At 42.1% G+C, this 72089-nt stretch overlaps 2 protein-coding genes across 8 annotated transcripts; one reads left to right on the top strand and one right to left on the bottom strand.

Annotated features, from left to right (window-relative positions):
* Positions 1-29289: 29289 nt before the first annotated feature.
* LOC146657079 (uncharacterized) lies at positions 29290-33399 on the top strand. 7 transcript variants are annotated; one of them, XM_085424900.1, is made up of 15 exons: positions 29290-29417; positions 29660-29723; positions 29931-30156; positions 30269-30344; positions 30467-30747; positions 30827-30865; positions 30972-31045; positions 31149-31226; positions 31495-31700; positions 31782-31881; positions 31979-32141; positions 32244-32350; positions 32447-32591; positions 32729-32855; positions 33005-33357. In XM_085424900.1, exons 2-15 carry the CDS (start codon positions 29716-29718, stop codon positions 33340-33342), a joined length of 1968 nt encoding a protein of 655 aa, XP_085281026.1. In that variant the 5' UTR covers positions 29290-29417; positions 29660-29715; the 3' UTR covers positions 33343-33357. The 7 variants fall into 7 exon arrangements, with proteins under 7 accessions (XP_085281026.1, XP_085281023.1, XP_085281021.1 ...); XM_085424897.1 differs by having other exon boundaries at positions 29293-29417; positions 29584-29723; positions 32474-32591; positions 33005-33399; XM_085424895.1 differs by having other exon boundaries at positions 29293-29417; positions 29584-29723; positions 33005-33386.
* Positions 33400-33417: 18 nt separating this feature from the next.
* LOC146657080 (uncharacterized) lies at positions 33418-36361 on the bottom strand. The gene is made up of 6 exons (XM_085424903.1): positions 35691-36361; positions 35155-35200; positions 34706-34797; positions 34506-34616; positions 34115-34388; positions 33418-33792 (listed from the first exon to the last, which is right to left on the bottom strand). Exons 1-6 carry the CDS (start codon positions 36347-36349, stop codon positions 33586-33588), a joined length of 1389 nt encoding a protein of 462 aa, XP_085281029.1. The 5' UTR covers positions 36350-36361; the 3' UTR covers positions 33418-33585.
* Between the last annotated feature and the right edge of the window lie 35728 nt (positions 36362-72089).

The following is a 72089-nucleotide window of genomic DNA, read 5'->3' on the forward strand; positions in this document are numbered from 1 at the left end:
ATGAAGGAGCAAACAATGAACATGACAAAATGTGAAATTCCCCAAGCCTCTCTCAAGGTCTCATTTCCCTGGCAGCTGCCGGGGAGCAGGAAAGATAGATCCTCTATCAACAGCCTTTGGGAGGAGGGCTGCACATTTTTTTCCCCAGGCAATTTATCTACATTCAGTCAGCTTAAGTTGCAAAGAAGCTTAATCCCTCTAGAATGTATCTAAGAGAAAAAAATTATAAATAAGTAAATGCTCTGACTGTGAAGTCAATTTAATCTCATGGATTGAGCTCATTAAAAGCAACCTGCAGTGAATTATGCCCAGAATGAATTACCCCAACCCTTCATTGTGAAGAGAGCTGCTATGTGCAGGTCACCTGTCATGCAGACATATTCACGTGCTCAATCACAGCAGCAATGATCCCTGTACCTGCTACAGTTGAGTCACAGGAAAGTAATCTCCAATTCTAATAATGCCCAGATTTGAGTATCCTCGCAAATGGTGAATAGACCTCAATCATCTTACAAATTGCCACACTTAGGGTTATAAATTTAAGAACATAATTTTTCATGGAAAGACTGATGGACTTCATTTCACATGCTGCTCTTACACTGCAGAGTTTGGAGCAGGTGTGCAAGTGTTTCTCAGTATGCCTAGTATGTTACTGTACAGTACACGCAACAAATAATGATCAAGCTGGGATATAAAGATATCCTGCTCTGTTTAAAACAATATCGCTTCTGTTTCCTCAAAGCTGTGGCAATACTTCGTAGAGACAACCTGTCAAACAATATTCTTCTGGTGAAAGTATTTGGTGCAGCCACAACCTTGTTTTTCCAAAAACAATATCTTTCCAAAGGCTATGACTTTGAAACTTATTAGAATTTTTATAAACTCCATTTTTCATTTATATACTGCATTTCCATGTATCATGTCCTGTTTAAATGAACTGCTGCACCTGGTTCCCGTTTAACTAGAAAAATCTAACGGTTTGATTTAACAACAATCCAAACAAGATTTATCAAACATAAATGAATGTAAATAAAACAATTATGAGCAGCTACTGTTTGTACTTTCATTTATACAAGTTTGGTATGGTTCAATAAAAAGGTATAAAATGTTATATGTCTAAAAATGTTGGTGATATTTATAGAATGGAAGAAAACAGAATATCTTTTGAAAGAACTAAAATGTTTTTAAAACAATCCATGTCACTTGCTCAAAGTTGCCTCTTTGTTATGTGGACATGACATTTAGCTTCTAGTCCTATAATTTAGCATATATGATGTATTTTGTGACTTTTGTTTGTTGCTGTATTTGAAATCCTAAAATGTGAAAATTAGAGATGAAACAAAATATAAAACTTTTCTAAGTTCAGATATTGATGATAGACAGCAAGTAGCTTTTTACCTGGTTCACGTTCAACATTAACTGATTTGCCCTGCAGTAGTAAGCAAGCAAGTATGAGTGGATGGATATCAGCGGAATATCTGAAGCTGCAACAGCTTTAAGAATAAAAGTGAAAAGTATACACAAAGCCTACGACTGACTGTCCTGTTTGGAGTGTTGGGGAGTAACGGAATACATGTGCTGGCGTTATGTATTTAAAATACAAAATATGAGTAACTGTATTATGTTACAGTTACCGTTTAAAAATGTGGTATTCCGAAAACAGTTACTTTGTGGAAATAAAGGGATTTTCCTGTTTCATATGTTAGGCTGTCCCCTCTCTATGTTTAGTAATTCCACGCCAGTGGAAACCCAAACAAAACACGCATTAAGAGGCTCTAATGCCCGTGTCTCAATCTCGCGGCTCATGTCACCTCTACTTGCAGCTCGTATAATGACATGAAGAAAAAAAATGTTAAATTCTTGTTCAAACAAATTATTTAATATGAAGGCAATAGGCAGAGTGTTATAGGTATAGCCCTAAAGAATGAAGCCTCATGGGCAGTATAGCGTAGTTGTAAGTAAGCTGTTAAGACTTGACTGTACACAACTGTACTTTCAGCGCCTCTCTCTGTCTCTCACTAGCAAAGTTGATCCAGACAACAAAGTAAAGCTAGTTTTTGGTTACGAGCCCGACACAGAACCCGACATATTAGCCAGAGGTCCATTTACTACGGTTCGGAGTCGTGGACCTGTTTTATATATGCGCGGAATAGTTTTCTATACGAAAGCGCTGCAAAAAGTGTAGCCTTACCTAATGTCCACCCTACTGTTACTCATTTTTATTAAGATTTAAAAATCTAGTTGGTATTGGTATGACGAGTAGCCTTCAATAATAATAATAAATCACACAGAAATAGTACATTCATGTGGTTTTAAAAAGCATGATAATATATTAAGTAATCCAAAGTATTCAGTATACGTTACTCTCATTGAGTAACATAACGGAATACGTGACAAAATACATTTTGAAGCATGTTTTCTGTAATCTGTAGTGGAATACATTTTAAAAGTAACCTTCCCAACACTGCCTGTTTGTAGCAACAGTCATTTCTCCTGTTTTACAGGTCTGTCCTCTATCAGTCACTGCAATTGGGCCTGTACGCTAATGTTAGTTTTTATGAATCACAACTATTTGACCAACATTTTGTAACACAATAACTGCAGGTAATCTGGTAAAGTTTTTGGTCAACTAGTTTTTTCAAGCAATAAAACATTAACAAACTGGAATTTCAGCACCACCTTCATGTTTTTAAAGTTGCCACTTGACATATACTGTAGCCATCACTTTCACAAGCAAATTTGGCCATTGCGTATCCACCTACTGCTAGGGCATTCAGTCACGCTGTCCCACAAGCTCCAACGGCAAACAGATGTTGGCTGTCTAAAGAAATTGTCACCAAGTGCAAGATATACAGTTCCCAAGTATGCACGCATACTTCCAACACTTAAAGGAAATACTGTCAACTGTCTGACAACTAGTGATGTGCGGATCGATCCGGAAATATCGATTCCTCCGATACCAATCATTTATGTTCTAGAATCGATTCTCACATTAAAATATCGATATTTTAGTAATTTAGGGTAAATTTATAGTTTATCATTAACAGGAACACAGTGGAAAGAAACTATATCATTCGGATTGTCTACATTCAAAGGAACTACTTCCTCTTCCGCCTTTCATAGTTGTGTGCGAAATACGGCTGTATAAATGTCTCACAGTCGCTGGCGTGCGCACTCACATATTTTACCTCCACAAACAGCTGAGACATGGTTTGCGATACATGTGGCAAAAAAGTGAGGTGTTGTGGCCATACTTGCCAACCTGTTGGGGTGGGGGGGAGTGATAAATAAATTTTACAGTGTTTATTTATCGGATAAAATACGTTAAATGTCACCATTATTATTGGCCGGCCCGGAAACAGCGGGGGTGTCCAAATTCAGAGGCTGCTTCCACCTGAGGACTTCGTGGTCTAAAGAAAGACGGGTATACGTCACGAGCTCCCTCGGTGGAGTGAAACTCTGCCGTCTGCTCCTTGCTATCTAAAATATAACCGGGCGCTGACGTAAACTCTCGACCGTCTCACACTTCTGTTTAATCAGTTTTCTGTTTGACGTTTATTCAGCTGTGTGAAAACCCAGAGGAACCCACCCGATGGATTAATAAAGTTAAATTTAATTTAATCTAATCTAATAACTTTAATCTCAGCCAAACCGATTTACTCACGAATAAATAAAACACTGAAAAAGCCAAACAATAACATTTTTAAGTTATCAAAGTGACTTATATATCATGTTTAACCCGAGTAGCGAAAGACCGCGGGGGTTTGAAAACGATGTGTCGGGTTGGCTCAGATATTTGAAGTTTACACGGCTACATTATCACCTGAAAATATGTTAAAAGTTTTTTTGCGACCCAGAAAGAGAAATAAGAGTAATATTAAAACTAAGTATCTGCCGCCATTGTTAGAGACTGGAATTGGCTGGGCTGCGCTATGAATTCTGCGATATGGTTTTTCAATTTTGTTGTCCAGGTGGAAAATCGGGAGAATGGTGGCTCCGGGAGATTTTCGGGAGGGGCACTGAAATTTGGGATTCTCCCGGAAAAATCGGGAGGGTTGGCATGTATGGTTGTGGCAACATCACTAACCTTGTCAAACACCTCAGAGTAAATCATATCACAGAATATGATGAGCGTATGTTGAGGCAAACTGAAGAGGAGGACAGGGACAGGTGCTGCTAGGGCGAGACAGACGTCTCTCACGGAGTCCTTTAGTGCTGCAGGCAGGCAAGGTGTTCAAATAGCGCACAACTTCAGTTTTTTTATTTCTACTGAACTCTGCATTATTAACACTAGGAAGGCCCAGGCTTCTACCTTTCTACCTTTAAAACCCGCCACCAGCCAAATGGCTGGTAGGCTTTTAGCTAAGCTTTAGCTTCAGGCAAGTGGAAGCTAAATTGGCTAGTCATTCATATGTAAATTGGGTTGTTACCTGGGAATTCTGGAGGGAGGGGAGTGGGGGTGTGTGGATGAGGGGGTGGGGGAGCTGCTAAAAGCGGTGAGCTTCCTTTTGTTTCATCTTGATGCATTCTCAATCATCCAGGGAAACAAATCTCCAAAAGTCACCAACTTGGAGTGTTTCAGTTTGCCATCTTAGGGAGAAATCAACACACATGGGTGTATGTCCTTTGTTGCTGAGATTTATTGATAAAAACAGTACAAAAAATCAACCATTTGTACACATTTTTACAAATAATTATAAAAAGTGAGTGAGTACATTTCAACATTTTCAGCAATCACTCACAATCCTGGCACTGCCATGGTATCTGTAGTCTGCATTTACCTTGGCTTGGCTTCCTGATCAATTGTCCACTACCAAAAGGAAGCCAAGCCCTGTGATCACACCTTGTTTTGTTGTAAAGGGTGGCAGGGCTTGGCTTCCTTTTGGTAGTGGAGCATTGATCAGTCGTCCATTGTGGCATCAATGTGATCACACCTTGTTTTGTTGTAAAGGGTGGCAGGGCTTGGCTTCCTTTTGGTAGTGGAGCATTGATCAGTCGTCCATTGTGGCATCAATGTGATCACACCTTGTTTTGTTGTAAAGGGTGGCAGGGCTTGGCTTCCTTTTGGTAGTGGAGCATTGATCAGTCGTCCATTGTGGCATCAATGTGATCACACCTTGTTTTGTTGTAAAGGGTGGCAGGGCTTGGCTTCCTTTTGGTAGTGGAGCATTGATCAGTCGTCCATTGTGGCATCAATGTGATCACACCTTGTTTTGTTGTAAAGGGTGGCAGGGCTTGGCTTCCTTTTGGTAGTGGAGCATTGATCAGTCGTCCATTGTGGCATCAATGTGATCACACCTTGTTTTGTTGTAAAGGGTGGCAGGGCTTGGCTTCCTTTTGGTAGTGGAGCATTGATCAGTCGTCCATTGTGGCATCAATGTGATCACACCTTGTTTTGTTGTAAAGGGTGGCAGGGCTTGGCTTCCTTTTGGTAGTGGAGCATTGATCAGTCGTCCATTGTGGCATCAATGTGATCACACCTTGTTTTGTTGTAAAGGGTGGCAGGGCTTGGCTTCCTTTTGGTAGTGGACAATTGATCAGGAAGCCAAGCCAAGGTAAATGCAGACTACAGATACCATGGCAGTGCCAGGATTGTGAGTGATTGCTGAAAATGTTGAAATGTACTCACTCACTTTTTATAATTATTTGTAAAAATGTGTACAAATGGTTGATTTTTTGTACTTTTTTTATCAATAAATCTCAGCAACCAAGGACATACACCCATGTGTGTTGATTTCTCCCTAAGATGGCAAACTGAAACACTCCAAGTTGGTGACTTTTGGAGATTTGTTTCCCTGGATGATTGAGAATGCATCAAGATGAAACAAAAGGAAGCTCACCGCTTTTAGCAGCTCCCCCACCCCCTCATCCACACACCCCCACTCCCCTCCCTCCAGAATTCCCAGGTAACAACCCAATTTACATATGAATGACTAGCCAATTTAGCTTCCACTTGCCTGAAGCTAAAGCTTAGCTAAAAGCCTACCAGCCATTTGGCTGCTCTCCGGGTTTTAAAGGTAGAAAAGCCAAATGGCTGGGCTCTGGGCCTTCCTAGTGTTAAGTGATAAGAACAAGAAATCTGATGTCCTGTAATCATTATGACGCTATAATTTGAGATACAATAAATAAAATAAGTTTTTGTATCTGTATCGGATCAGTATCGTCGATACCACCCTGAATATTACTTGGTATTGGATTGGAAAGGAAATCAGTGGTATCACACATCACTACTGACAACTCAAGAAAGCTCGTCGGGTAATCCCTTCCCATGTCTCAATCTTGGCTGGGCCTTATCTGAAATTTTGACTTGGCTACTGTCACAGGATCTGCTATGCCTCTCTTTTACCTCATTTTCAGTGATTTAGGATTCCACTGAAAACCTGTCTAAAAGTCTAATATAGTCAAATGCTAATGCAGATGTCAGGCACTTACAGTTTTGGACATAATGCTATTAATATTACATGACACCAAACATTTTTTTTTAAATGGACGTGTAAAATGGACGTAAAATTAGGTGGTACTGGCAAATGTATTTGCTTGCTAGTTGTAGTGGTTTCACTCCCAGACCGCTCCTTGAACCTTTCTCACCTTTATAATGTATACTTTAAAAATGTAATTGTTTATAAAAAGTATAAAAGGCAAGGTAGACACATTTTGTGTATTTAAGAACCACAGTTTATTTCATCTTTGTTTGTTTGACATTACCCAGCTCTGTGATTAAAAAACCAATGAATGTAAAACTAACTTAAACTGGGTTAAATGATAGTTTAGCTAAAACTAAATACTTTTGTCTATGTTAAATGGCTTTACGGTATAATGCATTTAATTTATCTGAATGATTAACGAAATGTTCTTTATTTTTTGTGTTTAACCCTTAAGGACCCACAGTGACACTGGTGTCACCGCCCCTTTACACTTAGAGAAAAACTATTTATAATGGTTTAACTTTGACTTTTAACTAATAAAGTCCCTAAGTGACATCTACTGCACAAACTAGTTCAGTCATGTGACAAGTGAGGCACTCTGGGTGTTCAAGACACCATTTTCAAAGTCTTGGTCCACCTGGTTAGCTAATGAGACCACTATGCTAATTTTAAAAACTTTCTTTTCTTTTTGCAAAGGTAAGCTTTTACTCATTCAGCAATTCTAAACTATAGATAAGATGTCATAGGTCATTTGTAACCTAGTTTGGTAATATTTCTGAAACAATTTGATCTAGAATCAGTTTGTTAAATATCGCTGTGACAAATATGTCACATCGGGCATTAAACTCCAAATTTTCTTAAAAAAAATGTTGTGACATATTTGTCACAAAAAGACAAAAACTGATCATTTGCTTAGTCAGTTTAGCTCATTCAGTTAAATGTATTCTTTGTTGTTAATTCTCAGTCATATTTAACTAAATTCAAGCATAACTAATTTATTAAATTACCTAAATTTGTGATGGAACTTTACTTTAGCTTTTTTTTTTTTGTCATTTTCACTCTTTGGTAGAATGGATAAAAAGAAAAAAATATAGTGTTCAAGATGCGCTAGAGTTTATCACTGCAGAGGAGAGTGAGTATGAGGGATGTGAAAGATTCTGGAGACCCTAATTACATCCCCCACAAAGATGTGGAGAGTGATGAATCAAGTGAATCCAGTGATTCAGACAGTTGTGATTCAAGTGATTTAGAGACAGAGCCACAGCCATATGGACACTGGGCAGCCCAAGGCAGCTATCAAAGGACAAAAATTCTCCTGGAGAAAGAAAACGTTCGAAACCTCTGAGACCACATTCAAGGGACCCTGTGCCAAACCTCCAGATGAGATCCACACTCCACTGGAGTACTTCAAAAACTTCATCACAGATGATATGCTGCTGTTGTTAATGGAACAAACAAATTTATACAGTGTACAAAAATCCAACCACCTGAGAAATGTAAATACCACTGTTAAAGAACTAGAAATACTCATTGGTCTCTATCTGAGGATGGGTCTATGCCAAATGCCTGGAAATCGAGCATACTGGGAAAATGACACCAGGTGTCCTATGGTAGCAGATAACATGTCCCGCAACCGATTTCAAACCCTGTTGGGATCTCTACATTTCACTGACAATACAGATTTATTACACAGAGATGCAGAAGACAAGTGCTGGAAGATCTGTCCATGGCTTGAAATGTTTCGCAAACAATGCCTGGATATCGTCCCAGAGGAGTACAACTCTGTTGATGAGCAAATGGTACCCTTCAAGGGGACACACAGCCCAAGAAGGCAGTATGTGAAGGGAAAGCCCCACCCCTGGGGATTGAAAATCTGGGCCCAGTGCTCATCCTCTGGTATGCTCCATGATTTTGTTGTTTATCAAGGTGGTACTGGGAAGAAGACTTTACTTGGGATTGGAGGAGATGTTGTGGTGAAGTTGTGTGAAACTCTGCCAGCTGAGCAAAACTACAAAGATTTGCTGATAACTTCTTCTCCTCAGCCCCACTTGTGCTCACACTTCTTCAGCGACAGATCTGCTTTGTAGGAACACTTCGTGGAAATCGCTTAGCAGGTTGTCAGCTTGAAGATGAAAAAAAGTCTTGCCCAGAGAGGCAGAGGATCTGTTGATGCCAGGGTGACTAAGGAGGAGAGCATGGTTATTGTGAAGTGGTATGACAACAAATCTGTTACCCTCATCTCATCCTATTGTGCAACTGAGCCTCAAGATACAGTCCGTCGCTGGAGCAAATCGGGCAAGGCATTTGTTGAGGTCAAAAGGCCACACATTGTGAAGGAGTACAACACATTCATGGGGGGTATTGACCTGCTTGACGCCTGCATTGCAAGGTACAAGTACCACATGAAGTCACGGAGGTGGTATCTCTACCTGTTCTGGCAAACCACCATGCTCGGTGTTGTCAACGCATGGTTGATTTACCGTCGTGACTGCAAGCTACTTGGTGTCCAAAAGCCACTGAAAGAAAGAAGCTTCCAGGCAGAAGTTGCCACAAGCCTGATCCTTTGGAAATCACACAGGGGGCGCCCATCACAGAACAGAATTCTGTTTTTAAAAGCAAGAAAGTGTTTACAGAATTACTTTCTAAATATGGAACAAATGTACCTTGTATGCCCAATGTGACGCATATGTGACATTTCAGATCTGGGGCAGTGGGTGGAGCTATTACAAAAAAAACTTCAGAAATGTGTTATATATGATTCATTTGATATAACTTACAACCCCCGTAATTTTCATGAAAGTAGAAATAGGTCTGGGTTCTTAAGGTTTTTCACCTACCTATCTAGCAAAACGGCTATCTAACTAGCTAACTACCTGATTGACTGAATGAACTTGAAACTGGTCAAAATAAATTGAGTGAAATTCAAAGTCTGGTTTTTTTCAAGTGTGGGCACCTCACAGACAGAGAACACTTGACACAGACCAGGATGGGACTGCCTGGCAAACAAGCAAGGCACTGCCAGGCTTGTATGGTGATCATTTGTAAGCATCAAATGCAGAAAACTTGATCTGCGAATAACCAGACTGTTGTGTTTACATACACTGCTAAGATGGTGAAGGGTTGCTTACAAGGGGGACTGAATATGAACATATACTCAGTTACCAGTAGGGGGCTCTGTGACTAAGGATGATGGAAGGAGAGAAGAAGTGAAGTGTATGGTGAGATGTAAAATGGCGAACTACTGCTGAATATATACGTTCCATTACAAACCAAGCCGTCTCCGTTCTTCTGTCGAAACACCACAAATTGGCGACGAGGATGAGTGCATCAGTTCCGAGTCCACCATCTTTTCTTCCACATGTGGGTGAGCCGCCGATTCCATTTACTACATGGCGGAAAATATTCGACAATTACATGCTAGTAATCAATGCCACGGGAGACGCATGGCCGGATGCTAGGAAACGCGCTGTTTTGCTACACTGCTTGGGCCCGGAGGGACAGCGGTTATTCTACACGTTACCGGAGCAAGGTGATACATATGCTGACGCCATGAGCACACTGGAGAAGCACTTTGTGCCGAAAGTGAATGTCGTGGCGTGCCGTCATACATTCAGACAGCGTATGCAACGAGCGGATGAGACTGTTTCTCAGTATGTGGTGGCTCTGAGAGCATTAGCTTCATCTTGTAACTTTGGACAAATGGAAAGTGAAATGATAAGAGATCAGTTGATCTCCAATGCTCATCTCAGCGCTGTGAAAGACAAACTGTTACTGGAGGATGAACTCACACTGGATAAGGCTCTAACTATTGCGAGCCAGGTAGAAGCAGCAGTCAAAAACGCTACTCTACTCTCCACACCCGGCTCGTGTCCGACCGCGCCTGTTCAGACAGTCGACGCGGCAAATTCCCACTCTCACCAGAGGAGAGGACCTCGCCCCGCTAAAGGCTGCACTCCAGACCAACGCAAACGGGGAGGTTCAAAGCAGCAGCAGCGGAAGTGCTTCAGGTGTGGTTCTCACAAGCACTTAGCTAATGATAAAAACTGCCCGGCTGCTTCTTCAAAATGCAATAACTGCGGGAAAAAAGGACATTTTGCCAAGGTATGTAAGTCGTCAGTCAGTGAAGTGAGAGAAGTAGTGGTTCCAGAATTGGCAGTACTGTGCGTGCAAGATGCTAAAATGATGGCAGCTATTCAAGATAAGCTTACCTGCACTGTCGACATTGAAACTGTACAAGGTGGCTCTAAGACAGTAGAGCTGATAGTAGACACTGGAGCTTCTGTGTCTATTCTGCCAGAAACTATCTACAGACAGTATTTTGCAGACTGTTCACTGGTGCGACCTAAAGTCAAACTAGTTACTTATGCTAAAGATGAGTTGGCTGTGATGGGTTGTCTGCCTGCATCAGTTGCACTGCATGCACAGAATGAAAAAGTTCCTGCTTCCTTCTACATTGTCAAAGCTGGTTCCCCGCTATTAGGCCTCGACCTCATTAGAGCACTGAACGTCTGCATCGTCGGAGGCAAAGTGGACCGTATTCAGGATGAAACTGCAGATGAGCCGGATTCGTCTAACCAGAAGTCTGCTGTGTAAAATGTTGATCCTATTCCACCAGCTCAACTTGGATGTGTTAAAGGGTTCATCCATAAAGTACAGGTAAACAACAATGTGCGGCCTGTACGCCAAAAGCTGAGACGCCTGCCATTAAGTGTACGTACAGAGGTGTCAGCAGAACTCTCTCGCTTACTCAAAGCTGGCATAATTGAAAGGATCGATGCAGCTGAGTGGGTGAGTCCTTTGGTCGTGGCCAGAAAGCGAAAAAAGGAGTTGAGACTGTGTGTTGACCTTCGTGAACCCAATAAGAGCATTATTGCTGACTGCCATCCTCTTCCTCATATGGAGGATCTGTTTTCTGACTTGGCAGGTGCCACTCACTACAGCCAGATTGACCTCAGCTCAGCATACCACCAATTACCTTTGCATCCGGAGAGCCGCAAGCTGACTGCTTTCATCACTCATGAGGGACTGTTCCAGTTCACACGTGTCCCATTTGGCCTAGCATCAGCACCTTCGGCGTTCCAGAAAATGATGCAAACGGTCCTGAAAGATCTGCCTGGTGTTCGCAACTACTTGGATGACATCATCGTCTACGGAACATCAAAGGAGGTGCATGATACACGCCTGCAAGCTGTTCTCCAACGTCTCAGAGATGTCGGCCTGCAGATTAATGCTGGGAAAAGTTCCTTCTGCCAGTCACACATCACATTCCTGGGCCATGTAATCTCAAAGGAAGGCCTACGTCCAAGCCAACATCACCTTACTGCTATTGCTGAGGCTCCTGCTCCAAAGGATATGGCTGCATTGCGCTCGTTCCTGGGTTTGTCATCCTGGTTCAGTAAATTTATTCCAGATTATGCTACACTGGTGGAACCACTGCGACAGTTGCTGAAAACAGACATGAAAGTCGAACTCCAGTGGAACGAGGCAGCACATGAGAGCTTCAGTAACCTGAAAAAACTCCTTCTGGAAAGTCCCGCACTTGCCGTCTATGACCCTGACTTACCTGCTTTTATCACCACAGACGCATCAGACTATGGGCTAGGCGCTGTGTTGACACAGTTACATCCAGATCAAGTGGAGCGGGTTGTGGCGTTCGCCTCCCGAACACTGTCTCCTGCTGAAAGAAAGTACTCCACCACAGAAAAGGAGGCGTTAGCCTGTGTCTGGGCGGTGGAAAGATGGCGTACATATGTATGGGGCCGCAGATTCACACTTTGTACTGACCACCAAGCTCTTACTACCCTTCTCAGCACCAAAGGTATGAACAGAGCGGGCATGAGAATCGCACGATGGTCTGCAAGGCTGATGTGTTTTCAGTATGATGTGCAGTACCGTCCTGGTGTTCAGAATGTCATCGCAGACTGCCTCTCACGGGTTCCCCTGATGTACTCCAGCACTGACATTGATGCTGAAAAAGACCTTCTCTTGGAGATAGCTGAAGTTTCTCCTCTCTTGACAGCGACACCGTTGACGGATTTTAAAGCTGAATGTGAGGACTGCCCTGACCTTTCTCTGCTGCAACAGGTTATCCGCTCAGGCTGGCCTAAGGTGAAAAGGTCTCTCCCACCTGAGATACAGCCGTATTTCCTGGTGCGACATGAACTTGCTGTGGAATCACCGTTGGTTTTCCGGGGGACACGTCTGGTGGTCCCAAGGTCCCTGCGGGAAAAGGTGATATGCCTCGCACACGAAGGTCACCAGGGCATAGTTCGCACAAAGCAGCGGCTCAGAGAGCTTTACTGGTGGCCATGCATGGATACTCAAGTCCATGCGATTCTGTCATCGTGCTCAGTCTGTCAATTGTGTGACAAAACGGCCAAAACTGCTCCTACTCCCTTACAGCCGGTTCAGTTTCCAGATGGTCCCTTTCAGCATGTGGCCGTTGACATTGTTGGACCTTTTGACCGCGGGTCGCAGGACTGCAGGTTTGCCATCACACTGGTCGATTACTTCAGCAAATGGCCAGAAGTAGCCTTTACTTCATCAGCTACTACAGACACTGTGATTAGGTTCTTGTCTTCAGTTTTTGCACGGGAGGGAAACCCTTGTGAGCTTACCACAGATAATGGACCACAATTCACTTCATCTGCCTTTGCTGATTTCCTGACGGAAAGGGGCATCAAGCACATCAGAACAAGTGTGTATCACCCTCAAGCGAACGGGTGTGTTGAAAGATTCAACAGAGTGCTGAAGGACTGTGTTCAGGCTGCACAGGTGTCCCAGAAGCTGTGGAAGCCCGCCGTGACAGAGATGCTACAGAATTACCGTGCTACAGCTCATGCAACGACTGGAGCAGCTCCGTTCCAGCTTCTCAGAGGGAGACCCATGAGAACAAAGCTAAATGTCCTGCCGTTTCCCAAAGACACAGGACAGTATGACCAATGCAGGGCCAGAGTCTCTCACCAGCAACGTAAGAGTAAACGCTACACTGATGCAAAGAGGGGGGCAAAACCTCCCCAGCTTGTGGTCGGTGACAGGGTGCGGATACGTAAACCTTTCCGAGTGGGGAAGGGAGAGAGACAGTTCACTGATCCACTGTCAGTGCAGCAACAGACTGGACTGAGCACCTTCATCTTGAGTGATGGAAAGAGATGGAATGCAGCCCGTCTCTCACTCTGCTGCGCAGAGAATGCTGAGCCATTGCAGGCTGGTGACGAGGTTGAAAATAACACAAGAGAAACTCCTAAAAGACCTTCTGTTCCTAACAGACCGAGACAGTTACCAGCTTGGACCAAGGATTATGTTATGAAATGAGTTTAAAAAAAAAAAAAAAAATGAAAAGAAAAAAAAAGTGAAAAAAACACGCTTGAGCTGTTGGGTGCTAATGTTAAGTTCCATACTGCTAGTTCTGAGGTCCAAGTATAATAGAGGATTGATTTACTGTGATTTATTTGTGAGTTTTGTGACTTAAGGTTGTTAAGTTACTACAGTAACCTTAACGGTACAAGTATTCATTATAAAGGACGATTTAGGCACCATAACAAGATTGTATGTTAAGATCACGGGTATAGTTCAAACACCCAGTAATGTTATAAGTGAAATAGGTATTGAAAATGCTGTCTGGTTGCAAAGTTTACTACTGATAATGTTCTGTGCAAATAGTAATGTTGCCATACTAAGTAAGTAATACTGAGGTAGTAGAATTCTGTGAGAATGAGGAGAGATGTTGTGTTTACATACACTGCTAAGATGGTGAAGGGTTGCTTACAAGGGGGACTGAATATGAACATATACTCAGTTACCAGTAGGGGGCTCTGTGACTAAGGATGATGGAAGGAGAGAAGAAGTGAAGTGTATGGTGAGATGTAAAATGGCGAACTACTGCTGAATATATACGTTCCATTACAAACCAAGCCGTCTCCGTTCTTCTGTCGAAACACCACACAGACCTAGTATGCTTTGCAGCTCTTGCACTCTTCCCATGCCAAAAAAAGGGCCAAAAACACAATGTTTCATGCTATTGAGCAGACGTTGTTCTGAAGTTATGAAAATATATTACTGTAATTTAATTCTTGCTTTGCGTTGTGCTTCTGTTGCTGGCTGTTTTCGGTGAACGTCTAGGTTTCCAACATGATTTTGCTTGACCTTCGGCGTGAATGCACCATTAAAGGCGGTGTGACAAGTTGAATCTTTCAGGGGAAGATTGAACTTGTCACACCGCTTTTAACTTTCTTGGAGTAGCACTGTTGGCCCTCCACATCAAAAGGAATCAGGTGAAATGCTGCCTAGACACCTCCTAGCTGAGGTATTTCATGCAGCTTTTTGGACGATGCAAGAAACATCTTGGCTAGGAGAAGGAAACCCTGAGGCAGATCTAGAACAGACTGGAAAGTTTATGTCACCTGACTGGCTTTTGAACACCTCAGTATCCCCCATGAGGAGCTGGAAGTTGGTTGGAGGGAGGACAGTTCTCCCAGGGAGCCACATCCAGATAAAGGGTAGAACATGGATGACTTCTGAGTTCTTTCCCTCGCTTCAATTGGCCCCCCTGGTAAGTTCAACCAGCCATGAGCAAGGCTTTTGACAGCTTCCTATTAGCGAGCAAACAAATCCACGTGGTGCTGAAATCAAGAACAGTCATTTGAGAGTCACATGTAGAGGGAGTCCAATCCTAACAAGAGTCCCAGTTCAACTCTGAACCAACCTGATCTGCATAACCATCAGTAAAGCAATGCTGTTTGGGGAAGGATTTCTGTATGCCTAAGCCAAATGCTGCTGGATTTCTTGTTCTCTATATTGATTTATGTCTTGGGTTGAGCAGGTTAATTAAATGTGAATAACGTGGCAGCAACATTATATTGAGCCCACAGTAAAGGCAAGTGGAGTGATTGTTTGAGTTGCTACAACAGCAATCAATGCAAAATAACGAGGGAATATCTGTCAGCGTGCCCCAAATGGAGGGGGTGGAGTGTGATGTGCAGATGAATTAAGCAGCTGCTATAAGACACTTGGGCTGTGTCTGAGGTTTAGCTGTGCATTAGTAATGAGTTAGTGGATTAACAGGGGGAAGATTCTCTGACACTTTCAGGTTACCTGTGGAAAATGCCATCACAAGGATTATAAGGGACACCATGTGGAAAATATGAATGATATGAATAGGAAAATAAAGCCCTGTGTTTGTGCCTTACATCTCCGCTCTCGAGTTATGCATTCGGGGGAAAAAAAAAGTCCTTTTTCCCTCTAACATTTGAGACTGCAGAAAAGTTCACAAACAGGAAGACGACTTCCAAACCACGCGAACAAATTATATTTGTATGTGCTCTGTGGACTAGTTTTTATTACTGCATCTACGGCTCACTGAGTCTTCTCAAATCTGTCTCTCAGTGGGTCATAAAGTGTGAAATCTGTGTTCACACAAATCATCTGACAGCAAGACTGCAAAAAGAACTGGAGCACTCATGTCAGAGATGGCTGTTTTTAACACACTGCAACAGCCAAAAAAACTATTCCTGGATTTAAAACTGAGTATTTTAATATTCCAATAAACAGGATTATGTTTGGTCAGTTGGATTTATATTTTATCAGGCTGCTGGGCCCTGTTATCATTCCCAGGGCATCAAATATGGCCATTTTGTCCAAACCTCTTTGGAGTCCCTGAGGACCTCAGTCAAAAATATGAAATTCTGCCTACACAGTTTTAATAAATTGCACTACTACTCACTTAATATTTGTCAAGGTTTCTAAAAGTAACCTACAGTGTCCAGAGATGCAGGGGCAGTCGGTCGGGCATTTTAAAGAGAACAAATCAGATGCCCTTGCTGTCTTCATCATCTGGATGGTGAACTTTGCAGACTGGAGGTTATCAGAACTGGAGTTTTTCCTTCCCACTGTCACCAAGTGCTTGCTTGTAGGGGTCATCTGATTGTCGTGGTTTTCTCTGTACAATTGTAGGGTCTTTACCTTACCATATAAAATGCCTTGAGCCAATTGTTGTTGTTTTGAAGACAGATCAGGTGGTCCTTTTTCTTCCCTGACTTCCTTGCTTTTCTACTGGTCTGTTTTTCTTTTTTGATGGCAAACTTTCCCCCCCCCCAAGAGAGACAACATTTACCATCTAGGTCATAGGTGTCAAACTCTGGCCCGCGGGCCAAATTTGGCCCACAGCCTAATTACATTTGGCCCGCGAAGCCATACCAAATTACTATCAGAGCTGGCCTACTGGTTTTATACAGCTAATTAGGGCTGGGCCATATTATACCGTTCACGGTAATACCGGTATAATGTTAGGCAACGATAGGAAAATGAAATATCGCGATAGAATATAAGTAAAACGCGCATGCGCAGTGCCTTTGTTTTCATACGCACATGGCCGATTGTTGAGTGAAACAGATGAACCAGAATTGGTTTGTAAAAATGGTGCAACTTCAGTGATGTGGAACTGGTTTGGTGTTTGTCCGTCAGATACATGACAAAGCATTTTTTTTGCAGATGATGCAAGCGGCCGTCGTTATTGTCGTATTTGTCGGACTAAGATGCTCTTAAATCTGGGAGTAATCTGGGTCCTAAACCCCCCTCTTCAGGTCAAACGAACACTGCAGCATCACTGAGAGTTAAAAACTGTCTAAATTCTTTACTGCTTTACCAGGTGTAACTATGAAGTTTAACTTCCAGGCATCCATGAGAACAAAAAGGATTACATTTAACGGAGTTAGAAGTTAGCAGGAAGCTAGCGGAAGTTAGCTCGCTAGTTTTGCTAGTTACCTAAGCATGATATTGCATGTTTTGACTGAGAGATTTCTGAAAAAAATCAAACGTATAGCTCTATCACTTCCAACATAAATGAAGACAGGAGACTAAACAGCAGTGACGTTTGTAGGGTTACTGAAGTTGGGCTAGCTGGTATATAATGATGTGCTACGTGATCGCTAGCGACACAGCTATGTTAGCATAACATAAACAGTGAAGCTGGAGGACGAACACTAACACTTTTCCACTTATAAAAGTTAACGTGACGGTTCCTTATGGTTAGAGACAAATGCAATCGCATGGCAGGATGCTGTAAACGGACCAAACTTCAGTCAGGAGAACAACTGAGATAATCCATCCACAATACGAGGTTAGTCATTAATATACTGCAACAACATGGGAATAGAGCAGCTGCCAGAGAATTCAACATTAATGAATCAATGGTACAGAAGTGGAGGAAGCAAGAAGAATGAGTTTAATAAAGTTTGATTTATCTGACTGCTTTGTTTCGCTTAATGTGCCATATAATCCTGTGCACCTCATGGTCCGAAAAATACGTACTGCACACTGTAGTTTAATGTTGCAAAGCACCTCTTTTTAACTTCAGTGGATATTATACATGGTTATGCTCAGGATATGTCAGCCCATTTCTACTGGAAATGCCTTTTGGTTAAACTTTCAGCAAGGAATTTGCATTTGCACTGTTAAATTTTTATAAAGCTTTAATGTACATAAAAACCAGCTTCTTGTTTAAGTGAAAATAAATGGAAGGTTGTCTTTTTGTGCTAGTAATGTTGTGGAGTTGTATTTTGTCTCGCATCAATTATATCGTCAGTTATATCGTTATCGCAAATTTTCAAATATATATCGTGATAAATATTTTTGGCCATATCGCCCTGCTCTACAGCTAATACATATATTTAGTATTAAGCTTTGCTTGTTCCATATTTAGCAAAATGTGTTTGAGTCCATAAGAAAAGATTCATTCTTATATCTGGAGGAATAAATATATTTCAATAAATATTAACGTTAGCCCGCGACTTTGTTCCAGTTTTGAATTTTGACCCACTGTGTATTTGAGTTTGACACCCCTGATCTAGGTTATTGCAGCCCAAGTTGTCAGTTCTGAGGAAACACTTCAGAAAGCTGTGCCTTTTTTGGCTTCCTCTTTGGTCACCATTGTTTCGGTTTTTCAAAATTCTCATTTTATTTATTTCTTTAGCCTTTAGGCAAAATTTCTCTCTTAGAATAGCTCTACAGCTTTCTCCCTAAGGTTAATGGTTTTTTTCAGTATAGACACACTAGATATGTGAATATGCAGACTGAAGATTCTGAATATACCCAGACTTTGGCACACGCTTTACTGTTAATTTTTAGGCACAAGGTTAGGACATTTCTACACACAGTGAATACTGGAGCCTCTAACAACAAACAGGAAAAAGCAAATTACACATCCCAAACAAAATTCATCAAGAAGACCAGGGGGTTGATGTTATGAGTAATAGATTTTTTTGATTACTGTAAATCACAATAGATAATAAAAAAAAAAAACACAGCCCTCACAAGCATATTACTCTTTAAGATGCCTCGATGGCACTGTTGCTGCCACCTTGATTTTTTTTTTTTTTAATCCTTATATTTGGATAAGAGGATAAGAGTTCTACGGTATCACTTACAGGTGCCTAGTTTGATCAGCAGCTTAATTCAGTAACTATATAGGTGCAAAACACAGTTATGTGGTCCTTCTTCTGGAATGGACCACACATTAAGCCATAATTTATGTTTTTATCATATTTTATTATTATTTATTTATTATTTATTAATAATCCATCCAAAAGGCTCCTCCAGCAGTACAAATGCAGCGAAGAGACCTAGCAGAAAGGGATCAGTTCTAGCTATCTGTGAATAAATTCGCTCAGCATTCGTCTGAAATCAGAAACTGTCCATTGAGGCCCAAACTTTCTTTTCCGGCTGTAAATATTCTTTTTAATGCTCTTAAGTTGGCCAATGTAACATTTTATAGGTATGCATTTTGAGGGTGAGCAAGGTCCAAATGTCTTGACACAGTTTTGAATTTTGCAGTTATGTCCAGAACATTTAATAACACTTAATTGATATTTATGGTAAATGGACTGGTTCTTATATAGCACTTTTCTACTAATCTGAGCACTCAAAGCGCTTTACACAACTTGTGCATTCACCCATTCCCACAAGCACATCTTTCTAAGTGCTTCATAGCTAACATTCACACACAAATACTCCGATGGATGCATCGGAGAGCAATTTGGGGTTAGTATCTTGCCCAAGGATATTTGGCATGTAGGGGAAGCCAGGAATCGAACCACCAACCTTCCGATCTGTGGATGACCTGCTCTACCGCCTGAGCTACAGCCACCCCAGATTTATGTAAGAGAACAATGCACTACATACACATGGAGGAAAGGGCAAAGAATGCTCGAGAATGATTGATTGATTGATCATACTTTATTCATCCCGAGGGAAATTGGGTTAAGGCTGCCAGCCGTGCCAGCGCCAAGTCAAGTGATATACTGCTAGAGCTTTGACACATTGACTCTGCCTTGAATACACGAACAAGGAACGTGGTTGTGGATCAACTACTTATTTCATGTAATGATATCAATTTAAAACTCTTAACCAGATTGTATTTCTGGACTTTTAATATATATATTCTTTCTCTATTAAACCAAAACTGCAATAGAATTTTCTTTGTAAGTGAGCAAACTTACAAATTCAGCAGGGGATGAAATAAATTACATGTTGTCATGTTGGATATATGCAATTTTAATGAATGATATACAGGTGGAGGAAATAATTATGTCACACTTCTCAAATTCTGAAATGCTCTCAATAGGACTCACAACGCCGATGAGAGATGGCTAGGGAAAAAAAGGAATTTCTTAAAAATAGAAAAAGCACCACATTAGACATGCTAATTCAAAATCCAACAACAACAGAGATTCTGGAATAAGGGAGAGTAGAGACAACAGCATGACAAAAAACCAAAGGAATAAACACACAGTAAATACACAACATGGAGTAGAGGCTAATAAGGAGCAAGTGACCTCAATCAGACACTAATGAGTGCAAGAAAAAGAACAAAGTGGGTAAGTAAGAAAACTAAAAGCCACGTGAGGTTCTAACTTTTAAAACAGGAAGCAAAGTGGATGGGTGGACAAAAGGCCAAACACACACACAAACACACACAGACAATAGTTGGACACAAAGGGGGAACACAGGAAGCACTTGGAAAAGGAAAACACTCAAAAAACTACAAAACTCAGAAGACTACAGATACACTTGTCTACCTTCACACATATGAATTTAAGTGATATCCTATCCGATTATTAAGTGATGACGTGACGAATCCTACTTCCGGGCCTAAAGTAGTCTGCATTTAATATGGCTTTTGTGTTGTTAACATGTTTAATGCTTTGTATTTTCTTCTATTTAATCTCAAAAAGCTCCTAAAAAAAGTCAGTGATCACCGTTGACCTCCCTCGGCTTTTATTACCACTAATCATTTATTTAAGCTCAGTTTTTAAAACCTTACGATGTAACTACAGCCCAGCCCATGCAGCAGTATATGAATGACTAACCTCGTATTGTGGATGGATTATCTCAGTTGTTCTCCTGGCTGAAGTTTGGTCCTTTTACAGCATCCTGCCATGCGATTACATTTGTTCCTGACCACTGAGAACCCTCACGTTAACTTTTATCGAGTGGAAAAAAGGTTAGCTTGTTTATATTATGCTAACATAGCTGTGTCGCTAGCGGTCACATAGCACATCATTATATACCAGCTAGCCAAACTTCAGTAACCCTACAAACGTCACTGCTGTTTAGTTTTCTGTCTTCATTTATGTTGGAAGTGATAAGAAAGCTGTATGTTTTAATTTGTTTCCAAAACCCCGCAGTCAGGATATGCTATATTGTATTTAGATAGAAGCTAGCGAGCTAACTTCCTGCTAACTTCTAACTCCGTTAAATGTCATAAATTCCGTTTTCATGGATGCCTGGATGTTAAACTCAGTTGTTACACCTGGTAGAGCAGAACGCTGATCATTTTATTAAAGATGAAAGACTTAATCAGAATCAGAATACTTTATTGATCCCTGGGGGAAATTATTTTTTGTTACAGTGCTCCAATATAAACCAACATAAACCAACATTAAGACAAGACAGACAATACGCTAACTAAGAATAGTACAATATATACATATATATATATACATAAGTCACTCATAAATAAATAGCTGGAAAAGAAACGTGTAGTTGTAGCAGTAACCAGTGTGTTAAGTGGATGCGTTGTACAGGGAGACAGTCACAGGCAGGAAAGATTTCCTGTGTTGTTCAGTGGTGCTTTTCGGTAATCTCAGTCTCTCACTGAACGTGCTCCTGTGACTGACCAGCATGTCATGGAGTGGGTGGGAGGTGTTATCCAACATTGTCTTTATCTTGGACAGCATCCGCCTCTCCGACACCACCTTGAGGGAGTCCAGCTCCACCCCCACAACATTGCTGGCCTTACGGATTAGTTTATTAAGTCTGTTGGCATCTGCGACCCTCAGCCTGCTCCCCCAGCATGCAACAGCATAGAGGATCGCACTGGCCACAACAAACTCATAGAAAATCCTGAGCATTTTCTGGCAGATGTTGAAGGATCTCAGTTGCCTCAAAAAATAAAGACGACTCTGGCCCTTCCTGTAAAGTGCTGTGGTGTTTTTAGCCCAATCCAGTTTATTGTCAATGTGTACTCCAAGGTATTTATAGTCCTCCACAATGTCAACACTGACCCCCTGGATTGAAACAGGGGTCAAGTGTTTCCTGGTCTTCCTGAAGTCCACGATCAGTTCCTTGGTCTTTGCCACGTTGAGCTGCAGATGATTCTGCTCACACCACGTGACAAAGGAGTCGACCACAGCCCGGTACTCTGTCTCATCATCCCTGCTGATGCATCCAACCACCGCAGAGTCATCAGAAAATTTCTGAAGATGGCAGGTCTCTGTGCAGTGGCTGAAGTCTGTGGTGTAGAGGGTGAAGAGGAAGGGGGAGAGGACAGTCCCCTGTGGTGCCCCTGTGTTGCTGATCACCTTGTCAGACACACACTGTGGGAGACGTACATATTGTGGTCTTCCTGTCAGGTAATCAACAATCCAGGACACCAGAGAAGCATCCACCTGCATCGCTGCTAACTTATCACCCAGGAGGGTCGGCCTGATGGTATTGAGAGCACTAGAAAAGTCCAAAAACATGACCCTCCCAGTGCTCGCCGGCTGGTCCAGATGGGTGTAGACACGATTGAGCAGGTAGATGATGGCGTCCTCAGTTCCACGACGAGGCTGATAAGCGAACTGAAGGGGATCCAGGTGTGGTCTTACTGTGGGTCGCAGCTGGTCCAGGATGAGCCTTTCCAGGGTCTTCATGATGTGGGAGGTCAGTGCCACGGGCATGTAATCTTGGGGGCCACTGGGACGTGGCATCTTTGGTACAGGGACGAGGCATGATGTCTTCCACACCACTGGGACCCTCTGCAGACTCAGACTCAGCATAAACAGTTTATGAAAGACTCCACACAGCTGGGGGGCACAGGTCTTGAGGACGAGGGGACTCACTCCGTCTGGTCCAGCAGACTTGCCTGAGTGAAGTCTCCTCATTTGCATCTCAACCTGGTATTGAGTGAAGGTGATGGGTGGGGGAGGGGTGTCAGGAATCTCACAGGAGGCAACAGCGCCATGTGAAGAGAGAGGCTGGCACAGTGGTGTGGCTCTGGATTCCAGGCTGACTACAGGTGAGGTTGTGGGGGTGGGAGCAGACACTGTGGTGTCGAATCTATTGAAAAACAGATTCAACTCGTTAGCTCTATTCTCACCTCCCCTGCTGTTGGTTGGCCTGAATCCAGTGATGGTCTTCATGCCCCTCCACACCTCTCTCATGCTGTTCAGTTTCCACTCCAGCTTCCTCCTGTAATTGTCCTTAGCCTCTCTGATCTTGTCCTTTAGTAACACCTGGACCTTCCTCACCTCCTCTTTGTTGCCCCCTCTGAAAGCCCTCTTCTTGTTGTTGAGGAGGGCTTTGATGTCCTTAGTCACCCACGGCTTGTTATTTGGGTAACAATGAACAGTCTGAGCTGGAACAATGGAGTCGGTGCAGAAAGTTATGTAGTCTGTGATACACTCAGTAAGCCCATTGATGTCCTCGGCGTGAGGCTCACAGAGTGTTTCCCAGTTGGTCACCTCGAAACAGCCCTGTAGTTCCGCTATTGCCTCCTCTGACCACCTCCTAACAGTCCTGGTGGTCACAGGTTCCCTCCTCACAATTGGCACATAGCGGGGGGTGAGGTGAATCAGGTTATGATCTGACCTACCAAGTGGGGGGAGGGAGGAGAAGTGGATAGTGTCACATGCAGCTGTGGGGTTAGCAGAGGGAGGAACATAAACAGCCACCAAGATGACGTGAGAGAATTCCCTGGGTAAATAATACCGCCTGAGTCCAACAGCACACAGTTCAATGTCCGGGCAACAAATCTTTTCTTTGATTGTTATGTTGGCAGGGTTACACCACCAGTTGTTAACTAAAACAGCAAGCCCACCTCCTTTCCTCTTACCGCTAGCGATGCTGTCCCTGTCCGCCCGAAGAGTGTGGAAGTCTTCCACGGAAGCATTCTCATCAGGAATGTCCTGGTGCATCCATGATTCGGTGAAACACATCAGGCTACACCCTCTGACTCCGTACCAGTGCTGAGAGCTCGTCGATTTTATTTGCCAACGATTGCACATTTCCCATCACGATAGACGGCAGACACGGTTTATACCTCCTCCTTGCTTCGAGCCTCCGCTGTCTCACCGCCTCCTTCTTTCTTCTCTTCTGTCCTTGACCTCTGCATCCCCGATGTGTTTTCCTCCAAATTTCAGCTGGTGCTACTGCGGGCCTGGCCAGCGAGCTGGCCGGCATCAGGGCGATCAGCTGATCTTTGGAGTAAACAGTCCGTGAGTGTAGGAGATGTGCCGCGGTGCCGTTCCTTGATAAAAGTAACAGTTCCACAGCCACCAGAAGAACAAAAACTCTCTCAATCCACATGATTGAGTAAAAGATAATAAACGGATGAAAATACAAGTCAGAAAAAAAAAGAATACGTAAGAAAAAAGAGCTAAACTAAGAGAAAAAGCAGGAGCGACTGTAACAGGCTGCACGCTGGTTGGCGCATGCGCACAGCAGTGTTTTAACTCTCAGTAATGCCACAGTGATCATTTGATATATGGACCTGCAGCAGAGTTTAGGCCCAGACACGGCTAGTGACGTCAGACTGAACGATCGGATTGTTACTCAAATGGGATGTCCCATTCGGTTTGAAACCAACCTAATTACCACATATTTGTGAAAGCTAAGTTCAATTTCATTGGCAACACTCTGGCATGATTACTGCCAGACCTTTAGAATCAATATATCATTTTAATAAAAAAAAAACCTCTCTGACAAAGAGAAGTAACAAGATCTTAAAAACCCACACATCATGCCAATATCTGAAAAAACAAATGAGAATCAAAGGCACTGACAGCCATCATTCTAGAAGTCATTTCTTAGGTTTTGGGACTATAGTGAGCCACAGTGAGAGCCATTATTCACAAATAGAGAAAACTTGGAATAATGGTGAACCTCGCTAGGTGTGACGGGCCTACCAACATTACACTCAGAGCGCATCAGCTACTCATCCAAGAGGTCACAGAAGGACCCAGAACAACATCTAAAGAAGGCAGGCCTCACTTGCCTCAGTTACAGTCATGGTTGTAATTCAGCAATAATGAAGACACTGACAAAAATAACACTCACGGTAGAGTTCCAAGGTGAAAAACACTGCTGATTATCTTGATGACATCCAAGATTTTAAACACATATTTAACTCTCTTTAAGAAGAAAGAAAGAAAGAAAGAAAGAAAGAAAGAAAGAAAGAAAGAAAGAAAGCTTGTTTATTCCATTTATGTGGATTTCTTTTAAGTTGTGTATATGCAAGAAGTGACTTGCAGTGACATGGCAACTAGAAATAAAAGAGAAAGTGACTGACACACCTGCATTGTGAATTGATTCCTTTATGGGTTAAACATTTCTCAACTTCAAGCCAAGTGGTTGGTATCCTGCCTCTCATTGGTAGTTGCTTCAGTGACTGACACACAACAGGGTGGGAAATGCTTTACACGGTTACCTAGGCAACTGGAGTCTGGAATAGCTGCTAGCAACTAACTGTCCACTGCAATGTGATGTGCAATGAGAAAATTATTGGATTTTTAATGGCTAGGTTGATGTTGTTGTCATGACAACGGAACCACTGCAATAAAGTTCATATTGAAGACAAATAAACTCTGAGTCAGATTAATCACGGGTCGCACCACCACTGGCTTTAATATTCACCCCAAGTAACAGACAAAGACTGAATGAATGACTGAGTCATTCCAAACATATCTGAATCACGATACTCACAGCACTCAAGCGGTCACACTCACAGGCAGTCAGTTGTTGAACAGTGACACAAACATGACTGTGCAGCAGTTTAGGCACACCCTGTGATTTATGTTCATTATTTTTTCAGTTTATTTTGGTGTAGAAAAAAGATGCAACTGCTGCTGGGATTTTGAACTGTCTCTGTTTCCAGCTTACAATGAGAGCTTGTTCAAGTCTCATCATAAAAGCTGCAGTCTGACACTTTGGTGTGCTAATTTGTACTTCACTTCTTTGTCTTAAAACAAAGTGACAAAGTTTTCACATCAGCTGCTTAAGAATTAACTCACAGGTGTCAGTATAGTAGGACAATGAAACTAGGAAATCCCCCCTATATCAGTATTTCACGTTTTCAACAACTACCAATCATTTCGGTTGCTCTGCTTCTGTAATTTATGTAGACAGCAGTATTTCTTATTTAATGCATATTCATAGTGTACTGGGTAATTGTACGGTCTTATGATAGATAGTGTTCTCAGTTATTGATTCAAGTGCAAGTGCAGTTTTATTACCGTCAGCTTTCATTCACAGTGTCGTTATGAGCAAAATGAAAGGTGGCAGTAACATTTGTCAGTTTTTTGTTCAGAAAGGAACAAAAGTTGAGAGTAGTAATCAAAAAATATCAAACGAATGATGGAAAATATAGATTACTAAATGAGATGTGTCTTTTGGTGGTAGTCACTGCCATTCAGAGAATATTCATGAAATAACTCTTTCTTTTTTTTCTCTCGTCTTCATAACTGGTAAAAAGTGAATTTTACCATTACAAAAATATATTTAAACAGTGTCACTTAAATGAACTAAAAATGCATATTTTCATTTAATTTTAAAAAGGAGTATGCTTATTTAATTAATCAGTACCTACTAACCCTAATCTTTTATAGTCTTCCCAAAATTCACCAATATAATAGACAAGTAACCTATCTCTTGTTTTCAGATATTTTGGATTTGGCAAGGAGTATTAAACTGACTGCCACCTACCAAGCAGAAAACCTTGGTTTTTACAAAGCTTGCTGCTTCAGTCTTTATGATGGGAATTAGCAAACATTTGAGAATGTTATAAAGATAAATTGCAATTAATTGCAAAGTCCCTCTTCGCCGTGAAAAGCAAGTTAATCCCCCAAAAAACCCCATTTCCAGTACATTTCAGCATTCTCACAAAAAGATCTGCTGAAATCATTTGAGTGATCCTCTCATTAACGCAGGTCAGAGTGTTGATGAGGATGAGGCTGAAGAACACTCTGTCATGCTGACTGAGGTAGAATAGCAACTGGATGTTTGATGCTTGAAATAAATGTTCTTACTCTGTTGATCATGGTTACTTGCAAGGAAACATGTGGAGTCATCTTTGCTTTGCATAAAAAGGGCTTTACAGGGAAAGATATTTCTGGCACCTAAATCAGCCAATTGTCAGATCATCAAGAACCTCAAGGACAGGTGTTCTGTAGAAGTCTTCACAACCACTCAACAACCAACGTAAGTCCACCAAGTGCTAGGACCATCACCTAAAGACATTCAGCTTCAGGACTAGGGCAGTATTGATCCTGGCACAATTCGTCTGTGGGGTTGCTTTTCCTTGAATCGCTACCTTATCGTGGTGGAGGGGTTTGTGTGTCCCAGGGATCCCAGGGGCTATGTTGTCTGGGGGCTTTTGCCCCCTGGTAGGGTCTCCCATGGCAAACTGGCCCTGGGTGAGGGACCAGACAAAGAGCGATTCATAAGACCCTTATGAAAAGGACACCGAGGGAACAGTTTACCGAGGGTTACCGGGGCCCCGCCCTGGAGCCAGGCCCGGGGAGGGTGCCCGAGGGCGAGCGTCTGGTGGCCGGGCCTTAGTCCATGGGGCCCGGCCGGGCACAGCCCGAAGAGGAGACATGGGCCCATCCTCCCGCAGGCCCACCACCCACAGGAGGCGCCATAGGGGTCGGGTGCATTGTGTGACTCTGTTGTCCTGCTGGGAGACTTCAATGCTCACGTGGGTAACGACAGCGAGACCTGGAGGGGCGTGATTGGGAGGAACGGCCTCCCTGATCTGAAACCGAGCGGTGCTTTGTTATTGGACTTCTGTGCTAATCACAGTTTGGCCATAACGAACACCCTGTTCGAACATAAGAGTGTCCATAAGTGCACGTGGCACCAGGACGCTCTAGGCCGTAGGTCGATGATCGATTTTGTAATCGTATCAGCAGACCTGCGACCATATGTTCTGGACACTCGGGTAAAGAGAGGGGCTGAGCTGTCAACTGATCACCACCTGGTGGTGAGTTGGATCAGGTGGCGGGGGAGGACGCTGGACAGACCTGGTGCACCTAAACGCGTAGTGAGGGTGTGCTGGGAACGTCTAGCAGAGGCCCCAGTCTGCGAGATCTTCAACGCACACCTCCGGCAGAGCTTCAACAGCATTCCGAGGGAGACTGGGGACATTGAGTCCAAATGGACCATGTTCAGCGTCTCCATTGCCGAAGCTGCTGCATTGAGCTGCGGCCGCAAGGTGGTTGGTGCCTGCCGTGGTGGTAATCCCCGAACCAAATGGTGGACACCAGAGGTGAAGGGAGCCACCAGGCTGAAGAAGGAGTCCTATCGGGCTTGGTTAGCCTGTGGGACTCCGGAGGCAGCTGACAGGTATCGACAGGCCAAGCGGAATGCGGCTCGGGCAGTGGCTGAAGCAAAAACTCGGGTGTGGGAGGAGTTCGGAGAGACCATGGAAAAAGACTTTCGGACTGCCTCGAAGAGATTCTGGCAAACCGTCAGACGTCTCAGGAGGGGAAAGCGATGCTCTACCTGCACTGTGTATAGTGCTGGCGGAGCGCTGCTGACGTCGACTGAGAAAATTGTCAGGCGGTGGAAGGAATACTTCGAGGACCTCCTTAATCCCACTGACACGTCTTCCGAGGAGGAAGCAGAGTCTGGGGATGAGGGGAATGACCTGCCAATTTCCGGGGGCGAGGTCACTGAGGCAGTTAAACAACTCCTTGGTGGCAGAGCCCCTGGTGTTGATGAGGTCCGCCCCGAGTTCCTGAAGGCTCTGGACGTTGTAGGGCTGTCCTGGTTGACACGCCTCTGCAATGTTGCGTGGAGATCAGGGGCAGTACCTGTGGACTGGCAGACCGGGGTGGTGGTCCCCATCTTTAAGAAGGGGGACCGGAGGGTGTGTTCCAACTACAGGGGGATCACACTCCTCAGCCTCCCTGGGAAAGTCTATGCCTATGGCGTTATTTTTGTGCCACTATTCTGAGCGCACGTAAAAAAAAATTGAGCGCACGTAAAAAAAAATTGCAGGTGCAAGTGTTGCATTTTGAGGAGAAATTTATTTTGAGCTTACAAAAGCTGAATTTGAGTGAACAAAATTCATTGCTGGGTGCAAAAAACGTATTTCAGTGTTTGCGCTTATCCATATACACACACAATAGCACCCCCTCTCACTCAGTTTTTTCATTTGCGCTTGCTCGCAATGTGTTGCTTGCGCTCACAACATTCTCTGCTTCGTACGCTCAACTCTCTGTACACCGTTATAAGTGTGCCACAAAACCAACCAATCACAGACTTGGTTTCAAAAATTCTGATTGGCTCTTACAGTCTCCAATCAGCTCGCTAGCTGCTGCTTTCCGGACACCGGAAACACTGTCCACTCAGCCTCGCTTCTTGCAGATAGAGGGATTTTTGATTTACTCTGCAGCTAAAGAAGAGATGGCAGAATCAAACAATGGCTCCAATAATACTACACCACAGTATCAGGTGAGTTTAATTTTTTTTGTGTGAATTTAGTAATTTGCTGTCCTTTCTGTTTAATATGCTGTGAAATTGTAGTTACAGATGCAGCTGTAGAGTTTAAGCTAGCCTTACGGGTAATTACCAGCGTAGTTGTCTTACTGAGGCAGTGTATCCTAATCATGTTTTTTAGGGTAATGGTGCAGTTGAGTCAGCAGTAAGAAATCTGGTGTCTTTGCTGCTTAACAACATATCCACAAATCCTTCAGGGAGGCCAACAGAGAGTGGGCAGCCGGAGCCTAGAAATCTGACTATCCAGCAAGAGATGACAAGGTTTTTGCTTTTTTTGTGTGTTTTTTTTATTTTAACTTTTTGCAATCTTTTCTGTTAAAGTTATTTGGTTTGTGGATTTATCAACATTGATTTTTAAATTAAAATGTGCTATTAAGGACTGATGTCATATTTAATAACTTTATTAAACAATAACCCTTATGTTATGCAACACTGCATTTTTTAAACTCATGCATTTTCATCCCACAGATCATTTCCAGGATATTTCAAATCACACTTGAGCCGTGGTAAAAAGAGATGTTTAACATCTACTAAGCAGCTTGTTAAGGCAGGCAGTAAGACCACAGGCCTCAGTTTTTATTTGCTGTCAAAAAACACATCCTACACACCTTTGCCAGCTGAGGAGCTTGAACTCCTACAAGCTGGCATGGGGAGACAAACAGTGTCTCTTCCAGAAGATGGTGACCATGCAGAGGTAAGTTTGTGTAGTCAGTATTAAAATCAGTCATTGGCAGACGCATTTAGCCTGAATCATATGCCACAGTCCATTTAGTGTTCCATTCTGCTTAACGGTGTTTTTAACTAAGATTTCTAGACTTCTGGAAGAAACCTTTCCAAAAATGGAATATCTTTGTGGAGGATGGCTCTTACATAAGGCAACAGGTTTGTTGTTAATTCAGTTTTTATGTATTTTTTTGGCATTCTTGCGTGCTCATACTGCATTATGATTATGTAGTTGATACTTTTGCTGCTTGATTGTTTATGCTATTTTTCTGTCAATAAAGGTGGCAGTGGTCGACGAAAGCTCACTGTAATTCCACCTGAAACAGAAGGATATTCTGTCAAAACACTGAAAGCTGTGTCAGGAGGTGGCAAATCCACTTTTTACATAGTACCTCTTCAGGAAACATTAGACACATCTCCTCTACCTCCCGACTCACAGCACTTTTCAAAGATGCCAAAGAAGATATGTTACCAGTGTAATGAAGTTATGCCTCTGCAGATGCTTGCAGTACACATCAATACGTGCAAAGGAAAATTCTCTCCTGATGAGACTGATGATGAGGTGAGACAATTTTGATGAAATCAAAATGAGCAATTTTGATTAAATAATATAGTATCACAATTACTGTTTTTTGATTCAGCAGGAATCGGAGTTATGCATTGTGAAAAGCAAATGCAAGGTAAACCTAGCACATTACTAAAAACCATAGTAACTACAATGAATTTTGTATCGGTAATGATCTTTTTCCCACTATGCCTAACATGTACCCATTTTTGGAATTGTAGGTTATTTGTCCAATATGCACTAAGGATTTTCCTGAAGATGAGATCACAGTCCATGCGAGTCTGTGTGGGGATAGGTAATCTTTTTTCAGCCGTTTATGAAAAAATGTTAATCAGTAACAGTCCACGCAAACATATGTATTTTTATTTTATTTTTTTTAAACTTTGTTTTGTCATCAGCTTTCAATGCATGGTGCCTGAAGAAAATGACCAAACTACAGGGACACCAGCTCAAACTTCAGTATGCACAACAGACAGGTACTTTTTGCTCTATTATAATTCATATACACACTATTATGCAGAACCATTTGTTAAAATTATGTGTAAGATCTTTTACACAATACCTGGGGTTTAATTTCATATAAAACATTTTATGATCACACTACTTTAAATTATTGTTAAAGGTTGTTGCACAGAACATGCTGCAATAATTTCTAATCACGTTTAATGTGGTAGCCTCTTTTAATCTAAAGATGATTATTTTTCTTTGAGAGCTTAGGATGTTTTCTACCCTGTTTTTGTTAAGCGTGGAAGATGTATTGCGTTGCCTTGAACAACAAGTCGACACCACAACAGAATTTAAGTTGTGTGTGGACAGAGAAGACCTTCCAGACAGAGGCATTCTCCAGTGGCAGAGAAAAAAAGCTGCATCTCCCACCAGTGTTCTTAGGGTGGTTTTCATTGGAGAGGCAGGCGTGGATACAGGAGCACTTAGGAAAGAGTTTTTGAGTGGTGAGTTGCCTATTACCTGTTTTGTCCTAGTGTCAATAAATAATGGATAACTTAAAAATGCGGATATTTTTTGTATGAAAGACATGATTTCAGGTATTGAAAGCAGATTCTTTGAAGGACTTGAGAACAAGGGCAAAAACCCCAAGTATTCTCTGACCGATCTTGATAATGAAAACTTCAGGTTGGTTACATACGAGCTTTGTGTATTACATTTAATACGCATCCGATATTTTTGTAAATGTTACCTGAAAATGAATTATAATCATTTGTCTACACAGAACTGTTGGTGAAATAATTGCAGTCAGCCTCGCCCAAGGAGGCCCATCTCCTGCCTTTTTCAAAGAATGGTGCTACAATTTCCTCTGCTCAGGAGAGGTTGATTTCAGCTGTCTGTCTAAGGAGGATGTTGCAGATGTGGAATCTTCCCTGCTCATCCGCAAAGTGAGCACCTGGTTTAGCTCTGGCACATGATATATTATGAGTATGGTGTTTTTAAACACTTTTAACCTTCTGTATTTCCTCTTTCACATTATACATTTCCAGGTTGAAGATGCAGCAGACATACAGTCTCTGATGATGTGGGCTGATGAAATTGTCAGCTGTGGATACACAAACCAGATAAAGATGGATAGTAAGGAAAGCATGATCCGGTAAGGGAGAAAAAATCAGAGAGATCATTAACCCCCCCCCCCCCCCCCCCCCAACTAGTTTTTCTTTTTTTTTTTTCTTTTTTTTTTTTTTTTAAGTGCTATTGTCTTACACTCTACAACAAGACTGATTCCAATGCTACAGCAGCTCCGAAAGGGCATGGAACTGTATGGTCTTGTGAACCTGATGGCTGTAAATCCTGAAGCTTGCCACAGTTTGTTTGTTCCTGGGAAAATCCTCAAAGTAAGTATTAACATAGCAGCTTCAGTCTGATCCAAAGACAGTCCACTTATCTGTACTGTAGTTATCCTGTATTTATTTATTAGTTTTGAATGAACAATATATCTATAATATAATCTACTTTATTTCCTTATTTACAGCCAGACGCTGATTTCATTATGATGAGCTGCCAACCACATTTCAGTGAAAAAGGGACATCTAGGGAGAGAACTGAGAGGAAGATCATAAATTTTTTGCAAGATTTCTTGCAGGAGATTGAAGTATCAGGTACTATATAGTATTAGCTGTATATACCTATAGTATTGTATATATACCGTATGCATCTGTTAAATATTTTTGCTTTAACATGCAGGGCACTAGAAAGTATTCTTAGTTGTTAATTTAAAACATTGTAATCCAGATTGCTTTTTATTTAGAAAAGACTTCAGAAACATTTTCAAACATCACAGATGGAAACACAGGCGGTGCAGGTGGTGAAAAATCAGAGTCTCTTGCTGTCCACCATGTGCTCCAGTGGATGACCGGCCAGTCCCATGTTCCCATCCTTCCTGATGAAAAGAGACATTTCAAAATAACATGCAAGTTTGACCATGAATGTAAGGAGCGGCTGGGAGATCACTCCATTTGTTACCCAGTTGTGAGTGCATGCACTTGTACTGTGACTTTTCCAGTGCAGCATCTGGACACTTACACAGTGTTTAAAACCATAATGAGTGCAGCAGTTAAATATGGTGGTGGATTCCACAGAGTTTAACACATTGTTGTCTTGTAATTTGGAAACTAAATGAGTAAAAATGTTTGTAAACATTAGCTGTTAAGATGTTCGTAGCCGTTTCATGAAAATGACAAGACTTCAAAACTTTGTGTAGGGTCCTACGTTGATAGATAATAAGCAAGTGCTTTGTTTGCTTGTCTACTTGTAATCTGAATGTTTTAGCAAAGAAATCCAGTATTTGAGAACTTAAAAGAACGTTGACTTTCACGTCCATGTTAAGTGTCACTGTTGGTTTGACACCTGTAGCAAGAATTGTATGTACAGGTCACGACCGTGTGACTCAGAATGTTCCAAGGGATTAATAGTTCTCTGAAGCCCCTCCAGGGTTTCCTCATCCAGTGGGCATTCAACTTCAGGAACCACAACTGTGCTGTTAGATTCTTCTTGCAGTACAGCACTCTCCCAGTCAATGCCTGGATCCCGAAGCTCCTTCAAATCCACAAACATATATAATGGTCATTATTCCAGAATAGGTACTTTTGGGAGGAATGTTATTTTGTGTAAGCGTTTTTTCCATTAAAATACAACAATTTAAAAAGAATGCCTTTGTTTTCATGTTCTTCTTACTGTAATTTAGATTAGTGGTAATTGATAAGCAAGAATGTATAAAATCACCAGAAGCATCTCCCAGATGTGCTGCAAGTGTTTTAATTTGTTAATTTCAGAAGAGCAGAGTTAACTGCTAACTAAAATTTTGAAATTCAACATTTAAATAAAAAAAAAAAAAAAAAATCAGATTATGAGCTGGTACCTCAAGTCTCTCGCCCTCGTCCAGCTCTTGTAGATGTCCCATACACCAGAGCTGTTCAGGAGTGAGACCACCTTCTGTCCTGAGGGGATGATTATTCCATCCTCCAACAAAGGTGACAAGATCTGCTCGGAGTCGAGGGACAAAGATGTAGTGGACACCAAAAAGATGAATGACATCTGAAATTTCAAGCAGGCCATCCTCCTCGAGTGAGTGAAGAATATCATGGTACTTGCTAGTGACTGCAATCCAGACATCACGCCAAAGTCGTTCTACTCTGTAAATACATTTGAATTTGGATTTCAGGTATTTCATGCTTCAAATCAATATCAGAACTGCTACAACAATCTACCCATGCAGTCAATAATAATATAAAAAACATCAAAAGACTAACCTCTGATTGTGGACACTCTTTCCAGATATGAAACTCGCTCTCCCTGTTCCTCTTGTGGCAAACATGAAATGTGCAATGTCCAGGTTTTCTACTCCTTGATCTGCCCTAACCCTATGATAAAAATACATTTTTAAGGAATTTTTAAAGTTTTCTTTAATGATACTTGTTGCTAGCATATAAATTAAATCAGGGCATAAAACCTTGATGGCAAGCCGTGAAGCTGGGCTGATCTCAGGAAAAATGAGAATGCAGTTTTTGCCCTGTTGTTAGTTGCTGCATCCAAGTACAGGACCTGCAGTAAAAACAAATGGAAAATTAAAGATCTGGTTTCAGATCATGTATAGTTTTTCAGTTAATAATGCAGTTTCATAATAAGTGTTCAAGGAATATTGTACGGTTCTATGTTCATAACCATAATTCAAAGCTTGAGTAGTCTATACATCAATATTGGTAGTACTTATCAAAAAATGAAAATGGCCTTTTAGTTTAACCTTTTTTGGTAAAGAACTGATTAGAAATTTAAAAAAATAATAATTGCAAATCGTCCACTATGTTGGCTTGCTGAATAATTGATGTTCATAAAAAAACAACCTAATAAAGCTCTCATTTCAAAACTACCAAATATTCTACATAACAGTTACACTTTTACCTTCCTTGAGTAGCCATCCACTCCACCAAAGATCACAACATTGTACCTGTTTCAGAGGGAAAACAATCTCACTAAGGCTTGATTTGCAGAACATGTAAGACATTGAAAATAAATTTTTCAGTATGCACACTTGCCACTGACTTAAACTGGACACTTGTCAGGTGTGCTGAAAATAATACCAACATTTTTATATGTTTATAAGTTCAATGAGACTAAATATTTTAGTTCTCTTGTCATGATTTTTTTTAAGTTTTCTGGAGCACTTAACATATTATGTGTTGATAGGCTTGTTATCATGGAAAATATCGATATACAAAGTGTAAATAATTGCTCAAGAAAATTTACAATTAACAATATTGCTGGTTTTGTTACACATCCTGTATTCCTTTTACTTAATATTACTCTATCAAGTGCTTTTTAAAATATTATAAATACACTGAAAGACCTATCAGATAAGGTTGATTAAAGCAGATTTAAAGTATAACGTGCATCTTTCTGCCCAACTTGTGTTAGAGCTATATAAGTGGGTATTTTACCTTATTAGCTTGTGATTTGTGTCTATGTGGACCAGGGAGAGAGGGCCTCGCACCGAGTAGCTTCTTCGCACAACACAGCCTAGTTCTGTGATCCGTTTGAAGATCCCTACAGCATCAACTCGATGCATGGAGGCCATCATTCTCCACCACTGAACACGGAGACCCATAGAAACCAAATGTCCTTGAACCATTCGATAGCCAGCATTTGGCATCTGATTTTTGATAGCCGATATGATGTTGTCCAGCTCTTGGTCATTCATTGTGCTGTATGTTCCTCTCACAGACAAGTCAAATTCTTGCATCCTCCTGTAGATTGTTCTTCTTGAAACACCAAGACATTTAGCAATGCAGCTGACTGGCAGCTGAATGTCCAACAAATTCTTGAGTCTTTCTCTCTCTAGTACGATTTTGGGGTGGCCAGGTCCCAGACCAACTTCTGTTTCCAGTTCAATAATGGCCACAGAGCTGATGTTAATTTCACACTGAACCAGATGATGAACGTTTTGTAGAGCCTCTGTAATCTCTGACAGACCGCCTATTTGCTGAGAGAAAGATTCAAACAGAACAAGCTCATGACGAGTCAAGAACTCCAAATAATCCAGATTTAGTGGTTGTTGGTTTAAAGCAGCTTTCAGTTTAGAGAGGAGTCTATGCATCATTTGCTGTCTCAGTATGTCCTGTTAAAAGCAGCAAGGAACATGGACAAGTACAATGAAATGATGTATCTCAGACAAAAATAAACAACCCATAAAACAAACTACATGAGGTACATCATTTTTCAAGTTTGCATAGTTTGCAAATTAGCTAACGTCAGTTATCAAGCGAATAATAATTAACAAAATGATTTTATATTACTTACATGTGGCCGGGACATGCTCTTTTCGTGCTGCTATTCAGTATTCGACAACATAAAAGAGAGCTACTCAAGTATAATTTGGAAAAATTAGTCAGTTGGCATGGTTGTATGATGCAACTACATTCTACTACACCAACAATAGTCTTAAAAAATAATATATTTTAAAATAAAATGATTAAAGATATTATCCGCAAATTGGGGTTTAAGAGATTTTAGCTGGATTTAGCTACATTTCGGACAGTGTTTCCGGAAAGCAGTAGCTAGCCAGCTGATTGGAGACCGTAAGAGCCAATCAGAATTTTTGAAACCAAGTCTGTGATTGGTTGGTTTTGTGGCACACTTATAACGGTGTACAGAGAGTTGAGCGTACGAAGCAGAGAATGTTGTGAGCGCAAGCAACACATTGCGAGCAAGCGCAAATGAAAAAACTGAGCGAGAGGGGGTGCTATTGTGTGTGTATATGGATAAGCGCAAACACTGAAATACGTTTTTTGCACGCAGCAATGAATTTTGTTCACTCAAATTCAGCTTTTGTAAGCTCAAAATAAATTTCTCCTCAAAATGCAACACTTGCACCTGCAATTTTTTTTTACGTGCGCTCAATTTTTTTTTACGTGCGCTCAGAATAGTGGCACAAAAATAACGCCATATATGCCAGGGTGCTGGAAAGGAGAGTTCGTCCGTTAGTCGAACCTCGGATACAGGAGGAACAATGCGGTTTTCGTCCTGGTCGCGGAACACTGGACCAGCTCTTTATCCTCTCCAGGATACTTGAGGGTGCATGGGAGTTTTGTTTTGTGGACTTGGAGAAGGCATTCGACCGTGTCCCTCGGGGTGTCCTGTGGGAGGTGTTGCGGGAATATGGGGTGTCTGGCCCATTGCTACGGGCCATTCGATCCCTATACAACTGTTGCAAGAGCTTGGTTCGCATTGCCGGCAATAAGTCGGACTCGTTCCCGGTGGGTGATGGGCTCCGCCAGGGCTGCCCTTTGTCTCCGGTTCTGTTCATAATTTTTATGGACGGAATTTCTAGGCGCAGCCAAGTGGCGGAGGGCTTTCGCTTTGGTGGCCTCAGAATCTCATCTCTGATTTTTGCAGATGATGTGGTTCTGTTGGCTTGATCGGGTGAGGGCCTCCAGCTCGCACTGGAACGGTTCGCAGCCGAGTGTGAAGCAGCGGGAATGAGGATCAGCACCTCCAAATCTGAGGCCATGGTTCTCAGCCGGAAAAGAGTGGAGTGCCCACTCTGGGTCGGGGATGAGTTCCTGCCCCAAGTGGAGGAGTTCAAGTATCTCGGGGTCTTGTTCGCGAGTGATGGGAGAAGGGAGCCGGAGATCGACAGATGGATTGGGGCTGCAGCTGCAGTAATGCGGACGCTGCACCGGTCCATCGTGGTGAAGAGGGAGCTGAGTGTAAAAGCGAAGCTCTCAATTTACCGGTCGATCTACGTCCCTACCCTCACCTATGGCCACGAGCTGTGGGTAGTGACCGAAAGAACGAGATCGCGGATACAAGCGGCAGAAATTAGCTTCCTCCGAAGGGTGGCTGGCCTCTCCCTTAGAGATAGGGTGAGAAGTTCGGCCATCCGGGAGGGGCTCAGAGTAGAGCAGCTGCTGCTCCACATCGAAAGGAGCCAGCTGAGGTGGTTCGGGCATCTGACAAGGATGACCCTGGGCGCCTCCTGGGTGAGGTGTTCCAGGCATGTCCCACCGGGAGGAGGCCCCGGGGCAGACCCAGGACACGCTGGAGAGATTATATCTCTCGGCTGGCCTGGGAACGCCTTGGTATTCCCCCGGATAAGCTGGAGGAGGTGGCTGGGGAGAGGGAGGTCTGGGCCTCTTTGCTTAGGCTGCTGCCCCCGCGACCCAGCCCCGGATAAAGCGGATGAAGATGGATGGATGGATGGATGGGTTGCTTTTCATTCCAATGGAGTGGGTTCACGTACAATTTTGTCCAAGAACACAGCCAGGAATAAAAAATGGTATCCTCAGCAGCCAATAGCCAATATGAGGATCAATTCTCAAGTGGCTGGTGGATCAACGATAACCCACGAATTCTGACAAAGTCAAGCATTCATTACTGCCATCAGTCAGGATTTGGGCTAGAAATTGATTAACTGCATGACAGGATGAACTGAAGAGGTCTTGAAAAACAACAGCCAACATTGTCAATTTTGACTCTACATAAACTTAATGTAATTGTCAATATTAGCCTTTGAAGCCTTTGAATGTGTTAGTCAGGTAAAAAACAAGTGTACTTTGTTTTTCACAGGACTTCGTGCAGACCTGTAAAAAACTAAGTACGCTCTAACTAAAAACTTTTTTTGTCACAAGGGTGTATCTTGGTTTATTTAAGAAATACAGAAATGCAAACACATAAGTAGGTGGAAATTTTAAATATGAGAATATGTGATGCATGTATCAAATCTACTTTTGCAATTGGCCCTAAAAGGCCAACCAGCATTTGAGTGCGCTGGATCCAGCAGTAATGTGTATCCAGTCTCTGATCTGTATTTAAAAAGTGTACCATGTATGCCAGTCAAAATAAAGAGGGATCTATCAAATGATATAATTTCAAAAATTAATTGTGTGAAAATACATAACTACACAACTAATGTCTAAATTGTCAGTCCCCTTAACAAAATGTTTGCACAGACTCTTCAATAAAATTAGAGTCACTCTCGAGGCTATAATACATGCAATCACTTACTGAGCCTGACTAGCAGAGGCTAATTTGAGGGTAAGTTCTCATTTGAACCACCCCCATGAGACATAATTGTCGTTGGTGACTTAAAAATTTTAGTTTAGTTTAGTTCATTTCCACACACACACACACACAAAAAAAACTATGCAAATTGCATACAATACAAAAGCCAATAATTACAGTGCAGGAGCAGAAAGAAGCCTGAAGGGATTATTTAGAGATCTCCCCTATGTAAAGATGAAGGGAAAAATTAAAGCAAGAATTATTTACGCATTATTGGTTTGTTAAAACTTAAACCAGCTCAAAAGTATTTAACACAAACACTTTTTAAAAAGATAAATAAACAAACCTGGACTATTTTTGCAGTATTTTATGGTATTTGACAATGTAATGACTTTTTTTTAATAATGAAAGAATTGATTTCATATTTTTATGGAATATGGAAGCTGTTCTTGTCCTTTGTTCAACCTCTTGTAGATGTATCTGGGAAGCTAAAGCACTAGTTAAAGTTTGCAACATCTTTAAAATACCATTAATTTACAAAGCTTTGAACAAAACTTTGACAAAATCATTTGTTTACATTTAACCATACTACGTATAGTGCTATGAAAAAATATTTTTCCACTTCCTGATCTTTAATTTTTGAGTAATTGTCACACTTACATGTTTTTGTTCATCAAACAAATTTTAATTATTAGAAAATGATAATTTGAGTAATAAAACTGCAGTTTTTAAATTATTTAAATTATTTCATTTCTTAAGGGAAAAGTGATGTTCAAATCAACCTGGCAATATCTGAAGCAAAGCTTTCAATTTATTCATTAGTCTACACTCCTGCTCAATGGCCTATGAATCCAACCTATGGATCCTGAAAAAAGAATGAGACTGTGGAAATAAGCTTCATCCATAGGATACCTGGGCTCTCCTTTAGAGATGGGGTGATCTATATCATTTGGGAAGAGCTTGGAGCACAGCAGCTATTCATCCAGATCAAAGAATCGCTGTCTCCTTAGTGCCTTCTAGCTGAGGTGTTTTGGGCATGTTCTACAGGGCGGAAGCCCATGGAGGTTGAGGCAAGATGAGCTAGAGAGAAGAATCTTTAAAACAGCATGACTAGGTTATACAGATTTTATCAGATTTGTTTTTGTAATAGGTGGATTTTGTGTTACAGGACTTAAAACACACAAATCTTAGATGTCACACACCCCTGAACACTGTGTGGCTAATGCCTTGACTGACGTTAATTACTATACGCCAAGTTGTGTAAAAAGGTGCAGCTGTACCTACAAAAAATGTCCCAATGTATAGGTTTCCCTTTTTTTACTCCCAGTTGGTGTTTTAGTGTGAATTCTGCATCACATAAATGTAGCATAAGAGGCCAGTGAAGCTGCCAAGAGACAAGTCAGCTAATGTAGTTTCTGTCTGATCTAGTGCAGCTTCCTCACTAAGGAACGAGGGAGCGATAACACTGTCATGGCAGATTTTGTATTTTAAATCATCTCGGCAGCAGTGTGTACTCCAGTATGAAGTCAGTGAGCGAAAACCTCGAGGTGATTTTTAACAGTGTCTTGACTTTTGAAGAGCAAGTGAAGAGGCAGAAGTGGAGTTCTGCTTTCTGCAGTTGAGGAGCAAATCAAAATCAAGTTTTTGTTTTCTCCCCTTCTATCAGGCTTCTTTTTTTCTCATCTGCTATTTCAGCTTTAGTCAGCCACTTTAACATGTCTAACTCCTTCAGTACCAGCAGCCTATTTACACTGAAGTAAAAATTAAATTAAAATTAACAGGGAGCACTGGTTAGAAGATGCAACCAAGGTCATAGACATTTGGACAGTGACCCAATTTTTGTTTTCTTCAGTATACTACCACAATTGATTATGCAACAAAAAGTGTTTTTTCGAGGGATGTAAAAAAAAAAAATAAAAGCCTGAATTATCCATTAGGAGTCACGTGCATCTTTTATATTCTGTCTCCATTTTCACAGCTGTTCGTGATTGCTCTCAGTATAAGGTGCAACAAGGTCTTGATGCAAGTGAATCATTAGGCTGAAGACAGCAAACCTTTGAGAACAGTTTGGTACATTCTTAAATAGAAGGAATGCACTGATGAGCTCAACAACACTTAAATGCCTGAAAGAACATGTAAGATAACTGGAGTGGATGATGGCCCAATTCTTTCAGTTGGTAAAGTAAGCCCCCTCACAATAAAGAACACACAGAAAGAGCCACTGTAGGCATATCACTCCCAAAGTTTACAGTTAACCCTCATCAACTTCATGAATGTAAATTTAGGAGGCTTTACAACAAGGTGCAAAATACCAGATTTATGAATAGAAGGGACGATCAGCAATTTTTATTATTATATATAAGTACTGTCATCTTGGTGTTCCAAACATGCAAAAATAGGGGAGGATGTTAACTCGTGCTAAACCCTACTGACCATAGATAGGTTACCAATGACACACTCAATGTTAAAAGGTTAATCTCAGAAAGTCTACACTGCCGTAATTGGCTGATTAAATATTTGCATTTTCATAGTCTCTGATCCTTGTAACAACTTATGTTCTGTGCATTGTAGGAATGAAGTCTGTGCTTTGTATTATCCAAGTAGTGTGCTTTGTTTTCTGAAGGTCCTCTGCATCTTATACCCAAAGCCCCAATGCTTTTATATGCCCGCATTTCTAAAACTCCCAAAGATTTCTTTGTAGTACATACCCATAGATCATTTATGACCATAAAAATGTTGCCTAATACAATATATAATCAAGAAAAAATTAAGCTGTCCTTTCAGACATGTTTGACAAATTAGCAAGATAAAAATGTAAATTCTAGCAGACACGTTTGCTCCTTTAATTGGTGATTTGTGATGTTTCCTACACATAAACCACCAACCCCAGAGAGGCCATTTTGCTCAGACGATGATATATAAGCAAACAGTTATGCATCCAAATGTGACTACCTACCTAGATGAAAAGAAAAGCAGTAAACTTGTATAGGTTAAAACATTACCTTCTCCTTTGCTTCCAATAGGAATAGACATACTGATACAGTATCAGACATACTGTCTGATACTGTGATTCACTCATAAAAGTGGTTGCTTTCTCATTCTAATCTTACACAATATCATGTTTACTTGATTCATACAAATGTTGCAAGAGAAAAATGGCAACACTAAGTTGTTCTTTTTCATCATCTCTTGGTGAATAATGGGGCGTGTCATCAAGTGCCTGCAGTGTTTTTAGCCAACATGTATACACAAAGTGAACATCAAACCTTTTTTCTTAAAGATTTCTCCCCGTGTAGGAGTTTGTTCTTCAATGCTGAGGTGAAGATGGAGGTAGGCACAGTGTCATCATCCACTGGTTTTAAAGTCTGCATTAACATTTTGGGTTGCCCTTGAGTCCTTTGATCTATGATGCTAATAAATATTTTCATGATGTAACTAAATGCATGTTGATGGCCAAAAAACCCAGGTCAGGCTAACTTTGTAATTGTGAGCTCACATTGTCCTTTGTTTTCTTAGACAGAACCACCTCTGGCTCTGACGGTGTACTACAAAGCAATATTAATGGCTTAGTGGGCTGTGTCGAACTTAACTGTTGCAAAAGGAAGTGGCACGTTTTCACTGATTTGTCTGTTTACAGCATGTTTTAAATGCAATATAGATTTTTTTTTGCTGTGTGGATACATTTTATATGTGCAAGTTATTAAGCTGTACCTTACTACAACCACTGAATGATGTGCAAAATGTGTGTTGCATTGTTACTAGAATGTGAGTGTATCCATTTCAGTGATGCAGAAAATGTATAAATATTAATACTTGATTCAAATCTCCTCTTAAGCCTCTTGTAAACTGCTGGAATTGCCAGTACTAAAACACAGAAGACACACTTTATGCCTAGTCAATCAAAATTAGTGTCACTTTTAATCAGCTGACAAAGTAATTTCTACATTTTCTTTAACAGGCTATTGGACAGTAAGTTTTAATGTTTAAATGTATCCATTTCAAAGTTTCAGAGCTCTAATGTGTAGACCTCATCCTAGATATAAAGAGGAGCACTGAGAATGCACTCAGCATTAAAACAATTAACTCGACTTAAAATGTTTACTTTGCCGCTCTATGCACTAAATCCCAAGATTAATGATTTTCTGGAGCATTAATCTGTGATGTTACTTGTAAACATTTTCTATGTTCTTTATAGATTTTTAACAAGCATTTTGTCATCATCATCATCTGATAACATCTCTGATTGGAAGAGGTGGCATTAATTGGGGTAATTGTGTACGTACATTCACGTGTTGAACTTCTGAAGCCAGAAAGTACAGCTTAACAGAGAAAGTTGATAACACTGCTGTGATATCTGTAATCTCCTGCTTGGGTTTCAGGTTTTGTCAAGCCAGCTAAAGCAAAGAAAGCCTGGTCGTGTTAAACTTTGTCCCTGTCCATGGTGTGACTACGATCATAATTCAACTGACTCTATACGGTGACTGCTTGAAATCTAAAACTCAAGCACATCCTTCCTTGAGATGCTCCTCAAAGTCTTTACTGTAACCATTGCTGCTTACTGTTTGTGGGTCTGTCTGCCTACACAGCATGATTTATTGAGTTGAAATTAGCTGACTGAGTTGGCTATTAAAGAATATCCAATTTCTTTTCTTTGAGAAAAACTTTTGTATTATGAAGCATCTTTGGTCAGTTTATCCTCTGGCAGTGAAGCCTTGTACACTTCTACTAGCAGTCACACCATCAATAAACACTAACAACCCAGTTCCATCTGCAGTCATAGATGTCCATCCCATAACATGCCTCTACCATGTTTAACAGATGATGTGATATTCTTGTGCCATATGTTCCTTTCCTTGTCCAATCTTTTTTCTTCCCATCATTCCAGTACAAGTCAATCTTGGTTGGTGAGGGGGTAGGGACAGGCTTAGGGCGTCGGGGGGTTCCCCGGAGGCATCTTCCTTGGGGGGCTCAACCCGGGGTAGCGGTCACGTCCGGTTGAGGGCTCTGTTGGCTCTCAGGTGACTGTTTCCTCGCGGCTGCGTGCAGCGGGGCTAGGGGAGGGTCTGTGCTGACGGACGTGGGTTACTGACCTGGCAACCTGGCTGCCCCTGGGTGGGTCCGGGATGGGCGTGAGGTTTTGGGGGCGCTCCGTCTCTGGGCTGGGGCCCGGGCCGGGCCTCGGGGGCTCGGGTCCTGGTTGGTGTGTTGCCGGGGTTGTGGGCGGGTGGGTGCATGGGGGCCCGGCCCTGGAGCAGGGTGCCGCCGGTGCATCGAGCCGCCTGGGGGGCTCTTCAACTGGTGGGGGGGATGGTCACATCTTGCAGGAGCTTTCTTCTCTCAGGAACTCTCTGCAGGAGGGGGAGATACAGGAGAGGTGGAGGAAGATCTCAGCCTGGGCGTTTACCGTCTTATGTAGTCTGGAAGATGTGTGGTTGGTGGGGTGGGTGCAGTTTTCTCTGTGGTGGGGTTGGGTGGACTGTCCAGGGCTCTGTGGAGCCGGGGGGCGCTACTGCACTGGGCCCCGGTCTGATGGGCCTGGGCCCCCCTTCCCTGGCGGGTCGCGGAGGGTGGGAGTGCCTACTGGGGTCAGCGGGGGAGCTGGCCCCAGGGAGGGGTTACCTGCCCCTCCCTTCCTTCCCTCCCCATCTCCAGCTGCCTCCCTCTTCCCGCTCCTCCACAACCACCCACACATGCAGGGCCTTGGAGTGGGGGTATGTCACCAGGGTGCAGAGGAGGCTACCCCCCCCCCCCCCCTGTCCCCTTCTGGCTGCCTCTGCCTCAATTTTATCCCACAACTTAGACATTCACATTATTCACACTCTCATCACACATACATATAGGATCTTGGGGGTGGGCACAATCACGGAGTCCAAATCACCATCAGGGTGTATACCTCACCCCTGACGTCGTTGCCCACCTCTCAATTTTAAATACACTTAGTCATTGAGGGTTAGCAGGAGGGACTATGCGCTTACCTGCTGCTCCTTGGCAGGTAGCTCCATGCCCTCCTGGGTTTTAATTGCACCTTAGAACACATATGCATCAACACTACAATGAGCGGGTGGAGGGAGGTTTGGAGTCTTCTCCCACCCCCATTCTCTGCGGCCTGCTGGAGCGGGAGGGCTAGTAGGAGGAGTTGGCCGTCCGACTGCGGTCTGGGGTGTGGGGCCTCCCTGCTGCTGCGGAGTCGGGGTGGTCTGCCTCTCCCCACCGCAGGGAAAAGGGTAACACCACCTGGGTCTGGGTGCAATTCCCCCCTCCAGGGGCAAGGGTACCTAGACCCGGTTTGTAGAGTACGCTTGGGGAGTGTGATTGTGTGTACAGCGTCTCTTTATGTCTGTCTCCACGTTGGTTGAGTGTGGAGTGAGTGCATATGAGAGCATGAGGGTGGGAATGGATGTTTGTGTCTGTGTGTGCCTGTATGTCTGTGTCTATATGTCAGGTTGGGTATCAGACGCCACCTCTCTGGGGACACCTCAGGCCCTCCAAGGTTTGGAGGCCTATCTCCACCCACCACCACTTCCCCTGCCGGTGGCGGACTCCCTCAGGTGTCGGTGTGTTGGTGGTTCTTTGTGTCTGGGGGTGGGCGTCCGGGTGCACACCGGCTCACTCCTTGGCGGCCGCTTGTCGGGGCCTGGGGCCTGGGGCTCGCTCGGGCCCCTTTGGAGGTGGGGTGCCCCCGGCCTCTCGGCCTAGGGCTCGGTCACTCAGGCGCAGCTGGGGGCCGGCGGAGCTCACGGGCGCGTCACTGCAACTCCCCCTGACTTCTGCTCCGCGGCTGCTGAGTGAGCCCTCATCTGGGACTCTCCTCAGCTCTTACTGGGACAGTGGCGCGGCTGCCCCTCTGTTGGTCTTCCATGGTCTCTTGTGTTCTGGGGGCCTCTGGATGTCTGGAGTTTTGATCTCCTCCATACCCGCTTCACACCCTGGAGGACGGGGCTGTGGCCCCCCCACACTCCCTAGCAGATCATTACATGGAGAAACCTTTGGAATGCAAGCATGCTGATCCACACAGGTATGCACACATGGGTATTCACAGACGCGGACTAAAGCTTTCTTGGCTGCTGCCTCAAAGCACACTGTGCGCTGTCTATCTTGCGTGCTGCACAATATCGTTTATTACTTAGTAAATACTGATATCTATGACTAGCTAGTTTATTGTGATGGTGCTTTGTTTTCTCTATTATTATGTTGCTCTTTGTTGTTTGCTGTCTCCTCTGTTTGTTTTTGTTTGTTTGTTTGTTTGTTTTTTCTCCATACAGGTGACCCAGGAGTTTTTTTTTTTTTTTCCTCTCTCTTCCCCCCCCTTCTCACCGTCTCTTCTCCCCTTTGGTTTTCTTTCTTTCTCTCCCCCTCTCTCTCTCATTCATTCCCCCTGTCCTATTTATTAAAAAAAAAAAAAAAAAAAAAATGACAAAGGATGAACTGAAGCTCTGCCATCACGTAATGTCGCATACTGCTGTTTCTGATGTCATTTAGAAAAAAAAAAAAAAAAAAAAAAAAAAAACAAAACAAGTCAATCTTGGTTTTATTAGTCCAAAGATTTTTTTGTTAGAGCTAGGGACATTGTTTTAGATATTTTTTACATCTAATCTGGCCTCCCTGCTCTTTAATGTTAGAGTGTTTGTTGTGATTTGGCGCTATATAAATAAAATTGAATTGAATTGAGTGTTGTTAACCCTCTGTGCATTTATAGGTATGAAGTTGTTGTTTTATTGTGGACAAATGATATGCCTACCTCCTCAACAGTGTTCTTGACCTAGTTAGATGTTGTGGTTAGGAATTTTTCCTAACCAAGAAAAGGACAAAGATTGCACCAGATCATAGATTTCTTCAGTCCTAATTTTCTTGCTATATTTTCGGCCTAATGGTGGCTTCCCTCAGTTCCAATGACATCTCTTTTAACCTCAAATTGACAGCTTTAGTGAACAGTTACCAAATCCTAGTTCAACGCTTGGAATCAATTCCAGATTTTCCTTCTACTTATTTTTTATGGTATAATGAGGTAACTTTACCTGACCACAAAATTGCTTTTGAGTCCAATTACTGCTGACCCTCTAAAAATGGGGGACAATGTATATACATGTGTGTGACTCCAGAATAGTCATGGCAATAGTTTTTTTAAGTTCTTGAAATAAAACATGCACTTCAATTGCATGTTTGATTTAAAATGATATGTGATGGTGTACAAAAGCAAAATTACAAAGACTGTATCATTGCCCAAATGCTTAAAAATAAAAACTGTGTGTGCTACCATCTGTAAAATTCTATAATTATTTCATAAATTTTATTTCTGCTTGAAATAAAGTTTGATCTCTGCAGTGGGTTCAACCACAGGTCAGAAGAGTTACCCCTGCAGTACAGCTATTATAATAACAATAAGAGCAATGCTTATCATCATGTAAGATGTTGCAGTGTCCACAACATCAAAATCTCTGCAGTATCAGCTCATGGGCTCTAACAGATCAATAGGAATCTGAGTCTGTGAAATTCAAGAACAGTGTTACCATTGCCCTGAGCATTCTGTGATAAAAGACGGCAGAACAGACAGTGATGGATATAGATTTCGAGAGGGTTTTTATCTCAAAGCCATTTTGTGTCTTGTTGCATATATGATGTACACGACTAGTGGATGTTTCAATTGAAGCCAAATGTGTCTGATCAAGGTAAATATTGCTAAGATAGGACATCGTAAAATGTTATATGCTTTAGGTGAGAAAACTCAATTTTCCCTCCAGGGAATACTATATTTCAATCACCTGTGAAGACTTTACTTTGTCTAAACCAATTAAAATGCCTTGCTGGATATATAATTGGATGTATATACTGCAGAGGCCTTTGCAGTATATATCCAGTAGCCTCACAAAATAGGTTTACAATGGATTGTTTAGCAGTACTAATGTAAATAAAGACAATTTGCTAAAGCTAAACCTGACAGGCTTCACACATCACCCACTGGAAATGTCAAAGTTGGAGTGTGCTCTCTTTATATGTTTCATTATATTCCCTTTTCATAGAGTTGCTCTCACTACTGAATAAAAAACACAAGGCCAAACACATACTTCTCAGTGCTCTCACTGTTAAATTGCCTGTTTTCATTGTCAGTTTCGTGTGTGTGTGTGTGTGTGTGTGTGTGTGTGTGTGTGTGTGTGTGTGTGTGTGTGTGTGTGTGTGTGTGTGTGTGAGAGAGAGAGATTTTTGTGTTTGTTTTTAGAGTGCCATATTCAGTGTGCCTGGGCAGGAAACTCAGCCACAGAGAGAAAGTGGGAGACAATAACTGATCTTAACTAAATAAAACTCATCCATTTTGCAAAGGTTGAGTTCAATTCAGTTTCATTTATATAGTGCCAAATCACAACAACAGTTGCCTCAGGGTCCTTTATATTGTATGGTAAAGAACCTTAAGGTTATTTCTAAGCACCAGAAAGTAAGGTTATCTAAGGAGTCTCCAAAGGTTGATTCTGTTCATCTGGACGAAGCATATTCAGTGGGAGAAACGTTTCGTCACTCATCCAGGTGACTTCTTCAGTCTCAGCTGACTGCAGGTTTCCCCAATCTTATAAACAGTACTTTTGCATAATGACTGAAACCAGCGCACTGAAGGAACATGGCCATTGATCAGTGGTCATGAGAATTTGCATAAACATGATGAAGGAACTGCCTTAAGTATCAACCTTTGATACATAAGACCTGTGTTGCCGTCTCTTCATCACCAGTTCGTCAACTAACCCATATTGGTAACAGGCTCTCATGCTCCAAACTATTGTCTCTAGTCCTTGTACTTTATTCTCATGTATCGCTTCCAATCTTCAGTTTTGCTCATTCCTCAGATTCCTGGTCATAGACACTATTGTTCACGCTCCACCTGTTGGAAAGCTTCCTGCTCCACACCTGCCTGCCCTCCTGCCACCATTGATCACAGGATCTCTTGGAACGCAGGTCAGCCATCTCTCTCTGCTCAGCCCACCTGGAATCTCACCTCCTTTCTCAAAGTACCTCCACCTGCAACATAAGCTACTCCCTCTGTTAAGATCCACATTCACCTGGAGGAGTTTTAAGAACACTCCTTACCTGCAACCACTCAGTCCTTCTCGCTAGTGCTCCCAGGCCCAAAGCCCTCATCCAGCAAAGTTCGCCATGTTTCTTTACCAAGTTATTACTCTGTGTTTGGTGCAAAGAAAAGAAAGTCTGTTTAAATGAATTCAGCCAACTCCGCACCTGGTTCTGCACTTAGGTCCAGTTTCAGTACAGGCCTCTGTGTCATAGGGGTTCAATGGATTGTGTGGTGGTGAGAGGTAGAGGCCTTGGCAGTTGGATACCAAGCCTTTAAAACTGTCTTGTGGGACATGGAATGTCAGCTCTGTGCTGGGGAAGGAGCTTCAGCTAGTGCATGAGGTTGAAAGATATTGATTAGATGTAGTCCGACTTACTTCATTGCACAGTTCAGCTTCTGGGACCTGTGAGATTATTATACTATCTTATGCCACCTTATACTTCCAATCAAAGAATTGTTGAATCATTATACGGTTATAGGCCACATTATGCCTTGGATTAAGATCATTAAATCATTACACTGTTTTATGATGCATTATACTGCTGAGTTATAAGAAATGCTGTTTGTGTAGAATCATGGCCGTCCTTTTCGGATTACAAAGAGAACAGAACATACCGTAGAGGTTTTCTGCCCCATCTCATCAGGAGGAGATAAAACAGGAAGCCAAGGCCGTCCCTTAGGCGCCATAAGAGAGAAAGAATGTGAATGCTTAGTGTGGAGGGGGGCTGAAGCTATAAGAATGTGAGAAACGGTCAGATACTTCGAGATCTGGCGGGCACCCTCCTGTCCACATCTCCCGTCCGGACGTTTATGCTCAAAGTGTTGTATGGAATAATGAGAATTGTATGGAATAAAGAAATTGTTGATTGAGCATTTATACACCGAGTGTTGTTCTTCCTTCAGCCCAAAGATCAAAGAATTGGGATATTTAACAGACCAGTCTCTTGGAGAAAGGCTGAACTCTGTTTCACTCTGAAGTTGCCTCTTGCACGAGCAGGACTTGGTATAGTTGTATTCCTCCGGTATGGTGGTATTTTCCCTGGTCAGTGACTGAGTTTATTCCATGGGCTTTAAGGTCACGGAACAATACCTCACTCTTACTTGTGTGTATGTGCCAAATGGCTGTTCAGAGTATCTGTCTTACTTAAAGTTTGACCAGAGTATTTACTTAGATAGGAGGTCCATTTAGGCTGTCCAACTTCCTACTCTGGGATTTCAACGCTCACATAGGCAATGACAGTGTGACCTGGTTGGGGCTCCAAAATCTGAATCTGAGCGGTGTTTACTTATTGGACTTCTGTGTTAATCACAGTTAGATACTTTCGTTATTTTGTTGCCCCATGAAAGACTTTGCAACAATGTGCTCTTTAAATAAAGATTACTGAATTATCATAATCATTATGCTTAATGACCCCAATGAGCTTAAAGTGTACTATTGTGCTGCCCCCCCAGCCCCCCAGGGGTGTGTTCTGAGCCCCCTGCTGTACTCTTTGTACACATATGACTGTGTGGCCACTACCAGCTCCACCACCATCATCAAGTTTGCTGACGACACCGTCGTGGTGGGCCTGATCTCTGATAACAACGAGACGGCCTACCTGAAGGAGATTAGGAATCTGGAGAACTGGTGCCAGAGGAACAACCTCCTTCTAAACGTCAGTAAGACAAAGGAGCTGATAGTGGACTTCAGCACTAAGCAGGAGAGGAACTACCAGACCCCCGTCATCAACGAGTGCCCAGTGGAGAGAGTGGACAGCTTCAAATACCTCGGAGTTCACATCACGCAGGACCTGTCATGGTCCTGTCACATCAACACCGTGGTGAAAAAGGCCCGTCAGCGTCTCTACCACCTCAGACGCTTGAGAGACTTCCAACTGCCCTCCAAGGTGCTCAGGAACTTTTACTCCTGCACCATAGAGAGCATCCTGACGGGAAACATCTTAACCTGGTTCGGGAACAGCACCATGCAGGACAGACGAGCTCTACAGAGGGTTGTGCGGTCAGCTGAGCGCACCATCCGCTCCGAGCTCCCTGACCTGCACTCAATCTACAGCAGGCGGTGCTGGACCAAGGCCAGGAAGATCGTGAAGGACCTCAGCCATCCCAACAACAGACTGTTCTCTCTGTTGAGGTCAGGAAAGCGATTCCGCTCCCTGAAGACCAACACAGAGAGACTGAGGAGGAGCTTCTTCCCGCAGGCGATACGGTCTCTCAATCACACCACCACACAGTACTGACCCACACATACAGTTCTTACACACACTGGACATTCTGGACATTGTTTTCACTTCATTACTTAAATCACGCTGCTGTTATTGTGTATATGCTGCTGTTATTGTGTATATATTTATTTATATTTCTTCATACATTCTTATATAGTTCTATATTGTGTATTTTGTTGTACAGTTATTTTATTTTCAAGTTTAATTTATATATTTTATCTTATTCTCCCAGTTAAATTTACCCTTCATTCTAATTTGTGTTGTACAGTTATTTCATTTTTAACCTTAATTTATATTTTATTCCTTCCTAGTTAAATTTACCCTTTTTAATTTTTCATATTTATTTCCTATCTTATTCATAGCCTTTTCCTTTTTTGTTTTCTTTAGGTCACGAGCAGTTGTCCAAGCATTTCACTACATATCGTACTGTGTATGACTGTGTACGTGACAAATAAAATTTGAATTTGAATTTGAATTTGAATGCAAAATGCACATGAAACAGAAAACATTACCCATGTTAACCCAGCTCTGAACTCACGGATGCTAAATATTGCTTACTTGAAAAAGATGTGCAGAGAAACTCGGTGCACCATCTGCAGGAAACAACTCCAAGTTCAACAGCAAACCTTCTTCTGCTCTTTTTTATTCTGCTGTGAATTCTAGGCTTTGGTGACACCTGTGCTGCGACTCAAAAAAGCCAGGCTGACACTTTGACAGGCGCACTCCAACCCTTTGTGGCATTGTGAGCGTTCAGCTCCAGGGCAGTTACATAGCACTCCCACTGGAATACAAAACCAATCCCCACATGGCAGTTTGACAAATCACCCATCGATACCCAGGCCTGTAATTTGCACAAATATGGAACACCAAACACGAGGGATCAGGACAGGTTTAAATATTGGCCCTGTTTTGCAAAGATGGAGGTTATCACCCTGCACCTAAGGCTGGCCTTTTTCTGCAGCATGACTCAAGAGAGCAGTTGTTGTCGTTGTGTTGGTCCGTCCTGTTCATCAGCACAAAGTAATACATCCTGGAGAGTTGCAGTGCCTGCTGCTGCTGATTCATCTGAGAAGATTCACTGGGCTCTGGTATTGATCTGTGAACCAGGCTTGTGCCCAGGAATATCATTCCCCCCATCAGGCGACAGTCAGACGACACTAGGCTCAGCAGCAGCAGCACTAAGAAAATGACATTGATGAGTGGATCTTTTAACTATGCTGGATGACACTCTGCCGCAATTCTACTTGTGGGCCTACACATAGTATAGATTTGTGTCTTTTATGATAAGATGATTTGGTTTCAGGACAAGTGTATGCCATCAAAACGCGCTGGAAACGTGCTGGTATGTGGGAACATGCTATCTCCAGTTTTCCTGATTTGCAGATTCTTTACATTTAAACATTTTATCTTAATAGTCACAAACAAATATAGTCCTTTTCACTTGTCTTCTATTTCCATTTCATTTTAGGAGCGATTATATACTACACTACAAAGCAAAGTTCGGCATTTTCAGAGAGCATTTCTTTTCTTAAGCCACTTAATTCAATTCAAGCATAACAGAGGAAGCTAACTTACCGGTGTTGTGTCTACACATAACAAACAACTTAGCAAAGTGCATACAATTATATCTTTCGGCACTTGGTTACTAGCAGACTGTTGAAGTAACATAATTTGTTCCCATTCCCTATATTGAATCTACAAAAATGCCAAAGATAACACAGTTTGACATCATTAAAAATTATTTTTGTTTGAACGAGGAATCACCTTGAGGACCTTGCATATTGGCACAATGATGTGTAACCTTAAAATTTGCCAAATTTAAGACAAAAAAAAGGAGTGACACACCTGACACAGGACCAGAGAGATGCATATGGCTCTTCAGTTGATCCATGTACTGTTAACTAAAGCCTCATCAGAGACTTGTAAGGGTGGCTGTCAAGAAGCAGTTCTTAATGAAAGGATACAGGGAGAATTTGCTGAGGTATTAATTAAAATTACACATGATCTGAAGTGAAAATCAGTGGCAACAGATCTTAGAGTGCCTTGTCCAATTGAACTGAAGAACTGGAGACTTATTCCTTATTCCCTGCTTATTCCTATGAGAATTCAGAGTATTTAGAAACCTGTGTTTGTAATAGCTTGAAATGCTCTTTCTGACTTATTTGCATGTGCATTTGTACATATTTTGATAAATCACTTTCCTAATAAAATATAAGGAAATGAGAGAAGGCTCAAAGCTTCTGCACTGTACTATAAAAGGCAAACGAAATACACACACACTTAATGGAAGACCCCCCCCCAAAAAAAACAAAACAAAAACAAAACAAACAAAAACAAAACAAAACAAAAAAAACCAAAAGCCCAACAATTTAAGATTTCATACAGTGGTGTGTACTTTTAGTATTGTGGGGTCTTTACCTTACAATATGAAATGCTTTGAGGTGACTTTTGTTGTGATTTGGTGCTATATAAATAAAACTGAATTGGATTGAATTGAACTGAACTACTCCACGTTCAAAGTGGCTCTAATCAGAGGAGAAAGAGAAGTGGGAGATGCTGGTATATGAAGCAGACGCCTCAGTTGGCAGCTTGATTAAACGGAACCTGTCAGCTGAGGTGGTAAAAACCAGAGCTGAAGGGAGCAGTACTCCCTGTTATAATAATAATAATAATGGATTGGATTTATATAGCGCTTTTCAAGGCACCCAAAGCGCTTTACAATACCACTATTCATTCACTCTCACATTCATACACTGGTGGAGGCAGCTACAGTTGTAGCCACAGCTGCCCTGGGGCAGACTGACAGAAGCGAGGCTGCCATATCACACCATCGGCCCCTCAAGATTACAAGATTTTGTTTTTCTTGGATCATCTACAACTTTTTTACACAATTATCAAAAAACACAACATAAAAGGTTATGCTCCAGATAGACAGGTGGCCAAACATATTTTTGGCTAGCTCTAACAAGATCACTTCACCTTTAAATTTGCCTTTTAGCACCTGTTAGGCTTGAGCGAATACAGCCAAAATCAGAGAACAGTTGTGACTTTGTAAACAGTGGCATTCTCAAATATTTTTCATATGAAGTCTTCCTTATTAAAATACAGCCAATATGAATGGAAATAACAGCACAGATGCAAACAAATGTAAGATTAGCCACTTTATCTTTAGACTAAGCATATATTGGTTTCCCTAATGTGGTGCCATTGCTATTAGAAATGAAATTATTCCATTATGTCCTCAGTTCCTTGGACACCGGGGGTGCAAGATATGAAGTAGTTTTGGTGCTCAATGCGGTGCTTGAAACTGAACACGAAAACAAGTAATAAACATTTGGGGGTGGGGGGCATCCAGATATCTGGCTGACCTCTGGATTGACTTAAGTAATAATTTAAAACCAGCAAACGAGAGTGTCTGGACTATAACTAAAAACACAGTGCCTGCAAACCTGTGTCTTTTGACCCAGCATTGTGAGTTGTAGTTTATTTTGATGTTTATGGTTTATGTTTAAGTTCATTAGTTTATCTAAGTTCATTTGCTTATTAGTTTCCCCTTGTGTTTTCAACCCCTGTTAAGTCTCCCTTGCCCATCATGTGTTTCATGTCTGTGTGTCTGTCTGTGTGTCTTAAGTTGTCAAGTTCATGTTCTCATGTCTGCGTCTCATTATGTTTCCTGTTTTATTTTGAAGAGGTCCTGGGTTCTGTGTTTAGTTTTAGGTCGTGTCCAAATTCATGGGCTGCATCCTCCTGAGGACCCGGCTTTCGTGGTCTACGTGGACCGGGTCCTCAGAAGGTCGGGTAGGCTGGAAGTGCGAGGCTGTGAAATTGGACAGTCTAGATTTCAGATTAGCGTCACCGCTGTCTCGGTAGAGTTTAATAAACTCAGCTTTCTGCTCCTTGCTATCTAAAATATAACAGGACACTGGTGTAAATTCTCGACCATCTCACACTTCTGTTTAATCAGTTTTCTGTTTGATGTTTATTCAGCTGTGTGAAAACCAAGGAGGAACCCACCCGGGGGATTAATAAAGTTTTTTTTAATCTAATCTAATCTAATAATTTTAATCTCAGCCAAACCGATTTACTCACAAACAAATAAAACACTGAAAAAAGCCAAACAATAACATTTTTAGGTTATCTAAGTGACTTATATATTATGTTTAACCTGAGTAGTGAAAGAGCGCGGTGATCTGAAACTGATGTGCCGGGAGTTTGCCGTTCTCACTGGCTCTAGTGACCCTCGAGCTCCTGGCTAGCTATCGAGCTGGTGGGTAACAGACGTCTCCGAAAACGTCGGAGCACTTTTGCAAATATGTGAGCAGATATTTGAGCGGATATTTGAAGTTTGCACAGCTACATTCTCGCCTGAAAATATGTTAAAAGTTTATTTTGTGACCCAGAAAGAGTAATAAGAGTAATATTAAAAACTTAGTAGCGGCCGCCATTGTTGAAAACTGGAATTGGCTGGGCCGTGCTATGAATTCTGGGATATGGTGGGCCACAAAGGATTCACCCGACCCATCCTTCAAATTCAGTGAAAAGGAGGACGCATTTGTTGGCTGCATTCGGAGGCAGCGAGTGCAGAATTACAGTATTAGGTGAATGAGTATTTTGTCCACATCATCCTGTTGATGCATGTTGTCTTACTCCAAGCTGTATAGGCTCGAAAGCCTACTACCAATTAAGCATATTAGGTGATGTGCATCTCTGTAATGAGAAGGGGTGTGGTCTAATGACATCAACACCCTATATCAGGTGTGCATAATTATTAGGCAACTTCCTTTCCTTTGGCAAAATGGGTCAAAAGAAGGACTTGACAGGCTCAGAAAAGTCAAAAATAGTGAGATATCTTGCAGAGGGATGCAGCAGTCTCAAAATTGCAAAGCTTCTGAAGCGTGATCATCGAACAATCAAGCGTTTCATTCAAAATAGTCAACAGGGTCGCAAGAAGCGTGTGGAAAAACCAAGGCGCAAAATAACTGCCCATGAACTGAGAAAAGTCAAGCGTGCAGCTGCCAAGATGCCACTTGCCACCAGTTTGGCCATATTTCAGAGCTGCAACATCACTGGAGTGCCCAAAAGCACAAGGTGTGCAATACTCAGAGACATGGCCAAGGTAAGAAAGGCTGAAAGACGACCACCACTGAACAAGGCACACAAGCTGAAACGTCAAGACTGGGCCAAGAAATATGTCAAAACTGATTTTTCTAAGGTTTTATGGACTGATGAAATGAGAGTGAGTCTTGATGGGCCAGATGGATGGGCCCGTGGCTGGATTGGTAAAGGGCAGAGAGCTCCAGTACGACTCAGACGCCAGCAAGGTGGAGGTGGAGTACTGGTTTGGGCTGGTATCATCAAAGATGAGCTTGTGGGGCCTTTTCGGGTTGAGGATGGAGTCAAGCTCAACTCCCAGTCCTACTGCCAGTTTCTGGAAGACACCTTCTTCAAGCAGTGGTACAGGAAGACGTCTGCATCCTTCAAGAAAAACATGATTTTCATGCAGGACAATGCTCCATCACACGCGTCCAAGTACTCCACAAGGCAAGGCTGGCAAGAAAGGGTATAAAAGAAGAAAAACTAATGACATGGCCTCCTTGTTCACCTGATCTGAACCCCATTGAGAACCTGTGGTCCATCATCAAATGTGAGATTTACAAGGAGGGAAAACAGTACACCTCTCTGAACAGTGTCTGGGAGGCTGTGGTTGCTGCTGCACGCAATGTTGATGGTGAACAGATCAAAACACTGACAGAATCCATGGATGGCAGGCTTTTGAGTGTCCTTGCAAAGAAAGGTGGCTATATTGGTCGCTGATTTGTTTTTGTTTTGTTTTTGAATGTCAGAAATGTATATTTGTGAATGTGGAGATGTTATATTGGTTTCACTGGTAAAAATAAATGATTGAAATGGGTATATATTTGTTTTTTGTTAAGTTGCCTAATAATTCTGCACTCCCTGTAAATTTGGACAGCCTTCGTCACGTCACTGTGACGTAATAGGCCTACAAAGGCGGCCTCAGGAGGATGCAGCCCATGAATTTGGACACCCCATTACTCTCCTCTTGTGACATCATTATGTTCATGTTTGTCAGCTGTTTCCCCATGTGTTTCCATTTTCCTCATTATCCTCCTGTGTATATTTAGTCTGTGTGTTATTAGTCATTCCTTCTCAGATCGTGTGTGTTTTCACGTCGTGTCTCCAGGTATCCATGCCAGTTCTCCATGTTTAAGGTTTTTTTATGTTTTAGTTCACCCAGTTTAGGTTATTGTTCAGTTTCACCCATGCCCTTTGTATTTATTTTGCCAGCCATAATAAACTGCTCGTTTTCTGTTAATCCACATCACATTCCACATTCTGTTTCGGTCTGCATTTGAGTCCTTTTTTTGCAACACATACAGTCTGCCTCTGCCAGCCTGTGACAGAACCAAAAAAGTTGTGTAGTTTAAGTGGTTTTTTTTTCTTTCGCAACTGCTATTGTCAAAAAGCAACAACAATAACATTCCTTATATTCTTCTTCCTTGTTTTTATTTTTAATGTTTAGTTTGCAGCTGTCAGTTGTTATCAAGGTGGCACTCACGATTTTCCTTTGACACTTCCAAAAGTTGCTTTGAGGGGCTGTATGCCTAAAATTTAGGCAAGGTCGCTTACGGAGAAAATACCGGAAGACAACAGATGACCACAACAAGAAGCATGGCCAACAGGGAAACAAACGCCGACACTGCGGTGCAAGTCTCGGATGACAGTACACCTAAAGCTGGACATACACTGTGCGTGTCACAGTCCGCTGTGGCAGACCGTGTGGAGAGTGTGTGGAGGACTCAGGTGCAGACACAAGTGATACGGGAGTGAGCTTAAACCAAAAGCGAGCCTTTTATTGTGGCTGATGAATACAAAAGAAGCAAACAAGAATAAGGGCAGCACAAGAGCAATAACTAAACAGAAACCTAAACTGGGAATATACTATGGTAAGGCTATGACTTAGAATACAACAGACCGGGCATGGAAACACGGAGGGTGGGAACACAGACGACGCGACACAGACTGCATGAAACACCGAGACTAAATACACATGAAGGATGATCAGGGGAAGTGGCCACACATGGGAGGACAGCTGACACACATGAACCTAACGACAGGACAGGAGAGGTGAAACTAAATACACTGACATTGAATACAGACTTTCAAAGTAAAACAGGAAACATGGAGATTAGACATGACATGAACTAAACATAACCACGCAGACATGACTCATGACAGGTAGACGCACGAACCAGGGAGACGGAGTACAGGGGAAGATGACAGAAGCGACAGCATGAACTTGACAACACAAGACACACAGACATAAACACATGAAGGGCAAGGGAGGCTTAATACAAGGGTCATATAATTACAAATGAGCTGGAATAACTTAATGAACCTAAACAAACAATAAACATCAAAATAGGCTAAACACAAAACACTGGGTCGCACGACCCAGGACCATGACAGTGCGATTTTCAAACTGCACGATTGACCCGCAGGGGTTATAAGTTTGTAGGTCACGATGTAGGGTCTCACACTATACCGCCCGATGCTCTGATGCGACTTGAGTGCTCACACTGCGCCTCCATAAAATGAAGGTTATAACAGAAAATCTGTCGCTCTCTCTCTGTCTTTCACACACAGACACACACACCACCACCATCAACTTTGCTAAATTGCTAATGAAAAACATTGATCAGGCAGCTGTGATTGAGCAGCAATGTAAATCCAACTATTTTCACGGTTGTTGTGGTCATGATCATTTTGTGATGCCACATCGAAAAGGCTCGGATGAGCTTTCCAAAGTTCTACAAGTTGTGCCTCCATCGCTTGGGTCCAGATCACAGGCTGCACTGCTGTGCTGCACCGTCTTTTTCACCGACGTTTACGTGTTTGCGCGTGAGCAGTGTGAGCGGCTGCGGTGACACCCTCACGAGCGATTGATGATCGGGAGCTGCTCGAGGTGTTAATCGCTTCTCGTTACCCCACGTATACTACACAATGCACGATGAAGGCCAAAATTGGGCCGATCACCAAATCGGTCGCATGACTCAAAAATCGGCTTAAAATGGGCCAAAAATCGCACAGTGTAAGCCCAGCATTAGAGCAGCAATGTTTGTTCCCCTCAGAGAAAGAAAAAAAGGCTGCAAAAGTACAGGGAGGAATGGGAAAAGGAAAACACCTGGCTGGAAAAGTGCACGATAACACCTATAAAGCGCACTGCACTGTGTGCCGGCGCACTTTTTCCATAGGCATGCTTCTAATGGTGGGCACATGAAGAACATGAGGGGCGTGAAAGCTCGGGGAACCCTTAACCAATTTCTTGTCCGCCAGGCCACGGCAGAAGCAGATATGGTATGTAAACACTGGTTTGTTTTTTTAACCCTCTGGTTAAGGTTAATATGGGCATGTGCAGTGAATATCAGCGCTATGTGGCCAGAAGTGTGATAATATAATTTATTTTGTGTAATAAACAACTGCAAGGATAGATGATTACAACAAATAGATGACTAATACATAAAAGTAATACATAGATTAATAATGATGATGAGTAATGATGCGTAATCATGGGAACAAGTGGGTTTACAAACAGGAGCAGCTGATTAGCATTAGAAAAGCTGAAATAATACCTCAACTGAAGCCAATTGTACTATATGCACTATATGTGCACTGTTACAAGAATAATTTTGTTCTATTGCTTTCTATTAATTTATATATTTTAAGTTAAGCAGGACAGAGTTCTTTTAAAGAAAGATTTACTTATATTCTCAAAAGTTAAGCATGACAGGCTTCTGTTTAAGAAAGAGACCTGTTTTATTGTGTTAATGTTGTCATTTTGAGCTAAAAATAAATGGCTAAATGATCATTTGTTTCCCATATGGTCATATCACAAAGAATATGCATCTGCTTAAATCAAATTCAAGTCAAATGGTTAAAAAATAATTTCACACACAAAAAAAGAGCTACCACACTGGGAAGGGTGAAGACAACTGGGTTGCCCGGCCCTGGCCACGAGGTGTCCCTTCTTTATTTTTCAGGGACTTGGCAACCCTAATTACTGTTAATATCAAAAATATAATGCTGTCCTTTGAGATTTTAACATAAGACTGTGAGTGTAATGGATCTAAAACTGTTTAAATCTTCAGAGCCCTGTACAGCCTGGTAACACGGAAACTTTAAAAACAGCAGCAGAAGGTTTCAGTAGTGTAAGGCAAGGCAAGGCAAGGCAAGGCAAGTTTATTTGTATAGCACAATTCAACAACAAGGTGATTCAAAGTGCTTTACAGAGACATTAGAAACAAGAACAAATAAAAAGCATGATTTAAAATTGATTAAAACAAGCAAATAAACTAACTAACTAATTAACAAACAAACAAACAAACAAACAAACAAAACAGTATATAAAATCAAAACAGATAAAATCAGAACAGTAGATAAAATCAGTAGTTAAATGTAAGTTTTGAAATTTAAACTTAAAAGTGTGGATTTGGTGCTTTATTCAAATGCAGCTGAGAACAGGTGAGTCTTCAACCTGGATTTAAATAAACTGAGTGTTTCAGCTGATCTGAGGCTTTCTGGGAGTTTGTTCCAGATATAAGGAGCATAAAAGCTGAATGCAGCTTCTCCGTGTCTGGTTCTGACTCTGGGAACTGATAAAAGACCGGATCCAGATGACCTGAGGGATCTGGAAGGTTCATACTGGGTCAGGAGGTCATTGATGTATTTTGGTCCTAAACCATTCAGAGCTTTATAGACCAGCATCAGAACTTTAAAGTCTATCCTCTGACGGACAGGCAGCCAGTGTAAAGACCTCAGAGCTGGACTGATGTGGTCCACTTTTTTGGTCTTAGTGAGGACTCGAGCAGCAGAGTTCTGAATGAGCTGTAGTTGTCTGACTGATTTTTTAGGTAGACCTGTAAAGATGCTGTTACAGTAATCAAGCCTACTAAAGATGAATGCATGGACTAGTTTTTCCAGGTCCTGTTGAGACATCAGATCTTTTATCCTTGAAATATTCTTGAGGTGATAGTAAGCTGACTTTGTTATTGTCTTAATGTGTTTTTCTAAGTTTAGGTCTGCATCCATCACTACACCCAAATTTCTCGCCTGGTTTGTGGTTTTTAGATGTATAGATTGAAGTTCTCTGGTGACCTGTAATCGTTTTTCTTTGGCGCCAAAGACTATTACCTCAGTTTTGTTTTTGTTTAGCTGGAGAAAATTGTGGCACAACCAGTCATTGATTTCCTCAATGCATTTACCAAGAGCCTGTACAGGGCCTCGGCCTCCTGGTGACATTGTGATATATATTTGTGTGTCATCTGCATAGCTGTGATAGTTTATTTTGTTGTTGTTTATAATCTGTGCCAGTGGGAGCATGTAGATGTTAAACAGAAGGGGTCCCAAGATGGAACCTTGGGGAACTCCACATGTGATACTTGTCTGCTCAGATGTGAAGTTACCTATTGATACAAAGTATTTCCTGTTTTCTAAGTATGTTTTGAACCAGTTTAGTACAGTTCCTGAAAGACCTGTCCAGTTCTCCAGTCGTTTGAGTAATATGTTGTGGTCAACTGTATCAAATGCTGCACTGAGATCCAGTAAAACAAGGACTGACATTTTTCCACTGTCTGTATTCAGACATATGTCATTAAACACTTTGGTCAGAGCGGTTTCAGTGCTGTGGTTCTGTCTAAAACCTGACTGGAAGGCATCGTAGCAATTATTCTGTTTTAAGAAGTAACTGAGCTGTTGAGAAACTGCTTTTTCAATGATCTTACTTAAAAATGGGAGATTTGAGATCGGCCTGTAGTTGTTCATTTGTGTCTTGTCAAGATTGTCCTTTTTCAGTATAGGTTTGATTACAGCAGTTTTTAGTGATTCTGGAAACACACCTGATAATAAAGAAAAGTTGACGATCTGTAACAGGTCTGACTCTAAAGTCTTTGAGACCTTTTTGAAAAAACTTGTTGGCAGGACATCTAAACAGCAGGAGGAGGAGTTCAGTTTACCTAAGATGTCCTCCAGGTCTTTGCTGTTAATAGGTTGAAACTGTTTCATGGTGTTTAAACAGTTTTTTGGTGGACACAGTACATATCCTGGATCTGCTGTTGATGTACCAATTGCTTGTCTAATTTTTTGGATTTTTTCTGTGAAGAATTTGGCAAAGTCATTGCAGGCCATGGTCGAATGAAGTTCAGCTGCCACTGACACAGGAGGGTTTGTTAGCCTGTCAACTGTAGAAAATAAGACCCGAGCATTATGGCTGTTTTTAGTGATGATGTCAGAGAAGTATGACCTCCTTGCATTCCTCAGTTGTAAATTATAATTGTGAAGTTTCTCTTTATAAATGTCATAATGAACCTGGAGGTTTGTTTTTCTCCATCTGCGCTCAGCTTTCCTACACTCTCTTTTTTCATTTTTCACCAGTGTGGAGTTTCTCCATGGAGACTTTTTCCTTCCAGAGATAACCTTCACCTTAATGGGAGCAATAGTGTCCATTACATTTAACATGTTAGCATTGAAGCTATTGACGAGCTCATTGACTGACCCTCTGGACAGGTCAGGTGTTAATGGGAAGACCTGGTTAAAAATTGCACTACTGTGTTCAGTTATACACCGTTTTGTGATCACTGTTGTTGATATATTTGTGTGGGCTGAGATTTTACTTTCAAAGAAAACACAGTAATGATCAGACAGGCCCACATCAGACACAGTAACCTTTGAAATGCTCAGGCTCTTGGAGATCAGTAGGTCGAGAGTGTGTCCTCTATCATGTGTGGCCTCTGTTACATGCTGAGTCAGCCCAAAGTTGCCCAGAGTGTTACTCAGGTCTTTAGTCCCTTTGTCCTGAGGGTTGTCCACATGAATGTTAAAATCCCCAACAATAATTACACAGTCAAAATCAACACAGATCACAGACAGCAGTTCACTGAGGTCATTAAAAAAGTCTGTGCAGTATTTGGGAGGCCTGTAAAAATTAAGAAACACAACTTTGGATGGGGCCTTCAGCTGTAAAGCCACATATTCAAAAGACTGAAAACTTCCAGGAGATAGCTGCTTACATTGAAATGATTCATTAAATAAGACAGCAACCCCCCCTCCTCTCCTGCTCACCCTGGCCTCACTGATAAAACTGTAGTTAGGAGGGGTCGTCTCGATGAGAACAGCTCCACTGTTACTTTGGTCCAACCAAGTTTCAGTTAAAAACATAAAATCAAGGCTGTGCTCAGTGATTAAATCATTAATTAAAAATGTTTTCCCAGCTAAAGATCTAACGTTTAATAAAGCCAACTTAAGTGTTTTAGAGGTATTACTTGTCCCCTCGTGTTTGGGAGCAGTCTGTGGCACACAAGGTATGTTTACTATGTTTAAAGATCTTTTAGAGTGCAGCTCTCTGTGTTTTGACCAGGCCACATGTCTCCTGTCACCTAAAAGTACAGAAATTTTAAAACCTTCTAGTAAACAGGGTCCCAGCTTCTCCTGGGAAAAGTCACCACTGCCATAATCCTCACAGCCCGGACCCTTCACACATCACACATCAGACTGCGGAGACAGGGCATGAAGAGGAACTAAGGGGGGCGAGGCTGGGCAATGTGACTTCGATTGCTCTGTTGAGGGTGGGACTCGATGGCGAACCTTTGGCCGCTCTGGTGGGGGGTTTATGGGGGACAAAAAGGGATTGGGATGGGGGGTAGATCTGAGCCCAGCATTGACCCGCTCCATCATCTCCTCAGTAAATTTCAGGTGTGGGGAGGAGGGAGAAAGGGAGGGGGAGGAGGGTGATGGCCTGTCAGGGGTTTGGGGGACTGGGGAAGGTCGTGGTCCCTTGTCCTGGTCGTTGGTGTTGTTGAGAGAGTTGGAGGCAAATAGGGACCCCTCTTCTTGCCTTAGATGTCTCTCCTTTCTGAGGCTCTTCCTCAGATGCCTTAGATGTCTCTCCTTTCTGAGGCTCTTCCCGGGTGGGGGCAAATGGAGCTCCTCCTCAAGGTTTCTGCTGGGCTTTGTCTGTTCTTGGAGTACTGTTTGTTCCTCTTTATGAGATAACTCCTCGTTTATCTCAGCCTTGGCACCAAGCACAGATGGATGACGTATGGAATAAAACAAGTTGGAGGTGAACAGTTTCACCCCTGACTTGTTAAAATTAAATCCATTTGCTTTGAACAGATGCCTGCGTTCCCAAAAAATATTAAAGTTGTCGATAAAATGCACTGAGTGGTCAGCACATGCTGATATAAGCCATTTATTCAGTGTAAACAACCTGCTGAATCTCTCGTCTCCTCCTCTGACCGGCGGTACAGGTCCACTGATGAATACAGCTGCATTCAGAGAGTTTACAGAATTTAATAATCCAGTAAAGTCCCGTTTCAGAACCTCCGACTGTTGTTTGGACACATCGTTTGACCCTGTATGCAGGACAATGTTTGTCACAGTTGGATATTCATCTGCAATTTGAAGAATTCTCTCCTTCAGGTTGTTGACCATATCCTTAGGAAAGCAGAGGACTTTAGTGTTCTTACCGCGCATCCTTTGTACATCCTTTACGGCAGAGTCACCCACAATCAGAGTTTCAGGCCTAGCCTTTAGCTTTCCCTGTGGTCTTTTGCTATTCAACAGATTTTCAGACCTTACTTCGCTGCTTTTAGATGGATGGTTGTCCGATATAGATCCAGGGTCCTTTGATAGTGGAGCAAATCTGTTCTGCAGTTTCACATTCAGTTGTTTTGGGGGTTTGTTGTTATTCTTCCTATTCACGGTTGTCCAGTCCTGTTTCCTCCCGTATACAGGGGTAGAAGAGCTTCTCTGTCTCGTAGGAAGTGAAAGCCAGTCGGTTTCAGAGATTTCAGCTCGCTGTGCCCTGCCTGTGGTACGTCCTCCCCCTTCCAGGAGACATGATTTATGTCTTGGTTTTGCACCAAGACAGTCCAAGGGGGGATTATCACTTGAGGATTTATAATAATGCACAGAGTCTACTTTCTTGGTCATGTTATCTGTGCTCCTTAGCTGTGTACTAGCTTGCTCATCGCCATTGTTTTGAATCAGAGGCAAGGTTGTTTCATTTCCACACAGTCCATTTACCTCCACGTTTACTTCTAAGCGATGAATTTTTGTCTCCAGTACTGCAATCTTCTGCAGGAGGCTGTGGTAGTCATCTGTGGAGAGGGAAGGCATCTTGTTGCTAGTTAGCCTAGCGGTTAGCCCCTTTCCAGGCTATTGAGGCTGCTCGGTGCCCAGACGCTGTAATCAGGCTTCAGCTGTGTCTAGGCCACAGACACACGGAGCGCTGAGGATAAGGTAACTATAAAAATGTTGCTGTTTCTGTTAAGAACACTTTAGTCCTAATGATCTATGAGTGTCCAGAAGCTATCGCAGGTAAGCTCATAAGGAAAAAAGGGAAAAAATCAGCATAAAAATCAATAAAATCAATAAAAGAAGCAAAGCATTAAAGAGCAAAGAGATGAAGCGTCCACACTCACAAAAGGGGAGGAGTAATAGTAATAGGGGAGCAATAGTGTAGTCTAATTTGTTCTTTTCATTTAATAATAGAGTCCATATTATATCAACAGCTACATTCACCCTGGAGAGAAACTAGTGAGAGAGACCATCAGGACCAAGCTGGGTTTCCTGGGTCCAGAGGTTTGGAGAAACTTCTTCCCTTTCTTTCATCACAGCTGTCCTGTGCCAGAAGTTCTGTTGACTCTTAGAGCCGGATCTTTGACGTGAACGACGCGAGCCGGCTCCTTATTGCGAGCCGTAGGGTTTTTTCTTTTCTTTCTCTCACCCTCTCTCTGGCACTTTTTTCCGCTTCGTGAGCCATATGTGTTTTGCGCTGGGAAGAGGGGGGAGGGGCGGTAGTTACACTCGCAGTAGCACAGGAGCAGAGCAGGAGGGAGAGAGAGAGAAAGAGCAAGGGACAACAACGTCACGTTAGAAAGGTATAGTAATCATCCACAACTATTTTCAGTTGCAGATGACAGATGATGATGCAAAGGATTCAGAAAGTTTTGTCATGCAGGCCCATATGACAGAGAATATGCATCTTCTTTTAGTTTTCATATTTTAATTTATATTTAATTGTGTTGTGGTTTGCAGTGTTTTCTGTTGTTTCACTTTAAATTTGTTTAAAAGGAAAAAGCTGAAAATTTAAATAGTTAAAAGTTGAAATGTGAATAGTTGGTTTTTGTATTATATGATTTATTTATTACATTTTCTGTGGAGCGAATAAATAAAGGTATATTTACGGTGGCCCCTAGAGACAAAGCACGTACAAACTTCAAAACACATAAAAACTCCAAAGCACGTAAAAACACAACACAAGTGCTCCAGGATGCTAGGCACAGTGTTGAGCTTTTGTTACCTAGTGGCTACACAAGCCAGCAAGTACCAATGACCGGATTTGGTGTGTGGTAATAACAGGTAAATGAACATTTTTTTTTATATTATTTGAATATATATGAGTGCTTGTGTATAAATACACAAACAATATACATATGCTTTCAATTGTGCAATTTAAGTCATCTAGGTAGCTCTGTTTTGGAAGTTCAGTTAATGCTAGAAATGTGTTTTGGAGTTTGTACGTGCTTTGTATCTAGGGGCCACCGCATATACTTATATATAAACATACACTCAACAAAAATATAAACGCAACACCTTTGTTACTGCTCCCATTCCCCATGGGATGGACGTAGAGACCTGAAATTCATTCCAGATACACAATATAACCATCCCTCCCAAACAGTGGTCACAAATCAGTCCAAATGTGTGGTAGTGGGCACATCTGCTATATTGAGATAATCCATCCCACCTCACAGGTGTGCCACATCAGGATGCTGATCTGACATCATGAGTAGTGCACAGGTGTACCTCAGACTGCCCACAACAAAAGGCCACCCTGGAATGTGCAGTTTTGTCTCACAGCAAAATGCCACAGATGCCACAAGCAATGAGGGAGCGTGCAATTGGCATGCTGACAGCAGGAATGTCAACCAGATCTGTCGCCCGTGCATTGAATGTTCATTTCTCAACCATAAGCCGCCTCCACAGGCGTTTCAGAGAATATGGCAGCACATCCAACCGGCCTCACAACCGCAGACCTCGTGTAACCACACCAGCCCAGGACCTCCACATCCAGCAGGTTCACCTCCAAGATCGTCTGAGACCAGCCACCCAGACAGCTGCTGGAACAATTGGTTTGCACAACCAAACAATTTCTGCACAAACTGTCAGAAACCGTCTCAGGGACGCTCAACTGCATGCCCGTCGTCCTCATCGGGGTCTTGACCTGACTCCAGCTCGTCGCCGTAACAGACTTGTGTGGGCAAATGCTCACATTCGATGGCGTCTGGCACGTTGGAGAGGTGTGCGCTTCACGGATGAATCATGATTCACATTGTTCAGGGCAGATGGCAGCTGAGAATGTCCCAGTTCTTGCATGCCCAGCATACTCACCGGACATGTCACCCATTGAGCATGTTCGGGATGTGCTTGACCGGCGTATACGACAGCGTGTACCAGTTCCCACGAATATCCAACAACCTCGCACAGCCATTGAAGTGGAGTGGACCAACATTCCACAGGCCACAATTGACAATCTGATAGACTCCATGCGACGATGTGTTGCACTGCATGAGGCAAATGGTGGTCACACCAGATACTGACCGGTTCTGGGTCCCCAGACCCCCAATAGCGCAAAAAACTGCACATTCCAGGGTGGCCTTTTGTTGTGGGCAGTCTGAGGTACACCTGTGCACTACTCATGATGTCAGATCAGCATCCTGATGTGGCACACCTGTGAGGTGGGATGGATTATCTCAATATAGCAGATGTGCCCACTACCACACATTTGGACTGATTTGTGACCACTGTTTGGGAGGGATGGTTATATTGTGTATCTGGAATGAATTTTAGGTCTCTACGTCCATCCCATGGGGAATGGGAGCAGTAACAAAGGTGTTGCGTTTATATTTTTGTTGAGTGTATATAAATAAAACCACTTTTTTTTTTTACATTAGTAATTCCTTGTGTGCATAATTTTATATTATTGTTAATAATAAATTAATTAAAGCAACAAAACAACCTGAAGAGCCGGTTCGGAGCTGAAAGAGCCGGCTCTTTTTAGTGAGCCGAGCCGAAAGAGCCAGTTCTCTAAAAAGAGCCGGAAATCCCATCACTACTATCAATTTGTCCATTAAACTACAATATTCACTAAAGAATCCTCACAGAGCTTTTAGACATAAAGCGAGATGAGAGGGCTGCCAGAATGTGGAAGTTTTGAGCTCTGGCCACGCTACATGCAAAGACACAATTGCTTACAGTTGTCACAGCAAGTTGCAGTGCCTTCATCTTAATCAGAGTGTGGAAATGTTGCACTCTGAACGCTCGTCAACACTGTTCAGAATGACATGACAACAGTTCTCTGACAGATTTATCACATCTTTCTTTACTAGAAACCCCATATACATATTCAAATACAGTAGGTGCATTTAACCCAACATTCACATGCTCAGACAGAAGTGTCAAGGTAACTTGGGGTTCGGTATCTTCGTAATGGAGAATAAAGGAGCTGGGAATCAAACCACTGTTCTTCCGATCGGTAGATCACCCGCTCTGCCTGCTGAGCCACAGCTAACCCTTATTAAACTAACTATATAGGAAAATATAGTAAAAGGAGGAAAAAGGAAATGTCTTTGTGAAATTGGTCAAGTTTTCTTGGTGAGGCTTTAGTGCCTTCGGGACTGGTTGTCAAGTGTTTGTATTCTTCTATTGCAATATAGTGATCTTCTGAATATACAGTGTGACAGAACAATATCATATAAAAAAAATAAACTGAAACTAAACACGACAGATGAGCAAACCCACTCTGAGGAATAACTTCAGCAAAGCTGATTTGGAAACAAACATTTGAAACCAAATTAAATTAACTAGTAAAAAGTACAATAGGTCGTGCAGTCAAAATTATCATAAATATGCAACATTTAGATAAAGGCGAATTATTGTGTAGGTGTGAGGAGACTGATTTTTTTGCAGAACAGTGCCACATTATTTTAATCCTCTCTTTGGGTATAGAATAACGGTTCTTTTTCCAGGGTGGAATGATTCTCCTTATTAGATATTCACTGAGTTCCTTCAACTTTCCCATTGTTCTGAGTATTGGTCAAGAACTTGAAACTACCAATTATTACCAGTAATCACCACTTTTTAAAACATTTGCATTTTTGAGCCTGTATATATACTTTTGTTCCCATGTGTAAATGTAAACTTGCCTCTCAGTGGCTATCTTGGTAACGCCTTTAGGCATTTAAGATTTGCTCGCATTAGGCAGATATGTACACTGTCTCTGCACATTTGACCCACAAAGTCCAGTTTATTTAAAATTGTGTGATCACTGCCCCCATGTCAAGGTGCAGATAAATGTGCAGTGCCCACATCTTTTCAAGTGACAATGCATGTAGTGTAGTCACTAATCACAGAACTGAAATACTTCCTCAACAACAGCTCTGTGTTAATAGTTAAGTAAGTGTTAAGTAATTAGTAGATTTAAAAGGCATGTAAGAGGAAAATGTGTCACTGCAAATGAAATCGCCCGAGTTAACCAACAAAATAAACAAAATCAGGAACCTTACTTTGTTCTTTGCTTTGCTTTGAGTGACTGTGAGAGACAGTAATGTGAGACAGGATTGAGAGCCCATAGTAAGCAGTGTTTGAGGTTAATAACCATCCATCCATCCATTCGCGTCCGCTTATCCTGTTCAGGGTCACGGGGGGTGCTGGAGCCTATCCCAGCTGTCATAGGGCGAGAGGCGGGGTACACCCTGGACAGGTCGCCAGTCTGTCGCAGGGCCAACACACAGAGACAGATAACCATTCGCACTCACATTCACTCGCACATTCACACCTATGGGCAATTTGGATTAACCAATTAACCTATCCCCACTAAGTGCATGTCTTTGGACATGTTAATAGGTTAATAACCCTCTACATTAAAGAATGGCCCGAATGCTGCATTTGTAGAATCAACAGACAAATCTGATTGGAAAAAAAAAAACACACAAAAAAAACCCACCAAAAATTTTTACTGACTTTACTTCAAAATAAGATTTTAAAGAATTCATTTTTTTTTTCACGGGTTAAATTTACATCACATGCATACAGTTTACCAGCATTACAGCTTCTTTTATAGCTTAGTCCAGGGTCCATGGTGCACAGTCAATTTCAGATCAATTCAATTTTATTTATACAGCGCCAAATCCCAACAACAGTCGCCTCAAGGCGCTTTATATTGTAAGGTAGACCCTACATAATACATACAGAGAAAAACCCAACAATCATATGACCCCCTCTGAGCAAGCACTTTGGCGACAGTGGGAAGGAAAAACTCCCTTTTAACAGGAAGAAACCTCCGGCAGAACCAGGCTCAGGGAGGGACGGCCATCTGCTGCGACCAGTTGAAGGTCAGACTCATGCTATAGCTAATCCAACAACCTAATGTGCTTATATTTTCCTCAGTTTGGCTTTTATAAAACACACAATTAGCTTTATTGTTTGGGGAGTGGTTTGTTTGTTTTTTGTGTTACGGTGTGAGACAACATCAGGCATCTTTGCTGTTGCAGAATTCTCCACTAGATTTCATTTCTGGATTAACTGGCAGACCTTATGACCTCTGTGAGGCTGCTAACATCACACCAAAAACAGAAACAGGAAAATACACACTCACACCAATTCATGATACCAGGCTGAATGTTAGGCTTTCAGCATGGCATCTCCTGCTTCCTGCCTACAACCTGTTTTACCTACCAAAGGTCTCCACAAAGCTCCGAGGCTGTGTGTACTGTACATTTGCGACCGAAGTTACATATCTGCTAACACTGAAGCTGAACAAAAATGGTGTGCACAGAGCAACAGATGGGGCACCTTGTCTACTTCTGCTATTCCTTACCTTTTGATGCCTTCAACAGCACAGAGTTCAGCCACTACACCTTGTTGTTTTTCTTTTACAAGAAGTAATAAAACAAAAAATAGGGCATGTTGAGCTGAGGGCACACATCATGCTGCACGCAACAAAATGTGTTTTGATTTTTGTGCAGGCTGTGATCATTCTCAGCACCTCGTATTATTCGGCTCCACGAACAGGTTTCCCCTTCCCTAATATCCTTTGAACAAGCAGCATTTTGTTTACATGAGGCCCAAGTAAATGTTTGAAGTGCCTTATACACCATCAAACCTAGTTGCCTAATCTGTTATTCAGGTGCGTTGAGCTCTGGTAGTTGAGGTCATAATAATAGAGGCTCGTCTTTGATGAGAGCAATGTCATAATAGAGCCAGACTGTGTTTAAGTCTGTATGCTGAGCAGCTCATAAAAAAATCCTCCTCACAATACACCAATAAAGTAGAATACATTTATATGCAAATTAGAAGCCGGTGATACCACGTTGCCAGCAGGTATTAGGGAATAAGCGTGTCTTAATGAAATACCTTCTGCTTGCTGGCCACAGTATTATATAAACTTGCTCGCCATTCAGCACAAAGAGGGTCAATTCTACTTT

This window comes from Rhamphochromis longiceps, linkage group LG12 (genome assembly GCF_057381845.1).
Source record: "Rhamphochromis longiceps isolate RC_006_pf linkage group LG12, R_longiceps_female_GT1.1, whole genome shotgun sequence".
Lineage (NCBI taxonomy): Eukaryota > Metazoa > Chordata > Actinopteri > Cichliformes > Cichlidae > Rhamphochromis > Rhamphochromis longiceps.

Coding starts and splice junctions, on each gene's coding strand:
- LOC146657079 (XM_085424895.1), top strand. CDS start 29,370: ATGGCAGAATCAAACAATGGCTCCAATAATACTACACCACAGTATCAG. Junction 30,345..30,466: donor GCTCTTACATAAGGCAACAG/GTTTGTTGTTAA, acceptor CTGTCAATAAAG/GTGGCAGTGGTCGACGAAAG. Junction 31,882..31,978: donor CTTGATAATGAAAACTTCAG/GTTGGTTACATA, acceptor TTGTCTACACAG/AACTGTTGGTGAAATAATTG.
- LOC146657080 (XM_085424903.1), bottom strand. CDS start 36,349: ATGATGCATAGACTCCTCTCTAAACTGAAAGCTGCTTTAAACCAACAA. Junction 34,617..34,705: donor CTTCACGGCTTGCCATCAAG/GTTTTATGCCCT, acceptor TTTTTATCATAG/GGTTAGGGCAGATCAAGGAG. Junction 33,793..34,114: donor ACGAGGGCGAGAGACTTGAG/GTACCAGCTCAT, acceptor GTGGATTTGAAG/GAGCTTCGGGATCCAGGCAT.